Raw genomic sequence first — 72,089 nt, 5'->3', positions numbered from 1 at the left:
TTGTGGAATTTATTCTTGAAGTTAATTCTTCGTTGGTAACCCTTAAGGAATTCTGGTGTAAGTCTTCCGCTTGTGTTATCTTGCATGTTGTGTTAATGCATTTGTGATGTTTATACTTTAAAAAAAAAATGTTTCACCCTTGTTGTGGGTTTTCCTTCGGGATTGCTGGCGGGGCATTGCACATCATCTATGTAGTAGAATAACCAAAAGCAAGATCGAATAACAACAAGAGGGTGCCAAAATAAAGATGATTAGAAGATGATACTATCATGTCCAACCAATAACAAAATAGAAAACCTTGCTCGCTAACCATCAATGACATAAATTTTAGTTTTTTAGGATGGACACACATTGCACCATCATATAAAGATTTGGACCTTAGTGTAGGTAGTTTTTAAGAATTTTATTGTGGGTTATTTTTTTCATAGACTTGTCCTATTTAAGTATCTTTGTTTAAAATTTATGTATCAATAGAAAATATAAACACAAAAGCATCATACAAATTATATCAATAGAAAAATTCAATCAAAAAATTACTAATCATCCACTCTCAAATTCTATAACCAATATAAAAACGATCATCGAAAATATTATATTTATTTATAATAAATTCATCAAAATTTATAGAACATATATTTTTTTATCCCTGACAACACTTATTGTTTTCTAAAGGGAGAGTGGGGGAAAGCATTTTATGTTTAAAATAATTTCTCCATCATGTAAGCACTCAAAACCTACCTAAACCACCTTTGCTCCTACACAGAAGCATTTCAAATGTACTTGATTGGCTTTATTGACGATTAGAACATAATTTAAGGTGACTTCAAATGATTTTTTGATCTTCTTTTTTAAGACACGCGTATGCTTATTATTATTTTATAATATTGAAGCTTTTCAATGAACCTATTTTCTAAGTGTTTTCTAAAAAATATGGAAGCATTTTACATACAAATGGTTGGTGCTAAAGATATTTGACCAAGTATAAGATGGAAGCAAAATTTAATCATGCATCTAATGTTGAAAAGTCAAATGTTGGTTAGAGCATATACATTATCATTATTAAATTATTTGTTAGAGCATACACATTATTAAATTATTGTTTAAAATTTAGTGGCAACTACCCATTGATCTAGAATGTTGTTCCTTAATTGTATTCCAAAAATTTAGTGCCCTATAGAATATGATAATTCCCCTTTTAGTGCTCTATACAATTATTTGAATTTATTCTCTAGGCACTATATATTAATATTAAATATGCTTGTATTAATATAAAACAAAACACTCAAATCACAAAAAAAATCAATGCCTAGTATAAAGGGTGATTTTTAAACAGGTTTCAGTTGAAGGGACTTGACATCATGCAACACCTTTTTAAACAATTTTGGAGATTATCATGAAGGTTAAGCATTTTATAATCCATTTTTGAACTTGCCACTAATTTTTATAAAATTTAGAAGTTCAAAAGAATCATTGAGCCATTTGAATAATAATAATTACTTGTTTATTTTTATTGGATAGGACATGATGACATATATTAAAAAGGCTTAAAGTCTTGATAAATAAAATCTAAGCACAAAATGATTCCTAACTAAAGACAACAAACAAAGTGGTTCTTCAATATTAAAAAAAAAAAAAAAAAATGGTTCTTCAATATAAAAGAAAAAAAACAAAGTGGTTCATTCAATGACTTTCTCTAATAAATAAAGTATAGAAGAATTTATTTTACATTATTGAAAAGATAAATATGGGTTAGCTTTTTTCCTTTTGTTTGCTTCTCTATCCTAGAGTCTAGGTATAACGGTAAAGCATAACAAATATTAAATACAAAATTATATTGTTACGCAAAGAAATAGAAGCGGTTTCTATTTAGTTATTTAGGAAGGTAGTATAATTTTTTCCTAGACTCTATAATAATATTATAGTTTTCATTATTGAATTTGAATGTTTATTTGTATTAAGTTAGTACGTTGATTATGGAGTTGGTTGATCGTTATTTATTTTAATTGTATTATTTTAATTTTATGTTATATATTATTAGATGTATTCAATATGTTTAACTATACTTTCAACTGATAAATGTAGATATTATTAATATAGTTTATGATAATGATATGATGTAGGCATTTGTTTTAAGAGGAGTAGAGAAAACAAATGAAATTTTTTATGGATTTCTCATCAAGAATTGGACAATCAAGATCTTATGATTCTATGGATTGTATCTTTATCTCTATGTTGTTATTCTTTTGGTCAATATTGGTGTGTTATTATGGTTGACATGTTATGTTTTTGATTAAAAAAGCAGTGAGAACTAGGGCACTGACCCTTTACATAGCAGAATTATTAACGAGACCACAGTACAAAAACAATCCTATAACAACATTAACAACAACTAACAACAAAAAGAGACCAAGTCTTAGAAAATAAAAAACAACAATAGAAAACACATAAACAAACTACATGGGCGCCTTTTGCACCCTAGTGGCATCAATGGCATTGTTCCATTCATTGGACAAGAACTTATACAAGTTCCTAGCCTCCTGCTTATCTTCCTTCGTGCCCGTAGTACGTTCCCTCAACAGAGAGAGGGTGAGCGTCGAGCTATGTAAAACTTGCAGATGAAATTTGTTAAGGCCTGCAATTTGGGCATCCCAGGCCTCCATATTGCTCTTGAGCCGATTGACATCATCCATGATAGCCTGCAATTCAAGCACAGGGCCCAGGTTCTTAATCCTTTGCATGATGTCCAACACGTCTGTGCATAGCTTTTCCATTTTCTCTAGAGTAGGGGCACCCTGGGAGTTCACAGTAGCCATGTCATCCATAGTCTTATCCATTACCTTGGCCACATCTTGAGCAGGGGAACGGTCAATATCATTGCCCAGGCCCATCAAGGGAAGAGAGTTCATCACCTATTTTGCCATCTTTAAATCTGAGTCCAAGTTAGCAGAGTCCAAGGCTTTGTTATTAGAATTTTCCTCACCCATGACACCCTCAGTGCCCATGTTCATAGGGGCCCTATCCTTAGCATCAACAAAGTCTTGGGTTTGCATCTCAGAATTCCCCATGTCAGTGGCACCAACAGTGGTCAAAACCATGGGGTCCCTAGTCATATCCACATCCACAACATCCCCATCAGAGGCCCCCATAGTGGTATTAGGGTCCTCTCCCTCCTTGTCCGCAATGGGGTCCTCCTCCGAGTCAATATTTTTTATCACAGGGGTCTTCGTTTTGCATAAGCTTTTGGAAGCCAATCTGGAGGATCTCCTTTTAACCTCAGAATCAGGGGAAGGTTTGTCATTTTCAGCATCCTTAGAGGAGTAATTATCATCAAAGACAATATGTTTGCATTTAACAAGGGTTTTGCTTTTTCCCTTGGATGGGGAGCGGGAAGCACTGGGAGAGGCAGACAGAGTCAAACTGAGGGAGACCGCAGATAAAGAAATAACATAGGCATAAGAAGGCAGAGACATGGAGAAGTTGGTCGTAGCAAAGCCTTCGTGAGGATACTGGAAAATCTAGGGAAGGCCATAGATAGGGCGACAAGCTGCTGAGGAGTAGGCATGGGGGGCTGAGAGAGCGAGAGGTTCTGGGGGGGGGCAAAGGGCCTCATGAAATTTGTATAGCCTATAAATGAGGCCCTAGTGAAGGAGGTAGGGTGACTTATCCCCAGGCTTGGGATTCATGGTATCTTTAACAAAGCTCTCAATGGAATGCAGTAAATAAAAGGGTAGATAGAGCAAATCATTATTGCAGAAATGATTTAGAAGGGGCAAATGATAGTAGTAAAATACCTTGTGCCTACCCTTGAGAGTGAAGTACTTTATGATCATAAGGAAGATCATGTTCCATGAGTGTTTAAGCTCCTCCTGAGAAAACCCACCCTAGAGTTTGATAGGTTCCTCGCAATTGCGGAAGAAGCGTTTCAAACCTTTGTTGTTGGCAACATGGCTGGTGCGCTTCCAGTGTCGGTCATCAAGGGCCAGCTTCATAGCCTAGGCAATAGTCTCCTCAGAGACATCAAAAGAAATGTTGCCCACCGAGACACGCCTCCCAGACTAGGAGGAGGAAAAAGCAGTTGAGAGCTGCTCATCATGGCCCTGTAGACATTCTAAAAAATTGGCAACCCCTCCCTCAATGCAAAAATTCCAGACCAAGGAGTCATTTTTGAAATCATCTGGATTATCCGGTTTGTATCTAACTCTATCACCCCCCATATCCTCTGATAATAGAGCTACTTTAGTCATGAAAAAAAATCGCAGAGGGAGTTGCAAAGACCCTTCGAGAAGTAACTCGAGAAAAGATAATGGGAAGTGTGCAAGCCCAACATTATTAAATGAGACATGAGGTTGGGCGCATGGGAAAAATTGAAATCACTTTTAGAAATGATTACCTGGTTACAAGGCATGAAGAGCCAACAAATATCGGCGACAACCAACATGTTACCAATCCAATCGTACCTCATCATGATGCTGCAAGCCCAAAGGAATTGCCAATAAAGCAGCACGTCCATCACCGCCATCCTGGTCGAACGAGTCACCACCACATCAACATAAATCAAAGGGATATTCTCATGATTTGAATTATGAAACCAACACCTCCAGACGACCCCAAGGGAAGAGAGGAGAGTAAGGAAAATACTTGGCAACAACTCAATCATTGGTAGGAATTTTAGATTTCTCTTCCTCAAGAAGGAAGTTAACATGGTCCGGGAGGGAAATATGGCTCCTCCAACATCTCAAACCTAAAATATTTAGGCCAATGGCCGCCAGGGCATCCGCCACTCTGTTTCCTTCCCTGTTGCATGATTTTAAAAGAATCAAGCCCATAAATGAGCCTCATGGTGTCCCTGATGGTTCTCTCAATGGTCCAATTAAGCTTATTCTGCCCTTTGACAACATCAATGATGAGCTTGGAGTCACCCTCAATGTCCATAATTTTGATTCCCATGGTGAGGATGAGACGAATTCCCTAGGCTAAGGCCATAGCTTCAACCTGATTAGAGGAATGCCCATTCAGGTCACCTGCATAAACAACAACAAGGCCCCCCAAATGGGTTCTGATAACCCCTCCACCAATGGCCAAACCCCCCTGACAGCCCCATCAAAATTGAGTTTGAAATGTGTAGTCGGAGGGGACCAGACTGTGCTTTGCCTTAGGAGTCTCTTAGAGCAGTCAACACAAGAGAACGAGGGGGGGATGTTCCAACATCTACCAATTTCCCAGTCTCCGGTAGAGGGGGTCTTGGAGGCCAACTGGGTTTTAGAAAGAGAGATATTCTCAAGAATCAACTTGAGGAATCAAGCAAACATAGTTTCCATAGAGGCCTCTTTGTCTTTGAATATCCTGTCATTCCTTTCCTTCCAGATACTCCAGCTCACATGAGGGGGGATCTGCTTCCATAGTTGTTGGATAAGGGGGTTGCAACAGGGGCCTTGAAACTCCTAGGACAAACTTAACAAATTATCATTCATAATCCAATAGATATTGAGCTTGATGTAGACCATCCCCCAGAGCTCCCGAGGTAAGGCATAGTGGAGGAAGAGATGAGCAGGGCTTTCCTCATCATTTTCGTAGAGGATGAACCTATTAGGAAATTGGAATCCCCGCTTGACCAAATTGTCTTGGGTCAGAATTTTGTTGAGGAGAGCAGTCCACCAAAAGAAATTAACCTTGGGAATGAGTTAGGGATTCCAAGCCTCTTTCTAGATAGAGGTGTAATCAAGTTCTCTTAGCAAGCTGTTGTACGCAGTTCTGACAGAGAAGTCCCCAGAAGGGTCCCACTTCCAAATGAATCTATCTTCCCTAGAAAAAAGGGGGAGGAACGTGCTAGCCAAAAGCTTCTGGATCTCTCTAGCAGTAGGGAGGAGGAAGGGATGATCCATGCAATAGTCCTCCAAATCCCTCCAAGTGTTGTTGCTAAAATAATCACTGACCCTTTCTCAAAAGAAGCTTTTGGCAGCATCCTGGAGCCTTCTAAGGGAGGGGGAAGAAGAAAGGGGCTTCTCTCCCAACCAACAATCCTCTCTGAAGAGAATATTCCTTCCATTTCCAATAAGCCACCTCATACCATGGGATAAAGGGTCCCTGCAGCTCAAGATGTTGTTCCAAATTTTGGAACCCCTGGGGAGGCCCTCCTCTTTCAGAACAGAGGAAAAGTCCCCATTACAGGTATTTAGCCCTGATGATCCTGCTCCAATCCACATCCTTATTCAAAAGATTCCATGCAATTTTGGTCATAAGGGCCTTATTGAACTTGAAGATCTTGCGGGTTTCCAACCCGCCCATGGCCTTTGGAAAACAAACTCTGTCGCAACCCACCAAGATGAGCCTCTTCTTTTCTTCCATTCCCATCCAAAGGAAAGTCTTTTGGATATTCTCTAGCTTAGCAGCCATAGCCGTAGAATTCTTAAAAAGGGAGATGAAGTACACAGGGATCCCCTGGAGGGAGGAGGAGAGTAGCTTCAATTTCCCAGCACTACTAAGGAATCTACCTTTCCAACCAACCAACTTCTTTTGTATTCTTTTGAGGATAGAGATCCAGAAGGAATCAGAGACATCTTTGATAGTCAAAGGGAGACCAAGGTAGGTGCCAAGGAGGGAGGCCTTTTGACAACCAAGGATTCTGCAAACTTTATCTTGGAGTTTGGCATGAGTGTGAAAGAAGTAAATGTTGCTCTTGTCATAGTTAATGCGTTGGCCAGAGGCCAGAGCATAAGAGATGAGCAAGGATTTCCAAGCCTTAGCTTCCCACACATAGGAGATACCAAAGAGAATAGTGTCATCCATGAACTATTGCAGAACATTAGGAGGTTGACATGTTATGTTAATGATAAAGATTTTACCCTTTATTATCCACCTTTGATCTCAAGTATTAGTCTTGATAACTATAGTTTATGTTTTAGAAATAAAATTATTTTTTAATTATAGTTTAGGGCTTTAACTTTTGAACTGGCCACCATTGTGCTAGTGGAAGGCTTGCAAATATTGGGTAACAATCGCTTCATTATGAACTAGGTAGTTGCATTAAATGCCTTAATGGGCATGCAACTTGTTGAAGAAGGTTTGAAATTTCTCTATTAAATTTATTTTTGTTGTGTAGAAGTGGTTTCATTTTCTTGTATGGTATGGGTAAAGGTATAGGGAAATTTATGGCCTATTGTTTATGAAAAATGTATGCTACTATTTAGGCTTTCTTTGTAGATTATTAAGAGAAAAATGAGAAAGATGAGGCAGAGAGTTGTAGGAGATGAAGAATGGGGAGAAGTTGGTTCTTAAGACTATGCCATTATCTTGTATAATTTTTGTGTGGAGGAGGGGGATTTTTGTAGTTAGTGTGGTTTGTTGTTCCAAATAGAGACGATTATATTCTAATGTGAGGAGGTACTAACAACTTTCACTTTTGTACAAGGAGGTGTATAGAATTCTATTGGAATAAAAGAGGCCAAGGAATTGTATTGGTGTTAGGATCTTTCTATAGTTGAGTAGAGTGATTCCACAGGAAAATTACTACAAGACCAAATTCTCTACTACATTCTAATTGTAAACTTATGTATAGGAAACTATTCTAAGAGATATTCACTATGGTGTGTTGTATGCTATGAGGGATTTGAATTTATCCTAAAATTCGTGCGTTAAGATTACTTGTATTATTTATTTGAGACATGGATGTATGATATAAATTTCTGAGATAGGAATTGTTGTGTACCTTATTTTGGAAAGTCCAAGTGGTATCTCTTATTTTCAACTATAACCTTAAGATGTGGATTTTGGCTATTTTGTATTGAGATTTGTTTAAACCCTTGGTTTTCATAGAAGCATCAATCTCATGGTGAAATTTTGAATTTTAGCCCTTTTTTTGTATACATAAACTAGGATTGAAAGAGAAATTATACCTTTTGGTCTCATGTTTAAAAGAATGTCTTTCTTATTGAGTGTTTGAACCTTCATCTATGACTATTAATCTTTTGCAAGAGATGGATAAATTTTTCCTCATTTTGTTGCTAACATCATGGAATTCAAGGGTTTTAAGCCCTACGATTGAAAAATCATTAACGTTGAATATTTATAGATTTTGAAAATTAAACATGCTTTGGTTTCATTATTGATGGATCTTAAATCGAGGGTTCCATTGTAAATATTTTTTATGTATATTTTTTAAGAGAATTATATATTCTCTTAAAAATGTTTTAAAAATTAAATAGTGTTGGATTGTATTAATTCATTGAAATTAATATTGTATCCACTAAAAATCCATGAACCCATATGTTTCGAGCTTGATTTTGATTTTAAGTGTATTTTTATGGTAAAAATACATTTACACAACTATACAAGCATCAAAATCAAACCTTGCATCAAAAAGGAAAGGAATGAAAAACAAACAAATCGTTAGTGTTAACAGAGGAACGAAGAAAATCCAAGTGTTTGAGACTGGTATACGATTATAAGGATAATCTAGAAAATGAGACTAGAACTTCATTTTAGTGTAGAAATTACTATTTTTCTCTTTAAAAGGATTAAATATAGATTTTTTTTTTTAAATTCTAATTAACTTGAAATGTAAAATTCAAATCTAACAACAAATTATTTGAAGGCTCAAAAGGTAATCCAACTATTTAGAATTAGATATAACATCCTAATAATTTATTCTTCTACATTTCAAAAAACTTCATGAATATAATAGATATGTTTTTAACACTATCAAACATTGGGTCAATAAATCCTATCTACTTGCCTACTAAGAAGAAGAATGACAATAAATCTTGGCCACTTGCCTACTAAGGAGAAGAATGACAAAATCATTTTTACATTCTAGTTCAAAATCACTTAATTTGACATGACCAAACTATGTAAGCTCCCAGAAAATGAGAACATGTTCCCTTCTCTACTCTTAACAAAGTATAATTTTCTTTTGCATTTAGCAACACCAATAAAATGTCTAATATCTTCTCATGAGGAATATGTTTTTTTTTCAGGATTTAATCAACTAAAAAGAGAATACGATTAAAATATCAGTGAAGAATCAATGTTAAATTATAAAGAAACATTTTGTGATGTTAGAGATTCTACCTCAAACAATACATATTTTCTAATTATCATAATGAATAGCTTAGATAATTATTTTGTTATATCATGTTATAATATTTTATACTATATTAAATTTTAAAAATTAATTTAAAGTATATGACAAGTTTCTTTTGCATAAGTATTTTGTTTCATGGATGAGATTTTAATTATTTTATATAATCTTGCAAGGAGAAATAGAAATAAATTTAACTAAAAAATTATTGTGCATGCATTGAAGAACTAGAATACTACAAAATAAATATATTTTGGTGATGTTTCATATCATAAAAAAATCATATTCAAGAGTAACTCATAATATCATAATTGATCATTGTTTTTTTATAATGGTTTCTATTAGTCTATAGAATAGTGCAAAAAAAAATAAAAATTATTTGTATCCCAAAAGAAATTTATCACATTTCACATGAAAATGGAGGTCATATCATAGTATATATTATATTATGGTAGTTCCATTAAAATATATTATAATGGCCTTTCAAATTTCCATGTCAACAAATATAAACCCAATAGTTAAGAATATCCTTAGCTTGTAAAGCTTGTTATGTCCTTACACGTTGAACTTCCCATTTATAGGGTGAAAATAAAAACCCTTATTAATATTTTAACTCAATATGAAAATAAAGTCTCAAGTGAATACATAAATGATAAATAAACCCAAGGCTAAATCATAAATTTCAAACAAGAAACTTCTTCTCCTTCAAGATTTCCTAAAAAACCTAGTTATAAATTTCAATAGTATCTCCAACAAAATGAAATATGACAAAATCCCCTATAAGTAATATCTAGAATCCCCATTATTCTCTACATTTCTCTCACACTTAATGTAACTTCTCCACTTAATAAATTCCTTGAACCAACTGTTACAAATTAAATCTTATGAAAACTCACATGATAAACCTAAACTTGTGCCAAGAAATCACTTGCACAAACACCTATAAACTTATATCATAAAAGGATTTGGATTCACAGGACTTGCAGGATAAGCCAGTACCTATGCTCAATATTCTAGGAACTGCTAGAAGCTCATCGATTGATTTGTACATATTTTAGTGTTGGATGTTCCATGAAATCAAGAGTCTGCAGTTGAAGAAGAGGGCTATCATTGCTAAGGTGGAAGGGGTTCAAGAGGACGCAAAGAAAGAGAATTAGGAGAATAACAAGAACAAGGAGAAAGGTCCCATTTCTAAGAGCAATGAATGTGCTCTGTGGAAAGAGAGTGAAAAAACTATGATGTTGGAGTGCCTCTAGAAAAATGGGGAGGCCATTGAGTCATTTAGGGGAAGATATGATGAAAAGATTGAAGAGGTTAATAAAAAGATGCAGAAAATTGAGGAAGCACTCAAGAAGATTATGGAGAACACTGCAGCTATGCTGAGGGTGTCTGCTACCAATATGAATGCCCTGGTTACTAGACTAGAGAAGATGAATAATGAAAGAAACTTTGTGGATCTGGAGAAGGATGCTGGGGTTACCACTACTAAGGATACTCCCTGAACCTCAAGGTGGACTAGACAAAGCTCTAAGGCTATGGTGGATTCCATCCCACAGGATCTTCTTGACCTCAAGGAAGCTACTAAAGCTATGCTGATGCTGGAGATAGAGGCCTCTGATTCCTTAAAATTTTTTATGTAGTTGGTCTCTGTTTCTTTTTGTTGCTATAGTTGTCAGCTCCTCGCTGGCTTTTTGTTGTATTTTCTTTGGCTGCTGGGTTTGTGTTGTTTCTATATGTTGCAACCTATTTTGTCTTTATGTCTTCATTCTGGTCTTGATGCTTTAATGCTTTATCCTTGGATTATGATGTAAGGGGTTTTGGGTCCCCACAAAACCTGGTTTTGCTTAATCAAAAACTTATATCATAAAAGTAGTTAGGAATAAATAACATACCATTCACAAATCATACAAAAATTGACATTAGTCTACTAAATAGAGATGAAAAAATCCTCTCCATATGGATCAACCTCACATGATACCTCTATCACCATATGTATTCCCCAAATCTAAACATCATTAAGCCCTCTAATAATAATTTCAATATGCCAAGTTTGTCACCTTAAAATAGCTTAATAAATAAAGAACCCTAACATTAGCACTTGAAAGATTCATTGACACCAATAATATGAAGGGTCATGTCCCCTTGGACCTAAGATCTACATCTATTTTTAAAATTTAAGAGATACCAAGAGAAGATTATCTAATCTATCCATCAATGAATTAGCCTCCTAATAAAAATCTTACATTTGTATGTTAAGAAATATTATAAAATATCCTTAACTTGAAGAAGAATATTACTCAATTTATAATTCTCAGTTGACTCGATATGAAGGAATCATATTAATCAAAATCAATGAAGTTTACTAAATGTAGATCTTGGAAACACCCAAATGTTTTACCAACAATAAGTCTCAAAAATAAATCCAAAACTTCCACTTTAATATTAACACTAATTTATATTTTTTATGAAACAACCATGATATTTTACCCCTCCAATCCCTTAAAACACACCTAGTACTTGAGTCCCCATATTACCATAAGAGTCTCCATTAAAATTTAACTTCAAAACACCAATACAAGGGGTTTTTTATTTCACTAAGGACCAAATAAAATAAAAGTAGTTATCCTTCATCACACCATGAATTAGTTGGAAGATTTAGGAATGTAACACTCTATTTGAAACATACATTATAATAGTTTTTGAAATTACAACTTCTAATCTTGAATGAAATGTTCGATTGAATATTATTTAATATTTAAAATCTTTTTATATTTCTCTTTTAGCACATGTGTCAAATTACCAATGATGGAGAGACTATCCAAATACTATTAAAAATTGAATTCTCATGGAAAATAGGCTAGTAATGAAAACTTGAAGGTTGATAAAAACTAGTACCAGTTTAATTTAACACAAGGTTACTCCCAACACACTATAGGAAAATGGAAAATAAAAAATAATATTTACACTTTCAATTTTATCCCCATAAAAATGTAACAAAAATTATTAATCAAACAAAAAAACAAGATAAATAATTATCATATGGATTCTAATGTGAAGCATCAATTGAAAAATTGCATCCACTTTGGGAAAAAAATTATATTCTATCATAATGCAATTCCTTTCTTTTGATCTTTGATTGTTTAATTTATAAAAAACTCCACTTCATTTGAATAAAAAATACTTTTTGATCCAAGCCATCTCAATTCATAAATACAATTACTAAAGAAATATTTTCTTGAAGCAAATTATTCTATTAGAATTTCCTTATCAAGAAAAGGATATGGAAGATCCAAAAAAACTTCCAATAAACGATTTGGTTACACCATCCTTTTTCATAATAGTAATGCAATCCGTTACCTTCTCTTTCCAAGCCTTTGTCAAAACAATTTTTAGTGTCTAGTAGATCTATTCTAACATTTAAAGCTAGGTGATCATTCTGAAAAAATTCTAAAAAAGGAGCCTTTTGACCATTTCTAATCTCCCACGTTAGATAGTTTTTTTTAGGCATTTTTACAATTATACATGATAAAATTTCATGTGGATGATTTAACTTGAGGATTAGCAATCATGAAAATCCTACTTAATTACTCAAAATCTAGATATTTAGTTTGAATAGTTTTACATAACTTTATTTTAAAATAGTTATACATTAACCACACAAATTTAACACTAAGAACTAAAGTTTGATAAAAAAACATTATACAAACCTCGAATTACATTCTTTTTAATTTTATAAACCATTTCTTGTAATAAGAAAATATTTCCTTTGTCCCTCATTGCAACACAAATAAAAGATCTCAAAATTTCTTCTAAGGAGTTGATCATAGTTTCTATAGAAAATACATTGTTTTTAATTTTACAAACCATTGCTCTTATAGTAAGAAAATATTTCCTTTTGTCCCTCATTTCAATGTAGTTAAAAGATCTCAAAATTTCTTCCAAGAAGTTGATTGCAGTTATTAGAGATTTTAAAACCAATATTATATAAATGGACACTACTACCAAATGCTTCCAAGAAGAAGCTACTCTCTCCAAAACACCAATCTTGATTGTATTTTTGACATTTCAATCAAGACTTTTTTTAGATTTTTTATAGAAATTTCTATTTTTCATATTCAAGATAGGTTTACTTAATTTCAAAACAATGTCACCCCAATTTAGAAAATTTGATTTCTTAAGACGGATAGACATTGCACTATTGTATACAAAGATTTGGACTCTAAGTTAATCCGTTTTTCAAATTTTATTGGGGCTATTTTTTTTTCAATTTGTCCTATCTCAATGTCTTTATTTTAAAATTATATACCAAAAGAAAATATAGACATAGAATCATCATAAAAAATTATATTCGTAGAAAAATTAATCATCAAATTGCCAAAAAAAAATTACATCCATCTACTCTTAAATTTGATTATCAATTGATGCAGCTTAATGATTGAGAATCCCAAAAAGGATTGTCAATTGTTGCAACAAACTCAAGAGTAATTTTTTTCTTTAAAAACACATGATTTGCAACAAATATCATGTAAAAGAGACATTTGAAAGTTGCACACTCCTGAAGATGAACATTAAGACTAGCTACATGAATCAAGTTCTAGTACAAGCTCTATCTCTGTGAATTTTAAAATTATCATAAAAAACCTCTATAAACATGAAGGAAATACATTAAATATCAGCTACAAACATGAATATCTCATCCCAAAAACATTGTGTAAACTTCTCCAATTTCTCTCTAGAAAACTATCCCCTTCTGGCATTAATTGACTCTCTTATCTTCACCTCAAGTTCTCTGACTTTCTTTCTCAAGCATGCACATGGGATTCTCCTCTACAATCGGCAAGATTTTTATGTTCAAATCTCCTCTTGGACATGGTAATATCCTCTATTTAGATAACACTCCTCTTCATTCAATATTTCTCCAATACCACTATGCAAATTTGCCCATTTTCTAGATTCTCTATTATCTTTCTTTTTTCTTTTATGCCTCGAGGTGTCTTGTCCTAATTTTAGATAAAGAAATTCAAATTGTAAACTCCCACAATGTGTAGTTAATTCCCAACCTTATTGGGCATGGGATTTTGACTCCCTTACAATATTTCAAAACATTAATAAAAATTTCAACATTAAAACTTTAAATTATTCTCCAAGTGTACTCTTAATTTTTTAATACATTCCATGAAGTTGGAGGAGAGCATAAGCATAAATTGAATGAAATCACGCCTACAAGACCAAAAACCAAGACAAAACAAACAAATAAAATAAAGACAAAATCAAATCATATTTTTGAATGTGCAAGATTGTTCATGCACCTGGATGCTCATGCATTACCAATATGAAAACAATCATCTAAAATATTATATTTTTTTATAATAATTTTTCTAGAAAATGCCAAATAATAATAATAATTTGTCTTTAAATAATAATAATAATTTGTCAGTTTATTATAAATATACTAAATAATTTCTCCATCATTTCTCCATCATGTAAGCACTAAACACCTACCTAAACTACCTTTCCTCCTACATAGGAGGATTTTAAATGTATCTTAGTGGTGCCTTTGGCTTTAATGATGATTTAAACATACTTTAAGGTGACTTCAAATGATTTTTTAATCTTATTTTAAAGATGTATGCGTATGCTTATTATTATTTTATAATCTTCAAGCTTTTCAATGAGGTTCTTTTCTAAGTGTTTCTCAATTATGAAAGCATTTTAGACACAAGTGATTGGTGCTAAAGAGATTTGACCCACTTTAAGGTAACTATAAATTTTTTTGATAATACATCTTGTTTTGACAAGTCAAATGTTGGTTGGATTGTTAAACATTTAAATTATTAAATTATTGTTTGGAATTTAGTGGCAACTACCCATTTATTCTATTGAGTGTATTCCATATATATAATGCCTCTATACAATATGGCAATTACCCTTTTAGTGCTCTATTCAATTATTTGAGTTTCTTCTCTTAGCACTATATATTAAATATGAATTTATTTATATAAAACAAAACACTCAATAAAAAAAATAAAATTCTCAGCATAAAGGGCAAACTTTAAATAGACTTTCATTTAAAGAGAACATGTGAAAGGACTTGACATATATATTCAAACATCATGAAACAATTTCTTATACACTTTTGGAGACTATCATGAATTTTGTCGGTTAAAGATTAAGCATTTTATACTTGTGATTTTATAAAATTTTTAAGTCAAAAAAATTATGGAGCCATTTGAACAATTACCTATTTTTTAATAGGATATCATGAACTATATTAAAAAGCTTATTAAAGCTTACAAGCCAAGCACAAAATGAGTCAAAAAGGTATTAAGAAATGATTCCCAACTAAAAACAACGAACAAATTGGTTTCTTCAATTATTTTTTTAATTATATCATAGTTTTTTATTATAAATTTTTAATGTTTAATTGTATTAATCTAGTAGTTTGATCATGGAGGTGGTTGGGATTGAGTTGACCATTATTTTATCTTAATCTTATGTCATATATTATTAGATGTATTTAATATGTTGAATCATATTTTCAACTGATAAGTGTTGATATTGTTAATGAATTTTATGATATTGACATGATGTAGGACTTCATCTTTTAGGCACTCATTTGAGTGTAGTAGTACAAACAAATGGGTTTTGTATGGATTCCTCATCAAATATTAGACCATCATGATCTTATGATTTTGTAGATTTTGTCTTTATCAAAATGTTGGTCTTCTTTTGGTCAATACTACTGTGTTGTGATCGTTGACATGTTTATCGTTGTTGATTCTTTATTCAATTGTGTGAGAATATTTAGCATCAACATCTCAAATCACACTCTGTGATCCATCATCAAGATGTTAGAGAGCTTAAGGAGATGGAAAATGATTTGTTCCAAACCTAGACTAGCTAAAAAGAGAGAAGAAAAGAGGGGGAGAAAGAGGTTCCACATGAAACAAGATGAAGGAATGTGACACAAAAGAACAATTTTTTTACTTTCTATGATGTATACATTGTAAATTTAATTTTAAAAGTTATGATATTAAAATACAATGTAATATGATAAAACACACCTATATACATATCAAAACTATTTGATGAATATTTATATCATAAGAATGACAATATTTTATTTGGCCTCGAGTAGATTGGTGGTTGTTGGTTGTTATGCAGGTTAGACCTTCTAAGGTTGACAAAGTGTCTTAATCTGGATCTTTGGGGACTCACTCTACCCTTTCTTGGACTCATACTCGAAGGGGTGCTTGCTGTTACTTTTCCCTATCATGGATTGTTTGTAACATGATGTTAACAATCCTCTTATATGTAATTGCTCATTGTTTGGTAGCGTCCTTGTAGGATTTATATTATGTAATGGTTTGGCAAATAGCCAACTATTATATCATTTATAATCTTTATTTACACGAGCTACTATCAGAGGTTTTCTTCCTGGTTCTTTCTTGCCGATATGCTTGCCTGAACCAGGTTGCTTCTTGTAAACTCTTATTTGATTAATAAAATTATTCGGCTATGACCCATTATCTATCAAAAAAAAAAAGAAATAATATTTTATATCATGTATAGATATATTATAAAATAAATATTCTAAAAATAGCTATTTAAGATAATTACATAAGCATTAGCTCACACAGATGCACAAATATAAATACACTAAAATTTGTATACGTACAAACATTCAAATATTTATATAATATAATAAATATATTTATACTATATAAATATAGATTCAAGAAGGAAAATTATATAGGTATTTATATTTGTGCATATGTTTGAGCTAATGCTTATGTAATTATCTTAAATAGTTATATAATTTTCTTTCTTGAATCTATATTTATATATTATAAATATATTTATTATATTATATATTTGAATGTTTGTACGTATACAATTTTTAGTGTATTTATATTTGTGCATATGTATGAGCTAATGCTTATGTAATTATCTTAAATAGTTATATAATTTTCCTTCTTGAATCTATATTTATATATTATAAATATATTTATTATATTATATATTTGAATGTTTGCATGTATACAATTTTTAGTGTATTTATATTTGTGCATATGTATGAGCTAATGCTTATGTAATTATCTTAAATAGTTATTTTTAGAATATTTATGATATTTATTTTGTAATATATCTATACATGATATAAAATATTGTTATTCTTATGATATAAATATTCATCAAACAGTTTTGATATGTATATAGGTGTGTTTTATTATATTGCATTGTATTTTAATATCATAACTTTTTAAATTAAATTTACGATGTATACATCATAAATTATTTTCAGGTTTTTTTTTTTTTTTTCAATAAATATATATATTTTGTGTCACATTCCTTCACCTTATTCCATGTGGAATTTATATATGAAATAAAAGTATATCTATATATATTTCTAAGTGAGTAAAGACATAAATTGATAGAAAGTATGAAAATATGAAAAAAAAACTTATATTTAAATATTTAATAAATATTAAATATCTATTAATTTGTCAACGTATTTATATGTTTATTTCGCCGAGAGGCGATTTACAATGGAATCAATGTTGTCCATAAACACAAAACACCTTTTTAAAAAAATTGATTGGTGAGTTGTCCGTACAGTGGCCCTGGTGAAAGGAAACAATATCTATCAAAGACACCTCACCTGCAACGGCCAACATCCTAGAATCTGCCCCACGATTGCATATTATCCTCCCATATTTAGGCCTGGACTTGAAACGACTGAGACATGCAACATGCACAAAAATTATTTCTAAATTTAAAATTGCATGTAGTAGGGAGTTCAATACACCATTCAATCATCTTTAAGGGTTCAGCTTACAGTATTTCTCCACATCTTGTAGCGCTTTTCATTTCTCCACATCTTGCAGCACTCTGCATCTCTCCATTTTTCTCCCATTCTTTTGCAGCATAAGCATCGTTTGCACAATCTATCCTTCTCTAAAATTTTCTCTTTGGCATTGTTGAGAGCAGGACATCGTTTTGTAGAATCTTAGGTATGTTATAATATATCCATCACTGTTGCATTCAATTAGTTGTTGATCCCATTCAAGCATTAGAGACTATGATTCTTGTCACTATCTTTTCCTTCATTAGAAATTACCATCTTAAATAGGTATGCATTTTTAACGGTTGGTTCTTATTATAGGTGTCATTATAGTATTTCCTAGATTTGGAAATGATATCAGATTACTACATTTTCTGAGATGCGTTGGTTTAAGGTTTTCTTTGAGGTAGTTGACTACCATATCATGCCCATCATAATCTACAGTGGTGCCATTTTGTAATCCTCATGCCTGGAAAAGCTAGAGTTTGACGATGTTAGTGCAAGCTCTTATTCATGTAAAACAATCTAATGATTATTGTTGATCTAACATGCAACTTAGCAAGGAAGTCTCTGGACTGAATTGGTGACTATAATATAAATCGCCCCTATTCAAAGATAGCGCTCAGCTGCATGTAGTAGGTATTATTTGGAAATCAAAACGTGGCACTCACTGTGACGTCCATTCTTGGTGAGCAGATTAAGTACTACAACCAGCACCTCAAGAAGAGAAGAAGAGACCTTGTATTGATTTATATATTTTAAATTACTTGTCATTGTATTGCACCTCTATTATGCATTTTTGTTACAATTTTGGTGTTTTTAAAGATATTTGAATGTGAAGTCCGATAGACCGTTCAACTTCAGACTATTCTGTCTTTCCAGGTATTGGCGAAATCTGTATAATTTGGGGAATAAAACATCTGTTTGGATATGAGAAAATTTTTTCTGTAATGTTGCGATTAATAAAAAGATTAATATTCGTGTTTCTCATGGATGCATCCATGTTGATCAACCACTTTAAATTTTATTCTTTTTCTTTATGTAATATTGTACCTCTATTTAATTTGCTGCAGAAATATTTTGCTCTTACAGGTCCTGTTTTCATAACAAAACATGCTACCGCACTTCAAATTGTTATGTAATTGAGCTGTAAATATAAGACAATCTAAGACATCACAAACATAAATTGCAATATGGAAGAACATGAACAAATTAGGGAAAGAGAAACAAATATTCACAATCTTCTGTACAATTAAAATGGACGTCGATATATTACTTGTAATATCAACTATTATAGTCTAACGAATTATAAAATTGGTACTTTTAAAGTGCAGATCATGGAAATGAACACATGGTCGGTGACTTTACATGAAATTTGCTTGAAAGATTTGCTTCCGGTATTACCCATCTTTCCGTCAAAACAAAACACCCCTACGCCAAACCTCAGTTCCAGTCTGAATTTTAAGCTTGCTCAAGCAACATTGCCTGCAGCATCGTTATCGACGTAACCAAAGTTTACCATAATTTCTATGTTATTTTTGTTTTTAAAACGCAAATAATAAAAGTTCTTAATCTTGCTTTGTATCTAATATAAGTAGTTGTTCCTAGATAAACAATGAAAGGCACATAAAGCGTTAAAGCCCAGTTAAAAAAACTTTATTAAAATTGATTAATGTGTCATTAAAGTAAATAAAAAACCAAAGAAACCCTGAAAAAAACCCACCATACATGTGGGCAAAAGTACAATAGAGATTTTGTTACTATCTAATTACGCATGTCACGTACATGAGTGGGAATTAAATTCCAATTAACTTTCTTCATAGAATTGATTAATTTGAGATTACTAGGTTGAATTTGCCCACTCAAAAAGTTTTGATCTTTCACATATTCTCAAAATTTAGTCACATATTAGTTCATTTGAATTTTGTGCCAATTTTTCATGATGTATTTGGAAAGGTATCATAATGTGTAGGTTACATGAGCATGTAATATTGTTGGAGACTGACAAATTGAGGGGAAAATTCAAAATTATCTTTAAACTCACACCTACCCTTCTAGAACTTATATCAGGTGATATTAATCTCACCTAGCATTGCTAGGCCTTTGCATACTTTTGGATAGAAAATTATGACACCCTATTTACTATGAATGTATGTTTTTATGTGTAGTTGTGTTGATTATTAGTTCTATTTGTTCTTCTTTTATTACGAAGAAGTTCCCAATCTAAAAAAGATTTTCAAATTATTTTGATGATAAAAAACAATTAGATTAAATAGATATCTCTCGGCGTATTTTACATAGATTTCTTTAAAAATAGGTATACTAGTGAATAAAAACACTTTTAGCACATGCATATTGTTGAAGAAAAGAATAGTTTATAAATTAATAAATATTTATAAGCATATAATATAAGTATAAATATTTATAGATGTAAAATGTAATTATAAATATAATTTATTTATTTATAAATATAAGATATCTATTTATTTATATATTTATAATTTTTTTAAAAAAAAATTACAAACATAAGTCCAAGGGGTTGAGCTTAGTTGGTTAAAGCAGTGAGTTCTCAATGTGGAGACCCAAGTTCAACTCCCATGAGGGACACCTTTGTGTAGAATTCTAAGTTGTGACTCTTGGTCTTCCATTGGTTTGTTTAAAGTGGATTTCTATGTTGTGACCCTTGGTCTTCCAATTGTTGTTTCTAGTTTGGTGCTCGAAAGGAGCTAGTATGTAATAAGTTTGTAACGTGGATGCTCGAATGAGCAAAAAATGAACTTTGTGATTCTATGATACTTAATACAAAAAATTACAAACATAACGATTTATATATGATATTAGTTTTTTACAATTCATAATAGTTCTTGTGATTGCTTCTAATTTCGTTTATAAATTTATATCTAATTATATTTATAAATATAATATAAATTTAGATAGACATAGAAATAAATGCTTATTTTTATGATGTAAGTATATATATTTATGTTCAAACATTTATTAATCTACAATATATCTGTAAGCATTTAGGAGGAATAAAATGTCCTCATAAAAATCTATTTATTTAACTACTTATATACATATATAAGTATACAAAGATATTTATTCTTTCAATATCAAAAAAATTGTTAGCAGCAACCAAGAAGGAAAACTAAGAGGGGGGGGGGGGGGGGGGGGGTGGGGGCGGGCGGGTGGGGGTGAATCAATTTTCACCAGACTAAACAATTGAAGCACAATCTCAAATCTAAACAACTGCAGCAAGAATAAAGATAAACACAATAGCACCAACACACATAACACCAAGATTTTGACGTGGAAAACCCGGTTAAGTGAAAAACAACGGTGGGAACCTACCCATAATAAGATTATACTCTGTAGTAGTATGTGTAAATATTACAATGGGGAATGCACATGCATTAAGGCACACTGCCTAGAGCTCACTGCTCAAAATAAGATGACCCAGAAGGCTCCAACCCTCAAGGAAGGTTCACTACCTTACAATAAGATTCAAACTACAATCCGAATTACATGAACTACAAATATATCATCTGCTAATGCCTGATGACAATTCCGGTTAAGCACATTTGTCCACCTTGCAACAATCTCTTCTCAATTCACCATATCGAAGGATCAATTCGCTTAAGAACACATACACCATTCTCTGGTAATGCATACACAACATCAACACTCCAAATTACATGACCATACCACCTATTTATACAGATCATTAACCTTGACTACGAGGTCGGCCAAACCCTCAAACCTCAATTACAAAATTACATCACATGATACATATATGAACCACTTGACCAATACAATGATTTACATGTCATAGCATGGACCTAAACCAAATCTCCAAACATGCATCACCACAAGAAATCTCGCCAAGATCAACCGCAACACGCTACACCACCAAGAATACCGCATAACACGAAGAATATCACCGGATCAACGAAATCACCAAGAATTCACACAAGAATCAATGCAGACCATCAAGCATATTGGAATCATTTGCAATAGCTACACCAACACCACTTATTCCAATCTTCATCGATCAACAGGCTAACTCACAAGAACACACAACAACAACAACAATTCAGACTAGAAAGATAGCTTACAAAGTACCAAATCATGAACCATCTGAAATGTAGATACACATGAACATCCAAAATATTTTCCCAAATCCACAACCAAATACATAATCATACCAGAGCTCACCGGATCAAATACCAAACTTTGCCAACCACAAGACAGAAAGACTGAACTACAAACCAAATCAAATAATATGATCAAGTAAACTTTCAGATCGCTGAAACCAATAAGGAATAAATTAGAGATAATGGAGATACTTCGTTACTGAACCACAAATACTCAAGCCAACTAAATCAATGCAATGCAATCACCAGAATACCAAACAACTCTCACCAACACCAAAACATAGAAATATGTTGACATCAATGACAAAACATATCCTAGTAGCAATAATATCCAACAATCTCCACCTTTGGAATTGATGGCAACATATGAATGTGAAAAACATTCAATGCAAAGGAAATAGATCAACACCAACAATCTACAACAAACTCCCCCTATGATCATGCACACAAAGCTTCAAAGATAAAGCAGTTTTTCACATGACTCTCTCCCCCTTTGACAAAAATGCCAAAGACATAATAAAAATTATGCTCTCTCCCAAAGAACATCTTCTAAGAAGGACAATCTACCCCTTAGGATAAACCCACAACTGAAAATATGAACCTCACACTGACTACTCCGGCTGAGTAGTAGCATCAACTCATCAACCCGGATAAAAGGATAAGTCTCTAAAATCCATCGGATTGATGCAACTCCATGCATCTAGTTCTCAACAGGAGGGGAAGAGACCCCTAACTTGTCTCTCAAATATACAAATGTATCTATAGGCAAAGGCTTAGTGAAAATGTCTGCAATCTAATCCTTTGTAGATACATTTTCCAATCTGACTTCATCATTGACTTCCTCCCTCAAGAAATGATTTATTATGGACACATGCTTTGTTTTAAAATACAACACCGAATTCTTTGAAATATTGACAACACCGGAATTTTCACAATATATAACAATAGGCTTATCATACACAACTTTAATATCCTTCAACATTTGTTTCAACCAAACTACCCGAGTACAATTACTAGCAAAAACAATGTATTCAACTTTAGCAGTAGATAAAGATGCAACATATTGTTTCTTACTAGACCATGAGATCAACTTCTTTCCCAAAAAGAATGCTCCATCAGTAGTACTTTTCCGACCATCAACATCACCAGCCCAATCAACATCAGTATAGGCACACAACTGGAAATCATCATTCTTCGGATACCACAAAACAAAATCAATAGTCTCCTTCAAATATTTGAAAATCCTCTTCACAACAGTAATATGAGTCTCTTTAGGATCTGATTGAAATCTAGCACAAAGAAAAATAAAATGCATAATATCCAGTCTAGTCTGAGTTAAGTACAGTAATCCACCAACCATAGATCTATACAAGGTCCGATTAACTTAATGAGATTCATCATTCTTAGACAATTTGCATCCAGTCACCATAGGAGTTCCAACAGGTTTAGAATCAGCTAACCCAAACTTTTTCAATAATTCCTTCACATACTTAGATTGAGAAATGAAAATACCTTTACCAGTCAGATTAATCTGCAATCCTAAGAAGAATTTTATTTCACCTATCATAGACATCTCAAATTCCTTTTGCATATCATCAACAAACTTCATACTCAAATCATCATCATCGCCAAACATGATATAATCAGCAAAGGCTTCAACAATCAAGATGTTATCATTCTTAACTTTGAAATATAAATTGCTATCAGTAGTACCTTTATAGAATCCGAACTTCAACAAATACTTATCCAATCTTGCATACCAGACTTTAGGGGCTTGCTTAAGTCCATACAGAACTTTCTTCAAATTTCATACCATATCTCCTTCATCTGATAAATAAAATCCATTTGGCTGCTCAATGTAGACTTCCTCTTCAATATCACCATTCAAAAAGGCTGACTTGACATCCATCTGATATACCTTAAAGTTTTTGTAAGTAGGATATGCAAGCAACAATCTAAAAGCTTCAATTATAGCTACATGAGAAAAAGTCTCCTCATAATCAATACCTTCCATCTAATAAAAACCTTTGCATACCGATCTTGCTTTGTTTCTAACAACTTCACCAACTTCATTCAGTTTATTCTAGAACACCCATTTAGTACCAATCACATTCTTGTCTTTAGGTCTCGGAACAAGATCCCAAGTGTTATTCTTTTCAACTTGATCTAGCTTTTCTTCCATTGCTTTAATCCAATTTTTATCCTTACATGCTTCTACTACATCCTTAGGTTCAATCTTTGAAATCAAACATATCTCTTCAGCAACAATCCTTTTCCTAGTCATCACACCTTTATTCTTGTCACCAATAATTTGATTTTCTGAATGATTCAACCTTACATACCTCAGAGTCTTCTGATTGTTCTGATTTTCAGGCTCTTGCACTTCTTCACCGACAACAACAATATCCGTATTAATTGTCTCCACCAGATCAATCTACTTCAAGATCTCTATCTACACAATCTTAGGAATATCTTCATCATCAAAATCATATCCACATGCTCTGATATGTTTTCTAAGACATCCATCTATCTTCACATTTGCACTCTCAACTATCTTCTTCAGTCCCTTATTATAGCAATGGTAGGCCTTTCTCTTAGTAGAATATCCAAAGAAGATTTCTTCATTACATCTTGCATCAAACTTTCCTATATCCTCATCTCTCTTGATATAACATTTACTTCCAAAAACTATGAAATATCTAATTGTAGGAACATGACCAAACCATAGCTCATAAGGAGTCTTACCAGAATCACCTTTAACATGCACTCAGTTGAATGTGTAAACAACAATGCTAACAACTTCTCTCCAAAAGGTTTGTGTAGCATTTCCTTCAATCGACATAGTCCTCACAACATCCAAGATAGTTATGTTCTTCCTTTCGACAACTCCATTCTATTGAGGAGTTCTAGGAGAGGATAATTATCTTCTAATTCCATTCCTCTCACTAAATGTATCAAACTCTCCTAATGTAAATTCTCCTCCTCTGTCAAATCTCAAGCACTTCAGCTTCAATCTTGTCTCTATCTCCACTTTGGCTTTGAATATCTTAAATTTCTCCAACGCTTCTTATTTTTCTCTTAAGAAGGTAACCCACATCATCCTTGAATAGTCATCAATCATCAACATGAAATATATATCTCCCTACATGCTTCTCACTCTAGTAGGACCACATAAGTTAGTATGAACAAGATATAGCAATCCATTAGATGAATACAACTTAGTCTTAAATGAAGTTCTATTTTTCTTTCCCATCTGACATTCCTTACACACCGGATCAGCAGGCTTCACAATCTTAGGCAAATCTCTAACAGCTTGAGTAGAACTTATCCTTACTATGCAGTCAAAATTAATATGACACATTCTCCTATGCCACAACCAACTTTCATCAATCTGAGCAATCAAGCAATTTCTCTCACCAGCGTTCAAGTGAAAGATATTACCTTTAGTCTTACTTCCAAATGCAATCTCTATACCGGAGGCATTTAAGATCTTGCATTTACCATTCTTGAATTTCAAATCATATCCCTTGTCAACCATCTATCCAACACTCAAAATATTATGCTTCAAACCTTCAACATACAAGACATCATCAATATTATGCTTACCATTGAAAGATATAGAACCTCTACCACGAATCACACAAGTTTTGTCATCTCCAAATCTCACTATTCCACCATCATACCTTTCCATACTCACAAATTTTCTTTTATCACCTTCCATATGATGTGAACAACCATTGCCAATCACCCATTCATCTTTCTCTTCAATCTTAGCAACTAATGTAATGCTCGCCAAAATACCCTAGAGAAAAACATTAACTAACATGCAAATAGAGAATTTTTTTTTAAAACATCAACTAATACCAATCATAACTATCTACTCATATGCAATAAACATCCATTATCAAAATAACATTTAACCATCATGAACATATTCACATAAGAACATTATGCAAGCGGAAATAATCACAACACATCTAAGCATTCCCTAGGGTATCTCAACGCCATTACCTAAACTAACCATAAGCAATAACATAACATCAAATGCATGATGATGTAATTACCACCATGATCTAATGCATACCAATTCCTATCATGATTTATTATTTCCATGCATACATGATCATTCACTACTCTATAGCATAAATATATCCATCTACAAAGAATACATTAACCAACCCCTTTTAAGTTCATTTTAAAACACCAATCCCAAATGTTCCTACCCCCAATTACTTATACATTTATATCATCGTAAACTAATCACAAGATAATCTATCATATTTCCAACATCCCATGAGACTATATGCATATCCATAAATCTATCTCCATCAATAAACTAATATCACACGTTACATAATTTATTCTCCTAATATACAATATACCATTTACATGAATACAATATCCTTTACAACAAGGACATAGTTCTTATTTACATTACAGTTACATCATGAATCAGTACATACATTTACCATATAATCATATACATCAATCCGCTACAAGAATCCATCCATAGTTGAATAGACAAGATATCCACGTCCACACAAGAGCATCCAACGAAGAACATCCCAATGGAAGAAGGCATCAAACCACCCCACCATATGGAACCAAAGGAACCACCCCCCATGCTAGGAGATGACACAAGATCCCACTAAGACTCTAGATCTAGGCTGACACCTAACAACCAAAGGAAAAACAAACACAAACAGGTGCAAGAATGCAAATCATAAAATATCCAATACGAAACCTCTAGAGGCAACCCATCACAACAAGGCTCAAGGCACTAGGACCTACATGTAGGGACAAGAGTGTCATCACATGCGACAAATGGGAACCTGGGCACACATCCCGACCATCCTAGATGCACATGCAGAGCCATCTCAACCTTAATGGGGTAAGGGAGATTATCTTACTTGGGTTACCAAGGCCTTCCCAATCCTATCTCAGTTCACCACTGTTGGGAAAAGCAGAGGGGGCATACAACCATTTATTATCTTATTAATATGAACTATTCTACCCAAACACAAGAATTATAATATTAAGTCATCACTTGATTACAAAGTCAAAATCCCAATGAGATAACCGACGATCTAGACCCTAGGTAACCTGGTTGTCTACCCCCTTACAATCCCAGTCACTCACTTGGAAGTCCACTTCCCCTAACATGCACCTAGACCTTAAGGTAACAACAAAGAAATTCATAACATAAATTACTTCAACCTAACCATGGGCTCACAACCACACAAGACTTGTCAAATCATGGTATCAAATCAACCAATAACATACCATGCAACATGAAAACCATCATATAAGAATACAACCAAGGAGCTTGACTATAAGGTAAACTAAAATATAAGACAAATAATCACAATAACCAATAATCAATCAATAAGATAGACCTGGAACATCTCAGGTATTAGAAATAGCCTTTGGGTATTCGGAAAAACCAAATCAAAATATAAAAAAAAATCAAAAACTAACCAAATGGATTGCATAACGCATCTGCTATGTAGAATAGCGCATTTACCACATCCTACAACGCATTTTTAGAACCCTACAACACAGATACATAATCCTGTAGTGCATATAAGTAATATTGCAATGCATATAAATAATCTTGCAATGCATATACATAATCCTCAATTGCATATAAATAATCCTGCAACACATATAGTTTTCGCGCATTTCTTTTGAGGACACAAACGGCTAGGAAAACTTACGGATGAAAAATAAAATTAGATAAGCATCGAAAAGACCCGAATAAGGGCTCATTAGAAATGCCCAAACAAGAGGAAATAAATGAAATAAACCAAACTTCAAATCATAAGTCATAAGAAAAGAATTTCTCAAAATGAAAATCACAGTCCCGGGAAAGCTAATCTCCGACAGAGATACAGGATAACTCACAGGGACAACCAACAACTTCCTGACTCCTCCAAACCATAACAAAAGAATCCAATGCAAACAAAACACTCAGATCCAACACAATCACATACAGAAAGGAAATCCAACATACACCAACAGAAATACCTTCACAGCTGCATACAACCGAAACCCAATTATTTTCCCAAACTATAAAGTTTAACCTTAGGGTATAAAATACATATGAAATAATTCCAAACAAAACTATATAATAAATTTATTTCCCCAAATCTACTTGAGAACAATCTTTTTGAACATACACGGAGAAATCAATCTTTTTGAAAATAAATTGCATAGAAGGATAATTCCTCCAACCTGGAAAATAGAAGTAATGGAAGGAATTAGAAGAAGCACAATCCACAATCCAAGCCAAGAAATTTTCAAAATTCAAACCCAAAACTTGCAGAAGAAAATCTGGATGGTAACCCCGCAAAAATCACAGTCGGCCAAATAAATAAAAAATCAACCAAATGTTGGCATTATGGATGAATTGATTATGTGTTGCATTGATGTTTTGTCATTGATGTCAACACTAGCTGTTATGGCTGGTTACCGACATACAGGTTTTGGTTACCAGTAGAAGATCTAGTGTTACCGATAGAAGAGACTATCTGATGGACACTTTTGGCATGTTTGGATCAGTGAAGCATGTTTGATTTTATGTGCTACATGTTCCTTGAGCATGTTTTGGCCAATTGGTATTGACTTGGTAATCGGATGTTATCATACACTCTTGTAAACCCTTACCAACATTGGTTTAAGGCTTTACCGACAGAGATTTCACTGAGGAATCTTGACAGGATGCATAAGTGGTGTTGGTGCAGCTTCTAGATGGATTTCAGGATGCTGAAGATGTTCTTTGATCATGCTTCAACTTCTTGAAGACATTTCATTGGCGTGGTGGACCCAGAATAGGTCTGGTACCTATCTAGGTTATGGACCGGTATCATATTAACGTGTACTCTACACATTACCAAGATGTTTTGAGATGTTCTATGGATTGGTTATTGTTGTTTTGGTCTTAAGCTGACATGGCATATCATTGTAATATGAATTTATGTAATGATCTTATTGTAATATCTTTTAGGTGGCCGACCTAATTGGTTTAGGCCTTAGGGTTGGTATAAAATGATGTAAGATCTCATTGTAGATCATAGGATGGGAATAAAAAGTGTCGTGGTCATGGAATCCAATATCATATGCGAAGGAGATTTGGTCGATCATCGGTGATCGAATTGGGATTAAAGGAGATGGTCAAAGGCCTCTTGTATTGAGCTTAATCGGGACTGTAATCAGGCATGGTAGATGCTATCTCTGGAAGTTCATTATTCTGGATTGTTGTCCATATATCTTGAGATGGTTGTTGCCTCTCTGTAGTCAATGAGACTCTTTTGTAATGAGCAGTACACTCTAGGTAGTGTGCCTTCTTGCATGTGTAGGCCCCTCATTGTAACACATACTTTATGCAGAAGTATCATTTGACTGTGGGTAGGCTTCCCACCGTGGTTTTTCTCTTTCTGGGTTTTCCACGTACAAATCATGGTGTTATGTGGTATGGTTTCCTTGCATTGATTATCAGTTTAATTATTAAGTTGCATTGTTTACTGGTATCTGTTTCCGCTTTATCAGTACTTAATCTGGTTAAAGGTTATTAAGTGGATTAAATGTTATAATTTGTTAACAACTGATTCACCCCCCCCTCTCAGTTGCTCACTGGTTATCCTAACACCAAAGCTATACAAAAACGTCGGCCAATCAAAATAAATAGTTAAAATATATTTCTTACCAAACTTTCACAAAAACCAAGGTAAGAATAATAATATATTATTTAATCAACTTACCCAATAATTGAACCAATAGAATAATAGGATAGGTAAAGAAAATCTATTAATCAACCCAAAAAGGATAAAATGTAATAGCCCACTGTAAACCCAAAATTTCAACTGAATTTATTTTTTTGCTATATGAATATTGATTTCTTATTCTCACTTATTCTTAGTTGTGTTTGATTCAATTTCATACTTAGGTACATCTATCCAAACGGGATAGGAATCCATCCAACCGGGATGGGCAACTAACCATATGGGTTAGACATGCATCCATACAAGACTAGGCATCTAAGCATAGAGGTTAGGCATCTAACCATACGGGTTAGGAATCTGTCCATATGAGATAGGAGGTTTCATCTATCCAATCCGGGATAGGCATCTACCCAAATGGAGTAGGCATCTATTCATAAGAATAGGAAATACTATGGCCAGAGACTTTAGACTCATCGGGACCATCCGGGTCTTGAGTCACTTTCTAAAGACTATAGTCCCCTACCAGGAGTGCACAAAGGTCACTGTCCTTAGGAGTATAAAAATAATTACATAAACAAGCTTGATTTCCGCCTCAAAATTCGGCCTAAAGCCTCAGGAAGTCAAGTGAATCCATACGAGATTCCTTTTGAGTATGCATTGAATTAATCTTATCTTCCAATTAGCATCATTTGTACCCTTTGATTGAGGGGCTTAAGGATCTTCAAAAACCTTGATCAACTCACCCTCTATTTCCTAGCTATCCTTCCTCAATCATCGCTTTGTAGCTTGGTGAAGTTTTTTCCCAAATCCTTGAAGTAAAAATCCTGCAATATTCCTACAAAATTTCTCCTACAACTAACATAAATTTGAAACTAATTTCTTAACAATTAAAACACCTATTTCATCACATAAAAACAAAAATGAAGTTCCCTTTTTCAAAAATCTAGAATTCAATATATAGAAAAGAGAGTCATTTTCCCACTACAAAATAAATTAATTGATTTAGAGATTCTTTTCCCGAAATAATCCCATGCAAAAATGATTATTGTCATAGAAAAAAGCCATTGTGATAAGACAAGCTTAGACCTATGAAGCCAAGTGGAGTTGATGTCCGGTACCTGCAAACCTGCTTCAACACTAAACACAACACATACAATGCATATGCATCATAATAAACAGACAAGTGATAGAGAATCGTGACAACATATCATGCTCCCAATGAGTGATATGAAATCATCTCTACTCACGCAGACGGTCACTCAATATAACATCAAGACATCGCATAGAATCATAATCATGAATTAGGGTTAGTACATCATAAGATATCATCAAATTAACATAGAGCAAACATGACACACATAGGAATGAGCACACATGTCAATCATCAAGGAGTAATCCATCATCACAATAGTCTAGAAATGTCATCATCCATATGAAATCATGATGTTAGCACAATATAATATGTCTAATATCTATAGAGAAGCATCTAAAACATAGATAAATCCATAAACATCTAGTCAAAGTTGTTAGGCCCAATATGGAAAGCTAATGTACTGAGAGGAGAGGGGTGAATCAGTACTTCAAATCCTTTCTTCAACAATAACTATACTGTTATGCATAAACCAAAAACTGTTGTAACATAATATAATGCTAAAACAAATAAATAATAATCATACATGATTCACTCCATAACACATATATTTTGGTTACGCAGAAACTCTTGGTTAGAGAGAAAAACTGCGGTGGGGATGGCACCCACAACTTCACTACTACAATAATAAAGGTTGCTCAGTTAGAGCTACATGTTTATCTATTTCTAATAGCTTACCCTATTAGGAGTATCAAGATCGTTAGATCTACCTTGCTAAAGGATTTTACAACACTTATTCTAAATGCTGCACTTGGTTAAAGGCTTTACAATTTATAGACTTTGTTAGAGTCTTTTACCTTGTTAAAGGTTTCTCTTATAACTCAAAATATTACAATAAAATCTTTACAAACATCTGCAGCTTTACATCTGAAATGTTATAGTAGATTCTATGTGCTCAAAATGAGATTACCTTGCTTATAGCATACCTCAGTAATTCATAAAGTAACTTGGTAAACCCTTCTGTTTACTCTGTTCCTTGACTGTTCTCTGAAATCCTTCTTGGTGACCTCTGTGTCTCGAACAGTCACAATACTCAGTGCTTCCTTATCTATCACACATGTCTTGCTTCATATACCTCTTTTTTTTTATCCTTAATTAATGTTGTATAAATAGATCTCTTATGTCGGTGATCTGTTCATTGCTTCGATCTTACAAACATGATTTATCGAATGAATAACCATACAAGATATTTCATTGGATACATGACCTCAAGATCATACAAAATCTTTAAGTGCAATTTCCAATGTGATAACGGTTCTTTGTTCCTCGATCTTGTAACACGTTTCCCATGTGTGTCTAGGTTCAATGAATCTAGTAACACGTTTCACTCGGTGTGTGTTAACTCGGTATATCATTTTGCTGCTCGGTAGACATAGAGTGTTACTTGGTAGACAGCTCGGTGTATACTAGGCTCTGTGACTACTTTCTTCTATAACTGACTGCTCTGTGCTTACTGACCGAATGTTTCAGTAGTATTAACCGACTAGAGTATATAGAATGACTTTCAACATAAAACTAATGGCAACTTAGTAAGTAATAACAATCTCCCCTTTTGACATTAGTTGAGATGTTTGACAAAACTTCTTTCAAAGGCATAACTCAAAAATCTATATACTTACAAAATTTGACTAATCAGATAGTATATACATTTGTCAATAAAATAGTATATTCAGATATACTCCCCTTATCAATATACTGTACAAAACTTTGATTATGCATGCGTTATGATCAATATTCTATATTAATTGCTCAGTTGTCACTGCTCAGTTCACTGCTCCCCCTATCAAAATTAACTGTGCATTTGGATACTCTGTTCTGCTCAGTATACTCCCCATGTATACTACACTCCCCCTTTGATACATTGATACTATACTCCCCCTTTTTGACAAACATCAAAACTTAGTTACCATTCAGTGGAGGTAACTGGTCAAAAATGGATTTGTGCTTTGTCCTTGCATCGGTAAGAGCAGCAAAGAGGGCATCCTTGACACTATCCATGAGTGAATTCTAAGCTGTAATATCAGCTAACAGTGAAATTAGTCCATCTAATGTGCTTCCCTTTGGCTGAGTGGATAGGGAGGTAGCCTTGTTGATTTGCTCTTGGACGGAGGACAAGTGTGGAATGAATAAGGTTTGAAGAGTCATAATGTCCATCCTGATTTGGTGCTCTTCATTCCTAAGTTCCAATTGTTGAGCCATGAGCTTTTGTAACTTTGTATAGAAATGCTGAATAGAGTTTGGGTCAGTGGTCAACTTATTTGAGAAATCAGTGATATCTTTCTCAATCACTTCTGTTTTATTTTTTATATCTTTAATGAATAAAGAGAATGTACAGAGTTTCTAAAATAAATAAAGAATGTGCTTGAGTTGAGGGGACAACTTAGCAATAAATTTGACAAGTTTTACTTTGCCAATAGCAATGGCTTTCTGTACCTCTTCAATCATTTTTGCAGTGAGCACTTTGTCCTTCAATTTGCTCAAATATTCATGTGTCTACTCCAGATGTCTCGATCTAATTGAGGAGTTCATCTAGTTGAATATGGATGGCTTCATCTTTTGTCATTGTAGCTTCAGGTAGCATATCTGTTAATAGTGCTTTCACCTTCTGAAGTACTTTGTTTTTCTTTTGAATAGCCATTTGTTTTTCCTGTTCTGCTTTGGCTTTGCATAGTTCACCGAATTCAATGAGTGCTTGCCCTTTTAATTTGGAAATGTCTACACTTGGCAACACTATTGGTTTTGACAAATCTAATTTGAAACTATGCTTTTTCATTTTCTGTTCTTTAGTTTTTACCGGTTGAACTAATACAATGGCTTGGGAGGCTTGTTGACCATCGGTAGGTTGCTCGGTAGAGGCAGCACTTTTGTCAATTTCTTGAACCTCTGATGTAGCCTTCGGTGAATCCTTGCTCGGGGTCTCAGTTGCAACATTTTTAGTGCTAGAAGGAGTTTGAGAAGTCTGTTCCCCGGTGGCATGAGAAGTAGCTTCTCCTTATGTAGACTTGTGACCCTCTGTTCCTTATTCAGTATCATGAGGGGCCTCGGTTGAAACAGGCTGAGTGACCGGAGGATAGGGCTGAACTTGTTCCAAAACTGACTCACTGGATACCAGTTTGGCATATGCATTCCCTTCTGTCATTTCCTGTTCTTGTGCCTCGGTGTCCATGATATCCTCATCAATTTGTATAGTGTCAGCAGGGTCTTGCTCGGTGATATCAGGATCTTGCTCGGTGACATCAACTATTTCAACTTCAACTTGCTCACCATCATTCTTGATTCAAAAGATTTCCTGCCACTTTTCTTTGGTCTCATTCTCTACATCCAAATAAAGGCCATTCATTATTTTCAAGGCTCTTTGCTTGACTAGGAAGTTTGTGTGGTAGTTTTTCAGATGTTCATTGATCTCATCTACCGACATGTCTGGAAAGAGATGTACCAGACTTCTTTCTATCATCTGCTTCTCTAAGTCTATAGCATACTTCCACCTGTTATCAATATGCAAATACAATTCTTTTGGAAGAGAATTAGATACTTCCAATGGGACCAATCAGAATTTCAGAAGTGTGTAGATGACAACTTCTTCTATTTGTCTCTTTTCATCATCATTTCTGGATTCATACTTAACATATCTAAATGATCCAAATCCACCATATTGTTACAGATTTACACAAAAATTATCAACACTATGTACATCTTCCTTTTTACTCTTGACAATTTGAAATTTACTTTTGTCTTCAGATTTGGTGTCACTAGACTCATTAGTCAGAATGAGTCTCTCAGTAGATTTCTTATAATTTTTTTTTACCTTTGGTGAGCAACATTCTTTGGTTTCTTACTCGGTGATGCTACAAATGATCTTGTGTTTGGGCGCTTTACTGAAGGAGTCGGTGATACCTTTGATGTATCTTGTTTCTTCCTTTTCAAAACTTTCCCTTTAGGCAACTCAGTGCTTAATGTAATAGCTGCCTCTTGTGCTTCAGATTCCTCCTCGGTGATGACTAAAGTGCCCTTGACAGGTGTGGAGGAAGAACCTTCTCCAAATTTCTCCGTTAATGCCTTGATCATTTTTGTTGCTTTCCTTGTAGCCTTGCATACTACAATACTCATCTTAACTTTCTCTTTAACTTCTTCATATGTACCGTATCTTAGCTCGGTAGCATGCCTTGGTAATGTAAGAAAGGCATCTATCTGTTGTTGTGTGATGTCAAAATCAATCTCATAACCCATAGGTGGCAAAGATTGAGTTCTCGGTTCCACAACATTGACATAGTAGTAGTCGGTGTCTACTTCAAAGCATATGTCATCCTTGTATTTCTCTATTAACTGGGGTGGGATCTGGTACCTGTTATGCATCTTTTCCTAAAACTTGCTAAAGTAATCATCCATAATATCATTAAAGTTATCACCTAGCCGTTTGATGAAGTCATTGATTTGATGAGTGATTGGTCGGTGTAGCTCCCAAACTACATTACCGACTAATGGAAAGAATTTCTCAAAATAGAAAAACATGCATACCAAAAGTGATCCAAACTTCAGTGTGTTTGCCGAGTTGTTCTTCTTTGGCTTCCTTATGGTGTTTAGATTCTCAAATAGGTTTTTCAACAATACTTCACATAGATCAATTTTCATTCCTTTCTTCACAATTTTATTTACTAAATCGACTGATGCACAGGGTACACTGTTTTCCCTTGCCGATTGAAAGAAACAATAACCTATTACTCTAATGGCAAACTTCAGCTCTGCATCTGTCACATTGTTCAATTTCAGTCCTCTATAATCAGATTCAACTCTGATTAAAGTGATCAATTCCTTTTGTGATATCATTTTCTAAGCTCGAGCATGATCAAAAATAGGGGAATCGGTGATCAAATGGATGATTTCCTTGGTGAGTTTGAATGGTTGCTCCTCTAACCAGATGAAATCATCATGAACTCTGCTCAGAACAATTTTAACCCACTGGGGTTTGAAGACTCATGAGTAGGTTAGGGCTTCGGTCAATCCCTTGATTTTAATGTGTTCATACTTGCTATCCAATTTCCCATCGGTACACAATTCATCATATGTGTCCTTGATCTCAACATGACCTAGTTCCTCAACATGACACTTAGTGAAGAATCCAACATCCTCAACTAGTAAAACCCTATCTGGAATGAGTGAAAATGCAGTTTTATCATCCGGTTCAGATGCTACTTTGGGAGTTAGAGAGTATTTCAGTGAGGGCTTTTCAATGTTCTCAACAACAACGGGCTTCTGGATCTTCGGTGCCATTTCAAATTTCGGATAATCACTTAACAAAAGATCCTTAGGGTTTGAAAACTTTTAAATGACAAACGCTTTCCACTTAACAAATTTAAAACAGATATTCACAACTGATATGATCAGTAAACTAGCTTGACAATGCCTTGTGATTGATGTAAATACCTTGAATTTCTCTTTAGAGGAGGTTTGATCGCCTTTGAATCACTTTGCTCTGCTTTCTTGAAAACTCGGTAAGTGTAAAATGACCGTGCAAAAGTTTTAAGTACACAATATACCTTATCGGGCTTCATGCAGTTAGGTCAGAAAACATTAAATGCACTCGGTACCACTTCCTTTTTATGCTTTTACCGAGTAGCCAGACTTCTTGTATTTACCGACTAGACAGGCTTCCAAAAGACTTGATAAAATTTCAAATTTCCTAATGCATCTTTAGCTATGCAGATTTTGAATTAAGTATATGATAAAATAGGAACTGTTAAGATTTAACCTTGAGGGAATGTAGTCCCTTCATACCTTCATCGATTAATTTGGAATAGGTGCACCTAACTCGGTAGGTAAGGTGCTTTCTTCATTTGATATAATTTCCTTCTTTTTCCAAATCATCTGTAATTTTCCTTTTATTTCCTCAATGTCTCCTCTAGGTTGATCTTTGCAATCTCTAGCCAAGTGTCCAACTTTGTGACAATGAAAACATGCCATACTAGGATTTCTCCATGATCTTCGGTTGTTCATTCCAAACCTTATAAAGCAGTTGGCACTTATATGTCCATATCTTCCACAAAATTCACACCATATCCTTGTATTGTAATCCCATGGTACTGCAGAATACTATCGGTTAGGATCTATGTGAGTTCGGTAGCCTCTAGTATTTGCTCAGTGTGCAGACCACATATAGTTCTTTTGCTTAAGCCAACACTTCTCAGTACTATGTCCATATCTATTGTAGTTTTTACAAAATCCTTTGAATTTTGCCTTCTCATAATTCCTAGAAAACTTTGTCCTACATTGGTTAGATGTGTGACCATATTTATTGCAATTGTAACAATAACCATTAGACCTTGTGACATTCGGTTGCTTACCTTTTTTGATTTGGCACATGTTAGCAGTATGTCCTTGTTTTCCACAGTAGTTGCAATAAGATTCTTTCCTTTGATGTTCTTCTTGTTTCTAGCTTGCTTTGATGATTCTCCTCTCTCAGTAGTGTGGATTCCCTTCTCGGTAGAGTCTTTTCCTTTGTAATCAAGTCCTGCAACTTTGTTGGGTCTTTTTGTATTCAGTTGCTCATCCAACATCTTTGATGCTTCATAACTCTTTTTCAGTGTTTCTTTGGATTTCTTCTCTGTTTCAAGTTCATTTGTCAATCTTGATAGTTCAAGTTTTAATGCTTGATTCTCATCATCTTTCAGATTTGCTTCATGATGTGCATAACCCAATTGATCTGACAGATTACTTTGAATTCTAGTCATCCTAGTGATTTCATCATTCTTTTCAGATACTAATGCTTCAAGCCGTTGTTTTTCTCTTTCTAGATCTCTTACTTTATCCTCGGCTATCCTCAATGCATCCAGATTTTCACTCATCTGTGTGCTGAAATATTCATGACCTCTTTTCATTGCTTTTAGTTGATCAGTCAGTGCTTTGTTCTTTTCTTTCAATTCTTCAATCATTTCTTCAGTCTCTTCAGATATACTGTTCTCAGATGATGTCTCAATTTGTTCCACTAACTTTTGAGAGTCCTGCAAATCATCAGATAATCTTCTTCTAACTTTTAGAGATTTTTGCATTTGTTTCTGCATGTCAGCAATCACTTGATTAGCATGATCCAATTCATTTTGAAGATTCACAATTCTCCGAGATTGTCTGTAGCCTTCCATTGATAAGATCTTTCTCTTTAGGCTGTTAAACCCTTTTCCAAGATTGAAACTCTGATACCAATTATTAGGCCCAATATGGAAAGCTAATGTACTGAGAGGGGAGGGGTGAATCAGTACTTCAAATCCTTTCTTCAATAGTAACTTTACTTTTATGCATTAACCAAAAACTGCTATAACATAATATAATGCTAAAACAAATAAATAATAATCATACATGATTCACTCCATAACACATATATTTTGGTTACGCATAAACTCTTGGTTAGAGAGAAAAACTATGGTGCGGATGGCACCCACAACTTCACTACTGCAATAATAAAGGTTGCTCGGTTAGAGCTACATGTTTAGCTATTTTTGATAGCTTACCCTGTTAGGAGTATCAAGATCGTTAGATCTACCTTGCTAAAGGATTTTACAACACTTATTCTAAATGTTGCACCTGGTTAAAGGCTTTACAATTTATAGACTTTGTTAGAGACTTTTATCCTGTTAAAGGTTTCTCTTATAACTCAAAATATTACAATAAAATCTTTACAAATATCTGCAACTTTACATCTGAAATGTTATAGCAGATTCTATATGCTCAAAATGAGATTACCTTGCTTATAGCATACCTCAGTAATTCATAAAGTAACTTGGTAAACCCTTCTGTTTACTCTGTTCCTTGACTGTTCTCTAAAATCCTTCTCGATGACCTCTGTGTCTCTAGCAGTCACAATACTCAGTGCTTCCTTATCTATCACACATGTCTTGCTTCATATACCTCTTTTTTTTAATCCTTAATTAATGTTGTATAAATAGATCTCTTATGTCGGTGATCTATTCATTGCTTCGATCTTACAAACATGATTTATCAAATGAATAACCATACAAGATATTTCATTGGATACATGACCTCAAGATCATACAAAATCTTTAAGTACAATTTCCAATGTGATAACGGTTCTTTGTTCCTCAATCTTGTAACACGTTTCCCATGTGTGTCTAGGTTCAATGAATCTGGTAACGCATTTCACTCAGTGTGTGTTAACTCGATATATCATTTTGCTGCTCAGTAGACATAGAGTGTTACTCAGTAGACAACTCAGTGTATACTAGGCTCTGTGACTACTTTCTTCTATAACCGATTGCTCTGTGCTTACCGACTGAATATTTCGGTTGTATTAACCGACTAGAGTATATAGAATGACTTTGGACATAAAACTAATGGCAACTTAGTAAGTAGTAACAAAAGCATCACAAAATATTCTAAGCTATGCCAATGTAATCTATCGATGCACAAAAAGGAAAGACAAATCAGGGAGAGACACTACATCTAAAGCTTTCTCCTTAATAATGCAGCTTGCAGGATTCACTGTACAAATTCATCTTCTAAATTCCCATTCTTTGATTCCTCATCTGTCACACCTTCATCAATAACATAATATAATATCTTCTGATTCATGTACTTCTGGTAGGGCTTATCACTCTTATCATGCTTCTCATACCTATCATACTTATCAGATCTATCATTTCTTTCAAATTTATCATGCTTCTCATATATAGACATTCTCTCAAGATGCCTAGATGCAAAATGTCCTATCTTATTACAAGAGAAACATTTCAAAGGTAACTTTCCATCATACTTACCAGCTCCTTTAGGCAATATCTGAGAAATAAGGGCTTCAAGCTCATCCAATTCTCTTTCATGTTCTTCCATCTCTCTCTCTTCTCTTTCAAATCTAGTTACCCAACATGAAATTTCTCCTGGATCATACTTTTGCTTCCCAGATATAGAGGCCCTGAATGCAGTCTCTGATTTACTATGTGATTCTCCAATTCACTCAACTCAAATGCAGTAAGCTTTCCAACCAACATGTCTCTAGTCATTGTAGTCACACTTAGGATCTCATCAATAGAAGCTACCTTATGTTTGTAAGAAGGAGGCAAAGATCTCAATGCCTTAGCAACAATCTCATCTTCTTCAAGGGTTCCATCCTCACATGTGATAGTCATGAAAAGATCATTCACCTTAGCCATAAAGGTTGATATATTTTCATCTTATCTCATCTTTAATGCTTCATGCTTCCCTTTCAAACTATACAACTTAGCAACTTTAACTTGCACATCACCTTCATACAAGGTCTCTAGCTTCTTCCAGATTTCATGTGCAATTTGCAAACCCATCACATTAGTCATCTCCAAATCAGTCAAGACACTCAACAATGCTTCCTTAGCTCTTATTTTATGTTTAGCATCCTTGATCTTAGCAGTAGTAACCGGTCCATTCTGAGGAACATTGTAAACATTCTTTGTGATCTTCCAATACTCATCTCCACGACATTTCAGGTGAACTTCCATTTGTTCCTTCCAAATAGTATAATTGCTTCTATCAAACCTAGGACTCTCCTCTCCTTCTTGAACACATAAATTGCCATCCTAGATCTCCTCAAGTGGTCGAGCTTCTTCTTGAGGATATATCTTTGATGCCAATTGTTAGCAGCAACCAAGAAGGAAAACTGAGGGGGGGGTGGGGGGTGAATTGGTTTTCACCGGATCAAACAATTAAAGCACAATCTCAGATCTAATTAACTACAACAAGAGTAAAGATAAACACAATAGTACCAACACACATAACATCAAGATTTTGACGTGAAAAATCTGGTTAGGGGAAAAACCATGATGGGAACCTACCCACAATAAGATTATACTTTGTAGTAGTATGTGTAAATATTACAATGGGGAATGCACATGCATTCAGGCACTCTACCTAGAGCTCACTGCTCAAAATAAGATGACCCAGAAGGCTCCAACCCTCAAGGAAGGTTCACTACCTTACAATAAGATTCAGACTACAATCCAAGTTACATGAACTGCAAATATATCATCTGCTAATGCTTGATGATAGTTCTGGTTAAGCACATTTGTCTGCCCTGCAATAATCTCTACATAATTCACCATATCAAAGGATAAATTCGCTTTATCACACATACACCATTCTCTGATAATGCAGACACAACATCGACACTCTAAATTACCTGACTATACCACCTATTTATACAAATCATCAACCTTGACTACAAGGTCAGCCAAACCCTCAAACCTCAATTACAAAATTACATCACACGATACATATATGAACCACCAGACCAATATAATGATATACATGTCATAGCATGGACCTAAACCAAATCTCCAAACATGCATCACCACTGAAAATATCACCAAGATAAGCCACAACACGCTACACCACCAAGAATACCTCATAACACAAAGAATATCACCAGATCAACAAAATCACCAAAAATGTGCACAATAATCAATGTGAACCATCAAGACAAATAGGACATGATTAGGAAATACCATCAAGCATATTTTAATCATCCGCAATAGCTGCACCAGCACTACTTATTCAAATCTTCATTGATCAACACGCTAACTCACAGGAACACACAACAACACCAATTCAGACTAGAAAGATAGATTACAAAGCACCAAATCATGAACCATGTGAAATGTAGATACACATGAATATCCAAAACATTTTTCCAAATCTGCAACCAAAGATATAATCATACCGAAGCTCACCTAATCAAATACCAAACTCTACCAACCACATAATAGAAATACTTAACTACAAACCAAATCAAATAATATGATCAAGTAAACTTCCGTATCACTGAGACTAATAAGGAATGAAGTAGAGATACTAGAGATACTTCATTATCGAACCACAAATCCTCAAGCCAACTAAATCAATGCAATGCAATCACCGAAACACCGAACAACTCTCACTAGCACCAAAACATAGAAATACGCACACTACACCACCAAGAATACCTCATAACACAAAGAATATCACCAGATCAACAAAATCACCAAAAATGTGCACAATAATCAATGCGAACCATCAAGACAAATAGGACATGATTAGGAAATACCATCAAGCATATTTTAATCATCCGCAATAGCTGCACCAGCACCACTTATTCAAATCTTCATCGATCAACACGCTAACTCACAGGAACACACACCAACACCAATTCAGACTAGAAAGATAGATTACAAAGCACCAAATCATGAACCATCTGAAATGTAGATACACATGAATATCCAAAACATTTTTCCAAATCTGCAACCAAAGATATAATCATACCGAAGCTCACCTAATCAAATACCAAACTCTACCAACCACATAATAGAAATACTTAACTACAAACCAAATCAAATAATATGATCAAGTAAACTTCTAGATCACTGAGACTAATAAGGAATGAAGTAGAGATACTAGAGATACCTAATCAAATACCAAACTCTACCAACCACATAATAGAAATACTTAACTACAAACCAAATCAAATAATATGATCAAGTAAACTTCTGGATCACTGAGACTAATAAGGAATGAAGTAGAGATACTAGAGATACTTCATTACCAAACCACAAATCCTTAAGCCAACTAAATCAATGCAATGCAATCACCGAAACACCGAACAACTCTCACTAGCACCAAAACATAGAAATACATTGACATCAATGACAACAACATATCCTAGCCGCAACAATATCCAACAAAAAATAATATTTATATGTACGCATGAATAAATAAGGAATTATGGTATTTTTTTAATATTAATAAACTAAATATAAATTAATATTAATATGATTATACAAACAAAAGTAATTGTATACACACATATTATTGAAAAATATACAAGTTCTAATATCAAAGAGTAGAAATTTCAATATGTATCCAAAAATCAAGAATTGACTTCAATAGATGAGATGCAAGGCTTAGACTAATACAACATGAAAATATGAAACTTTATACAAATCTAAAATTAAGTTGCTTTAATATGGAATTAGCATGATTAAATCCGTTTCTTTATGATGCTAAAAATTAGCCTCTATACCATGCTTAATAAAACCACCTTATGTGAACTTATAACAATAACAATTAAAGCATAACATCATCATAAGTTAGCAGTGAAGAGGTACAATTTAGCTTAATATAGGAACATTACATAACATAACATTTACATGAAGAAACCCTTGTGAGAAAAACTCCACCAAGAAAAGAGGCCAATTATACATTATCTTCAAATAAATGATTTTACAATACATTCACTTCTATTCTTCTCTTTGCCTCCAACATGGGAAAACCTTTGTACCTGCAAATAACATCCTTTTATCTCAACTTGTCTGTGTTCCTATAGAGTAACTCTACATTCAACTGTTCCTCCTTATATTTTAGATCCAAGGCACCGATTTAATAAACATGACAAGAGCTCTACAACACCAAACAAGGTGCCCAAGGAAAATTCTTCATTTAAAATTTCTCAACCTCTTGGATTACCTCCTTGTTATATGAAAGGACATCAATTTTGGCTCCAAAAATTTCCCTCGAACTTGGGCACCCAAACATGGAAGATAAACATTACATTAAATTCAATAAATGATAGAATGCCAAGAGAAACCTCTTGCCTCTTCCAAGCTACCACTTGGAGAAGCCCAACAATTACTCATTCATCCTCTTCACATGTCATTAAACATACCATTATAGGAATCCACATTTGGAGAAAATAATATTAAAATTCATTTCCACAAGTCACCTAAGTCACTATTGCTAGTGGAACCCATCACACCTTATGGATGTATTACAAATAATAATGAGTAAATATTACAAATTATTTTTTCAATACACCCTAAGTACCTCAAGATGTAATTTCCAATTATAATGGAACCATGACATATGATTAACAAGTTAGATGTCACCTTAATCTTAACATTATCTCATTTGACAACATACATTGTAAATACAACCATAGGAATCACAAACAAGGGGAAAAAATCCATTAGCTAACTATGTTCCACCTGAATATTCACCATACTCTCATGCTCCAACAAGACACTACAAAAGCAACCATGATAACCATCATTAAACAAAAAAATCCTCACATCCTCCACATGTCACCTATTGAAGAAAAAAATAACATATCACGGTGAACCATATTAATTGTCACTAAAACTTGCACCAATCTTTACATGAATGCAAGAATCAAATTCAAATGATAACAAAGGTTTTGAGTAGCTACCTTACTCATGCTAGGTGGAATACAAAAAATAGAAAATTACAATACCTCCAAACTAATCAAACCTCCAACTAGGGTAAACCATCATACATACAACTTCATGTCATCAACATATCAACTCAAAAATTCAATCAAGTCTCTATATATCCATCCTCCTATATCAATGGAACTAACAATGTTTGCATTAAAACTGAAACAATCTTGTAGATATAGATAGTCCACATCTAGGTCATCTTATTAAAATTAAATGGGTGATTGGTTCGCACAATTACATAACTCATAAATTTTAATCTAATAAAATATGCAAACTCATTATCACATTACTATTAAAAAAACCAAAATATCAAAGGGGACAAATAGACATATATCCAAAAACTCCTATTGCATGAGTAATGTCAATATGAAAATAGATCAAAGCATATCAATTATACATATATACTTCACACATAGGATGTGAGTAACTCCTTTATTACATAATGTCAAGGAAATAGACAATGATATGCACATCCCGCAAACAAATATGTTGCAATACCTCTCTCACCACTAGTCGGAATACCTCTCCAATTTCTTCACACTCAACCATGTGAATACAAACATCTAGGAAGAATAAAAATACCAAAGAAAGAACACGCAATTGAAACCATATCCTTGTTCCACATTAACATGTAACAAGTTGTATAAAGTAGGACCTTTACCATCCAAAACTAAAAGAATGTCATCTAGCATTAAAATCAAATGAAAGCATGGTAGCTATAGATGTAAACCTCTCTTAGTGAAGGTAGATCAAACAAACCAATCATTCTCACAACGCAAAGGGAATATTCCCAAAACCACAAACCATTTTGTGTACCTCTCCAGATAAGTCCTCAAAACTATCTATCCATAGCTCAAGACAAAAATAAGGAGAACAATGGAAATCCATTTTAATGCCTGCCAATAATACCCTAGAGAAACTAACCAACTAGCTCGAGAATAGATATATTTTTTTTTAAAGAATTAATTATAACACTTATATTAACTTAAACATGATCTCATAAACATAAGTGCACAAGCGGAAATTAACTTACATCATATAGATCCACATTCCCTAGGGTAACTCAATGTCATTACTTAACATAACATTAAGATATGAACAACACCCAATATCACTAAACATGATTTTTTTCAACCCAATCACTAATACATTTGGCCTAAAATTCCAACAGAGGTTTCCGATGAAGAAGGTATATTGTGAATAAATTTGGTTTTTTTTTGAAAAATCGCATTCATCGAAATTCTGACGATGATTCAATATCTGTTTTCAATAGAGAAGGAATTGGCAATGAAATTTGTGCATTGTTACAAAAAGTGCCCGTGTTCGTCAAAATTTCGACAACCGCGGGCAGTACTTAAAAAAAAAAGACCAAGACATTTCAAATCATTTTCATGGCCTCTTCCCATTCTCACATTGTCGCCCCAACAACATACTTCCACCCAGAGTAAGCGTACTCTAGGTTTTGGATGAGGCACGTGAACCGTTTTGACCGATTAATGCCAGCTCCAAGCATTGTCGTCTCATGGAATATGGTTTGCGAAAATGGGAGCAATGTCGGCTCATGGAATAGGGCAGGTGTAAAGCTCTGTCAACATCCCCCAGCCTGTGCAAAAATGGGAGCAATGTCATCTCATGGAATAGGGCATGCTCCCACGGGCTAAAGACCAATAGGCTTCATTCCCCTTCTTTCATTCATTAGTATCGGTTACCCATCTATTTTGCACTTGCAGATAGTGATGTTTCTGATTCTCTGTTGGCCTAGGTACAGGTGTAAAGCTTTGTCAACATCCCCCAGCCTATGTGAAAATGGAAGCTTTGAAATGGCATGCCGACTATTTGACAAACTGCCTCACAAAAATTGGTAGTTTTGGAACAAGGTATGAACATCTATCATAGGATAAATAATAGAGGAATTTTGTCACATGTTGTAGCTGCAATTGCCAGGGTACATGTTTTAAAGATGTTTTATATCATAGAATCAACATTCCAATGTCTATTTATTTTTTAAAATTTGGATATGGTATTCCCAACTGATGTCTATTTTCATGAAACTATTCCTTTAGGTAAGCAAAAAAAGCCTGAAAAAACTACACAAGGCTTAAACCATTATTCATAGCCCCTATAAAATCTCTTCATTACCAAAAAAACCTATTCATACTTGAAAACATTATTCACACCTAAAACATTGTCCATGCCTAAGACATTAATCACAACATCAAATAATATTCATAGTGTAAGTAAACACTATTCGTGTTTAAACTATTGTTCATAGATTCATTTAACCTCAAAAATTACTCTAGAAGCTCTTGAGTCCAAATTTGTTGTTCTCTATACAAATTATGGGGTTTGAAATATATTTAGTATGATTGTGTAATATCCCTTGTCCAATGATGACTGAAAAATAAGGAATATTTATTGTCAAATCTATGTGTTATGTTGTTGCGTGTTATGCAGACTGATGTCTCAGAAGTTTTCAGTTTGGTATAGAAGTGAACCATCACATATTTTTCATAAATGTACAACTACAATTGACTGCAAGAGAAAGAATGATATCCAAGAATGCATATACAATCAAATTATGATGATCTAACACCAAATTAGACTCAAAATCAGAATTTATAGCTTGCTGACATTATGTCAAACAATTGGCAAGAGTCCTCAAAAAATGGGCGTATGATGATGCAACCTCAAATTCCTCTTATTTCATATCTAAATCAAACAAATGCCTCATTGACAGTCATAAATACATGTTATAGGCAGCTAATGTAAAATTACATGGACTATCACAATAATGTATCAAAATTAGACTTAATAGATTATTGACATTTCGTCAAACATGTCATGCAACCTCTGAAAACATATTACAACTACAAGCCCATTCAAATCTTATTATAAACCAGTTCCAAAGAAATCTTAGGATCTTTACATAGGCTGAGTACCAAGAGATATGCTACTGATTTTCTGAAGACATTAGACAGTCACTAACTGAAGCATATATCTCAAAATTACAATGAAAGAAGAAGTCTGAAGAACCTGATTAAGCTATGCCCAAATCTGGCGATGTAAACACCAACATTACTCATCCAAAATAAAGCCATGTTAGAGTTATGATCTTCAATACTTTCTCTTAGACAAGAGATAAAATTAAAAAACCACATGATTACTACAATAAATTTATTTTCTTATTAAAAATATAAATAATTACATTAGATATATATTCCACATAAAGAAAAGAAATGATGAAAATCATTTGTCTTAAATAATGAGATCAACAACTAAAAATGAGAAAATAATATCCTAATCACAACTCCCTAATTAGTATAAGATACTATTTCCAATATTATACTAAGGATAAATATTCAAAAAGTATAATAATTACACTAATACATATATCACTCTCATGCCTTCCTTAATTTGATATAAGATCCCTCTATCCAAATATGAAGTCTCAAGGGAGTTGTATGTGTCAATTATTCAAGCTTCTTCTAAATCTATTCCAACCTCTTCTTCCAACACATGTCTTGATGATGGTTGAGGATCTTTAACCTTTGAAAATATGAATGAACACACTCCTCTAGACATGATTTAAAAACCACATTTGATTATACACATGGATGCAATGGACATGATTTAGGATGTGTGCAATGAAGTGTGGAGGTTCATGAGAAATATACATTATATTTTTCTAAAGAAGATTTAGGTTTCTAGCATCCTCCTTTGTTGACATCCCCTCCCCCATTGTCTAATATATCTATGACTTTTCCAACAACTTTTAATCACAACAAGAGATAATTTTGTATTAGTTTCTTAAAGCCAACTTTATTACTCTCCCCTTGAAAATTTGAAGAAAAAACCATAAACAAAATTAGGACAATCATTTTTTCAAGCATCATCAACTATTCCACTAATGAATGTCATGATTTGGAGATTAAAATTCAACAACTTATTGTAGTTTTAGTAACATTTAAATAATAGGTGACAATGAGTTATACACTCATCATATCCCTTCTAAATGAAGTTTATAACCTATTATGTTTTTATCATGCTATATGACATCAGTAGCTTAATTATCTATTAGGGGCTCATTATCATTCATGGTACTACAATTTCATGTGAAATCATACTTGGGAGGCAACGTAATAGCCTAGTTCTTCTTGTCTCTACATTCTAGAGCAAGAATAATAGTTTTCAATTGTTCCTCTTTTTTAAGGATCCACTTTACCTTTGTTGATTTTTATCTTTTATAACTTGATATCCTTTCTTGCATAGAATTGTCCTCAATCCAAATTCTCTCCTTGCTTGGACGTGTGTGTTCCTTGATTAGGACCTCTTTCTTTCTTGAAACAGTATGTATTTATGAACGATCTCTCCTTAGTGATAGAAAGTGTGCAATCCTTCGTCAAGGATACCATTTCCTAGCAATATGGAAGGTTTGTATTCTTAATCTCCTACCCATTTCTTAATTTAAAAGATGATATATTTATTAAATATCTCCTCTATTTCTGGAGGTTGACATCTTTAGGAAAAGATCTCTTCCTCCCTCATTAAAATGATCCCTTTACACTTGTTGAAAAATATCTCTTTTACAACTATCTCTTCCTTTATTATAGCAATGAGGCATGTACAAGGATCTTTCTTCCTAGCTTGGAATGCATGTATGTTTATTAAGGGTATCTTCTTGGTGTTGAGGGTGTTTATCCTTGATTGCTATCTTCCTTAAGATATCAACATAGAGGTATTTTGACATCTTAAGGGGAGGCATATGAGCTCTCCTTTTTTCTCGTGTTAATTCATTTATGTTATATCCTCAAACTAGAAGTGTTGTGTTACATAGCGCCCCCTAGAGCATGGTTATTATTTTTTTGAGATTCGTTACTTGGAATAGCATGGATTAATGCTAGTGTGATCATTGTTGTTGTTTACACCTTTGAAAGTGTTGGTTATTATTGTTGTTTGTGTTTTGTGTCACTACAACAACCATTTTGTAGTAGATTTTTTAGATTGCCTTGCGAACAAATGGTTTTATTTGTTAATCTTCTCTATCATGGATCACCTAGCATAACACAACTTTCTAGCCAATGAAATCCATGATGTAGCATGAATCACCCAAAATTACACAACTTGTTAGCTAGTAGTATTCACGTTTCTTCTCTTTTCTCTTATCATATGACTAATAGTAAGCATCTCCTTAGTAGACCTAGAAGTCATATCTCTTCTCATGTGACAGAGTGTTCAAGTAGAACTATTGGGACTAGGAGGTGCAGATCAACCAGATCCTCCACCTGTCGGATGTAGACAAAATGAATGCTTTTTGGACTAGGATGGTACACAGAATCTACTATCAAAACACTGTCAAAAATTCTTGGGACTAGGAGGTGTGAACTAGCCTACTCTTCTACTTTTCATGCCATCAAAATTTGAGTTTGATTGTCATCATTTACTGTGCAAGATTCTTCACACGTAACTCCTGAATCAATTTCCTACACACAAAATGACGAAAATAGGTTTGTTGATGGGGACTTTCCTAGGTCAAACCTTGGGTTGTGAATTAACCTCGAAGTATAATGTTTTTCCTTTTGAGGGAAAGGATAGATCTAATCTAAAAATGCTTAAAATTGAACATGATACCGTGATGAATCTTTCTTGAATCCTCACACAAGGTTTTAGGATGTCATGCAAACTGTTGATCATGAATGTTGTGCTTTAACTTGAATTCTCCTTCAATGCTTGATGAATGCTTGATTGCTTGTTCACTTGGAATTGAATTGATTTTATAATTAAGAGATCACTTGAATTGTAGGTAGACCCCTTCAAATGATAGGTTAGGCTTCCTTTTATACCTAATCATACATAAAGTGTTTGAATTTTTTCTCACACCTGAGGCAAGAAATGAGGGATCATATTTTGGGTCCCAATCACGAGTACTAGGGCACCTAAGGTGTCCTAGTCTTTGATAGCTCTGATACCAATTGATAGCTCTGATACCAATTGATAGTTCTGATACTTAATGTAAAGTACAGATGCCAATAGCTAACAAGATGAGAGGGGGGGGGGTGAATCATACAAACTTAATCTTCCATAAAAACAATAGATTCAACCTCGGTAACTTATACTTCAGGAATATAACCAAAACTGCTAAACATGCAAACTCATAAGCATATAATCATCATAACACTCATAACACCAGATTTAATGTGGAAACCCAAATAGGGAAAAACCATTGTGGGATTTCGGACCCACTAAGAAATATACTCTTCTAGAGTATGCTCGGTTAAAAGCAAATCATATTAAAGATTACAAACACATTGCTAGATGTGACTCGGTTAAGGGATTTCCCTCAGATCTGTTAGGATCTTCACTTTGTTAGAAGTGACCTTGTTAAAGGATTTCAAACACTCAACTAGAATGTTACCTTTCTAGAGGGTTTACATATAAGACTGTTAAGTCCACTCGGTTAAGAGATTTTCTGTCACTTACAAAATAACAGTAATACAAATCTATCTGCAACTTCACATCTAAAATACTAAAGTTGATTCTTATTTGCTCAAAACAATCTAGTCATAAGACTTATCTTGTACCTCTACTAGGATCTCTACTCTATTATTCAAATAGGTCTTCAAGCTTCTATGCTCGGTAATCACTATGTAGCATCCTTGTGCATACACTTGTCCGCATACATTGTTTATTAACAATTCCTTATTTATAAACAATTGCTAACCGCTTAATCTCCTTGATCACATTTCCCATGATCAATCTTAGTCATCAGATCTTCAAACTTGACTAGGTTCAATGTATCCTTTCAATCTGAAAATGTTTTACCTTGCCTCAGGACTTGCATTCCCTTCTTGGAACTTCACAAGGTTATTGTGGTTCAATCTGCGCTGTAGATCTTCCTGCCGATTTTCCTTTGCCATAGATCCTTAACAAACTTCATGCACATCATACCAATCATTTATACATCTCTAGCTAATCATTGTCATTTATTAAATAATGCTTTTATCCATCCCATGTACACTGTCATAACTCAGTTGCAACCCATTAAATACTAAAATTTACTCGGTAGACATTCTGCCTTCATTAACTGATATCAATAACCTTAGGGTTTACCGACTAGGTTCTTTGCTTGGTGACATAGTATAGTATTAACCTTACAATCAACAACATATGTAGGACATCAAAACAATCTAAACATCATGATCTCATCATTGTCTAACTCAGTAATAGTTGCCCATTGAATAACTTATTTCTCCCCTTATTCATCACATTCTTTCTGTGTCTTTTACCGACATCTTAATTCTCTTCAAATCAATCTTCTCAAGATATGGCAACATCATATTGAATCAGATAATCAATTACTTGACATCAATGACAAAATAATGTTATAAAGATAGTTATCATCCTTCTTCAGTTATATCAATAATCTTCAACAACCTTCTCAATATCCTTACTGAATATCAACAATCTCTTGATATTAAAATGCCAACAATCTTTCTTACTGTAATGCCAACAATCTCCCCCTTTGGCATTGATGGAAAACCAATAATTAAATGGTAATACCAACAAGATATTCAAATTCATTCGGATTCAAATTGCTGTTAGACTTCTCCTGTTATCCTTGAGCTGTTAAAATCTTCTGAAGTCTTCTTCCTTTTCATTAGGCTACTGAGCTGTTGTCTTGCATTTAGTCTTCTCCATTTTTGCAATCTTCTCCCCCTGTCATTAGTCTTCTGTTATTCATCATTCATTCAACCATTTAGTCTTCCATCCAAACCATTTATAGTCTTCTCCCCCTTTGACAACAATGCCAAAAAGTAAAAGAACTAAATCATGATTGCTTCCTCTGTGAAGTGATTTGCCTTGTTGTGTATCATCTCAATCTCGGTCAGAGTGACTTAACTCTATTCACTTTTTCCTGCACAACTTTAGAAAATCTTCTAAAGTGCGTAAATCAGCATCAATCCACACATAATATTCTGTAGATTCACCGAATTGATGCTTTCACCAAACACGGTCAGTGAGTAGAAGATAGGGGTAGGACCCCTAACTTGCTTCTGAGATACTCAAAAGTGTCCCTTGGCAATGGCTTTGTGAAGATATCTGCTAATTGCTCCTTTGAACTGATATATTCCAGCACAACTTTCTTCTCTTGAACTTCTCCTCTAAGATAATGATACTTTATAGATATATGCTTTGTCTTAGAGTGCATCATTGGATTCTTTGAAATGTTAATGGCACTAGTATTATCATAGAATATAGTTACTGGCTCGGTAACTTTCTCATTTATACCTTCCAACAGTTGTTTGATCCATGTTGTATTGGTACAATTCAATGCTGCAACAACATATTCAACTTCTGTTGTTGATTGTGAGATACATCCTTATTTCTTGCTAAGCCAACTTACTAGTCTTTCTCCTAAAAATAAAGCTCCACCACTTGTTCTTTTCCTATCATCAATGTTGCCTGCCCAATCAGCATCAGCATAAACTTTTAAATCAAAATTATTCCTCTTTTCATATACTAAGCCATAATCTTCCGTGCCTGTCAGGTATCTGAAAATTCTCTTGATTGCTGTCATATGTGTTTCCTTGGGATCTGCAGAGAATCTTACTACAATACCTACTACATGTGCTATATCTGGTCTACTATGCACAACACATTGCAATTTTTCAATCATAGATCGGTAAAGTGTCTCATCAACAGATGCATATTCATCATTCTTTGATAATTTACAGTTAGTAGTCATAGGAGTACTTACTGGTTTAGAATCCTCCATTCCAAATTTCTTCAATATTTCCTTTATGTACTTGGATTGAGTAATGAAAATCTCATCTTTCATTTGCAATATCTGTAAACCTATAAAATACTTTATCTCTCCGATTAGTGACATCTCAAATTCTTTGCACATTTCATTTCCAAAATTCTTCCATAAGGAGTCATTTCCACAAAATATGATGTCATCAACAAATATGACTGAGATTAGTATTCCATTGTCCTCATCTTTCTTCATGTACATATTGTTGTTTTCACTTGTCCTTATAAAACCAATCTTGATTAAATAAGAGTGCAATCTTTCATACCATGCTCTAGGTGCTTGTTTTAGACCATATAAAGCTTTGTTCAGTTTGCATACCTGATCTTTACTCCTGTCTTCAACAAATCCTTCAGGTTGTTCAATGTAAACTTCTTCTTCTAGTATACCATTCAAAAATGCAAATTTAACATCCATTTGATATACCTTGAAATTTTTGAAACCAACATATGCCAACAATGTTCTTACTCCCTCAAGTCTAGCCACAGGTGCAAAAGTCTCACCATAATCTTTTCCTTCTTCTTGAGCATAACCTTTGCAAACTAGTCTTGCTTTGTTGCGAATAACCTCACCTTTCTCATTTAGCTTGTTTCTGAAAATCCACTTAGTACCGATTACATTTTTGTCCTTAGGTCTTGGGATTAGTGTCCATGTATCATTCTTCTTGATTTGATCAATCTCTTTTGTCATAGCATTTACCCACTCTTCACTGTTAAATGCCTCTTTCACTATTCTCGGTTCAAATTCAGATATTAGACATGTGTTCTGTCTCAGTTTGTTCCTTATCATCACTGGATCATCCTTATCTCCTATAATTTGACTTGATGCATGATTTCTTCTGACATATTTGGCTAATATAGGCTTGGTAGGTTCTGTATGATCTTCTTCATCACTCGATAACTGAACATTATCTTCATTTTCTTCAGTAGCTTTCTCGGTAGGACTTCTTGACTGAACATAAACGAATTCTTCATAATCTTCTGGTTCTTTGGAATTTCCTTCATCATTTCTTTCTACAAATTCATCAATTTTCACATTTTCACTTTCTACTATTTTGTTAGATGATTTGATCAGACATTTAAATGCTTTACTTCTAGAAGAATAAGCAAGAAATGTTCCTTCTTCACTTTTCTGATCAAACTTTCCATTTCTGTCATCTTTGTGAACATAGCATCTACTTCCAAAGATTTTAAAGTAACTTACATTAGGTTTCTTGTCATACTAGAACTCATAAGGTGTCTTCATAGTTCCTTTCTTCAGTTGAACTCGGTTCAGGGTGTAAACTGCAGTGTTGATTGCTTCTCTCCAAAATGTTTGAGGTACCCTCTTTTCTATCATCAGGGTTCTTGCACAATCTACAATTGATATGTTTCTTCTCTCGGCTATCCCATTTTGCTGAGGTGTTCTCGGTGCAGACACTTGCCTCTTTATACCATGATCATTGCAGAATAAGTTAAATTCATCAGAAGTGAATTCTCCTCTATCGGATCTAAGACATTTCAGTTGTCTTCCTGTTTCATTTTCAACTCTTGCCTTGTACCATTTAAACATTTGAAAAGCTTCTGAATTTTCTTTTAAAAACATGACTGACATCATCCTTGAGTAATCATCCACAAATAATATGAAATATTTATCACCATAATAACTTTGAACTTTCATAGGACCACAAAGATCAGTGTGTACTAGATCTAAAATTCCTTTAGAAGTGTAGGACTTACTTGTAAAGCTTGATCTTGTCATCTTACCCATCTGGCATCCTCGACACATAGCATTCTCAGGTTTTTCAACACTCGGTAGACCTCTTACTCGGTGCTTCTTACTTATTTTGATCAGATTATCAAAATTTACATGACAAAACCTTTTATGCCATAACTAGGTATCATCTATTTTTGCATAAAGACACTTGTTTCGAGTTGAGTCAAGATGAAATGTATTACCTTTTGTTTGTGTCCCAGTAGCAGCTAACTTTCCATGTTTGTCATGAACTTTGACAATTCCTTTCTGAAATTCTATTCAGTATCCTATATTGTTTAGTTGTGCTACACTCAACAAATTGTATTTTAAACCTTCAACCCAGTATACATCATCACATTTAGCATTGTCAAGAAGTGTTATAGATCCTTTACCTTTCACTGGACATGGTGCATCATTACCAAATCTTACATAGCCTCCATCATAGTCTTCTAATTTAACAAACTCGTGTTTATCACCTGTCATATGATGTGAGCATCCACTATCTATGATCCAAGAATCATTATTATTTATGTGAGATATTAGAGCTTTTTCTCCATACCTTTCTTCATCAGATCCATCCTTAATAGCCACATAAACAACTTCCTCAGTATCAGTTTCATCATATTTGTAATCGTTGGATTCCTCATTAGCTACTAGACATGTCTTTCTATCTCTCCTTCTGAAGCCTCGGTGTCCTCTGTATTGGTTGTCTTTCTGCTTGTTATCTCGGTATTCTCTCTTTTCACTAGATTCTTTGTCAGGGCAATTAGAAGCCATATGTCCTATCTTATCACAATTGAAACATTTTAAAGGTAGCTTCCCTTTATACTTACCTTTTCCTCTCGGTAACCTTCTGGCTAATAATGCTTCAAACTCTTCTTGCTTCTTGATTTCCTCATACATTTTGTGCACTTCTTCTATGTTCTTGCGAAATATTTCACTTGCTCCACTGTGATTCCCCTCAGAGTACTTACTCATTCTATCATTGTAATCATCAGATTCACTAATATGAAAAGAACTGAATGCAGATTCTACTTTATTTACCGAAGACCCACTGTTATCAAAATTACTTAACTCAAATGCATGTAGCTTACCAATAGTAGCATCCAAAGAAACTGTCATGTTAGGTACAGACATCAATTCATTGATTGCAGAGACTCGAATAGCATAAGCTAGTAGAAGGGTTCTTAACAACTTACTTGTTATATCCTTTTCTTCAATAGTTGCACCTACTCCTTTAATTTGATTGACAATCTCCTTTAGTCTTGTATTGTATTGGGTTATGTTCTCACCTTCATTCATCCTCATGGATTAAAGTTGTCCTTTTAGAATATCTACTTTTTCTCTTTGAACATGTTCATCACCTCCATACACAGATATGAGCTTAGTCCACATTGCTTTTGCATCATTACAACCTTCTAGATCATTAAACTCTGAGTCGGTCAATGCTAATGTAATTTCAATCATAGCTTGAATATATTCTTGCTTTGCCTTTATCTCTTCCAAGGTCATAGGGTTGGTGCTCGATGCAATGTAATCATTCTCCAGATAATATGTTGCATATTCTCCAATTCCTGATAAATGTAGCTTCATCCTTTTCTGCCATGTGGAGAAACTTGACTTGTTCAGCTTCGGTGCATCCCTTTTATACATCTTCAGATCTTTGCCTCAAGTACCTTTAAACTTTTTCTTCCGGAGTCCAAAGCTCTGATGCCAATTGATAGCTCTTATACCAATTGATAGCTCTGATACCAATTGATAGCTTTGATACTTAATGTAAAGTGCAGATGCCAATAGCTAACAAGATGAGAGGGGGGGTGAATCATACAAACTTAATCTTCCATAAAAACAATAGATTCAACCTCAATAACTTATACTTCAACAATATAACCAAAATTGCTAAACATGCAAAATCATAAGCATATAATCATCATAACACTCATAACACCAGATTTAACGTGGAAACCCAAATAGGGAAAAACCACTGTGGGATTTCGGACCCACTAAGAAATATACTCTTCTAGAGTATGCTCGGTTAAAAGCAAATCATGTTAAAGATTACAAACACATTGCTAGATGTGACCCGGTTAAGGGATTTCCCTCAGATCTGTTAGGATCTTCACTTTGTTAGAAGTGACCTTGTTAAAGGATTTCAAACACTCAACTATAATGTTACCTTACTAGAGGGTTTACATATAAGTCTGTTAAGTCCACTCGATTAAGAGATTTTTTGTCACTTACAAAATAACAGTAATACAAATCTATCTGCAACTTCACATCTAAAATGCTAAAGCAGATTCTTATTTGCTCAAAACAATCTAGTCATAAGACTTATCTTGTCCCTCTGCTGGGCTCTCTACTCTGTTATTCCAACAGGTCTTCAAGCTTCTGTGCTCGGTATTCACTATGTAGCATCCCTGTGCATACACTTGCTCGCATACATTGTTTATTAACAGTTTCTTATTTATTAACAATTGCTAATTGCTTAATCTCCTTGATCACATTTCCCATGATCAATCTTAGCCATCAGATCTTCAAACTTGACTAGGTTCAATGTATCCTTTTGATCTAAAAATGTTTTACCTTGCCTCGGGACTTGCATTCCCTTCTTGGAACTTGCACAAGGTTATTGCGGTTCAATCTGCGCTGTAGATCTTCCTGCTAATTTTCCTTTGCCATAGATCCTTAACAAACTTCATGTACAGCATACCAATCATTTATACATCTCCAGCTAATCATTGTCCTTTATTAAATAATGCTTTTATCCATCCCATGCGCACTGTCATAACTCAGTTGCAACCTGGTAAATACTAAACTTTACTCGGTAGACATTTTGCCTTCATTAACCGATATTGATAACCTTAGGGTTTACCGACTAGGTTCCTTAGGTTTTACCGACTAGGTTCTTTGCTCGATGACATAGTATAGTATTAACCTTACAATCAACAACATATGTAGGACATCAAAACAATCTAAATATCATGATCTCATCATTGTCTAACTCGGTAATAGTTGCCCATTGAATAACTTATTTCTCCCCTTATTCATCACATTCTTTCTGTGTCTTTTACCGACATCTTAATTCTCTCCAAATCAATCTTCTCAAGATATGGCAACATCATACTGAATTAGATAATCAATCCCTTGACATCAATGGCAAAATAATGTTATAAAGATAGTTATCATCTTTCTTCAGTTATATCAATAATCTTCAACAACCTTCTCAATATCCTTACTGAATATCAACAATCTCCTGATATTGAAATGCCAACAATCTTTCTTACTGTAATGCCAACAGTCTTGTCAATGAGGACTTAAAATTGAATAGAGGTTGAGGAAGGAGTTGAAAATGCAGATTTCAAGACGATGTGAGTAGAGTCAAAGTGGGAACGAAGCAAAACATGCCTAGGGGATATTTAGGATGGGACATGCAAAAGTGGGCATCAATGTCTCAAGATCAGATGGACCTTAAGTGATTGTCTCCCTTGCATATGATTTGTTTGGGTGATAAAGTTCACCATTCTACTCACAAGAATTTTATTAAGTCTCAAATAGAGGGCTCATAACTTATTAATGTTGCAGTGAAAGTCCTTCATGAAGGACTTCTAGAAGTATTTTTGAATGAGTCTTTGTCAAGTGCAGAGAAAATACAATTTATGCTTAATGGATTTAAGGAACGTGCTTTCAAATTGGAAGCCAAAGTTTTGAAGGATGTAGAGAAGAAGGTGGAAGAGAAAAGAGTAGAATTTTTGGTGATTAGATGTGCAACAACACATATCCAACTACAAGAAAGCATAATTTTTTGTTTAGAAAAGTGTAAAGGATGTAGTGGTGGCATACATGTTTTAACGGAAATGGCCTAAATATACTAAAGATATTAAGGGTCACATAGATATTATAGCATCACAAATTGTACAAATATCCAATACTATAGACATGAAGAATGATGTAAAAGGAAACGTAAGGCTTCAAATAGAAACTTGTACATGTAACTAAATCCATTGACTAATCAGAAGAACAAAATTAAGAAACGGTTCGATCATCTGAGAGATGTTGTAGACTTGCAACTCACCAGCATGGTGAGACTGTTTGAAGACTCTTAGAAGCTTGATTTGGTGGTGAAGGTTTCAGATAACTGTAGGGAGGAAGAGGATATTCTTTTGAATATTTAAAGTCAATACAATATTTTGGCCTCTACGTAAGAAGATTGGAAGACCTCTTGGTATCAACTCAAGTTCGTTTGCAAGGGCATCATGCCCCCTGCCATGCAAGCTACTTAGTTTTTGCAAGTAAGATTTTCTTTTGTTTTGGCTATGGTTGTGGTGTTTGTAGGGAGACATTTACAAATTTATATCTATTTTCACTATTTAATGGTTTATGGGTTTGTAATGGTAATTTAATGTTCTTTCATATTTTTGTATAGATACTTTATAATAGCCTATTATGGTGATTTGTTCTATAATGGATAATGTTGTGGGTCAGACAGCTTGGCCATCGGTGCATGAAAGCATTGCATGAGTTCTACTTTTAAAAATTACATAAAACACATTTTTAATTTATTTGATTCAGTGTTATTTGAAAAAAAGATTATCAATGATGTTTCCTTTCTCCAAGAATCGGATCTAGGATCTTTCCGTCAAATAATATGTAACATCCAATGACTAAATATTTTCTTTACAAATGCTTATTTTATTTAATTATCATCTAAGCGTGAATTATAATTTATATCTATGCGGAAGTAGAAGATACAAGCCAAAGACTCGCGTGCAAGTAAATTTCGTAAAAGAAAGCAGGCAAACATTATCTTGAATGAAATGGAAACAAGCTCATCAACTGCCTAGAAGAGAGAAATTGGAGAAAAGAAGAGGAAAGTGTTAAAGGGTGATAAATACATAGAGAGTATGCAATAAAAATAAACAATGCCTGGAGTGTGTGATGTGACGTCTCTAATTTATGTCCGGAGGGACTAACTGGTTTTGGAATTCCTGGGAAACCTATTGGGCCACACTTGGAGGAAATCAATGTGTTCATGCAAGGGCCACCTTTTTTCTATTATGAGAACGATGCTTTTGCACCGAATGATATTTGGAAGACAATATCCAAAAATTTCTATAGTGTGGAACCAAAGTTGGTGGATTCGAAGTACTTTTCAGCTTCCAAAAGACCAATAGGTTATGTACACAATCTCCCAATAGAAGGGTGATTTCAAGCATTACCTCTCCCCCCCATGACTATTGAGGAAGCACTTCCTCAGACAAAGGATGGCCTCCATGGGATCAAAGAAAAAAATTGAATTTTATAGACTCTAGACGATGTGGTGGTGTCCTTCGTGAAGAACTCTGCACTATAATTGAAAATTCACGAGGGAAACTACAAGATAGTGAACATAAATACATTCTTGAAAAGTGCAAAGAATGGAACTTGGTTTGGGTGGGGCCAGGTCAGGTGGCTCCTCTAGAGGTTTACGAGATACAAATTATATTAGGATTTGAAAAAGATCACACTCATGGAACTTCGTGTGCGACTAATCGATTGTGTTGTTTGGGTAATGCATTCCAAATAGATACAGTTGCATACCATTTATATGTCTTGAAAGCATTTTATCCTGATGGCATTAAATTAAAGTACTTTCTCTACTATCTGGTATTGGTGGAGTAGAGGTTGCATTGCATCGACCTAGGATACATATTTCCACAGATACAACACAAGTTAAATGTATCCCAGGTCGATGCAAAGCAACCTCTGCTCCAGAGATCACCAGAAAATAGAGAAAGAACTTTAATTTAATGCCATCAGGATAAAAGGATTTCAAGGCAGATAAATGGTATGCAACTGTATCTATTTGGAATACATTACCCAAACAGTGCAATCGATCAGTCGCACATGAAGTTCCACGAGTGTGATCTTTTTCAAATCCTAATATGATTTCTATCTCGTCAACCTCTAGAGGAGCCACCTAACCTAGCCCCACCCAAACCAAGATCCATTCTTCACACTTTTCAAGAATGTATTTATGTTCACTATCTTGCAGTTTCCCTCACAAATTTTCAATTATAGTGCATAGTTCTTCACGAAGGACACCACCACATCGTCTAGAGTCTATGCTTCAATTTTTTTCTTTGATCCCATGGAGGCCAATAGTCCTTTGTCTGAGGAAGTGCTTCCTGAATAGTCATGGGGGGGAGAGGTAATGCTTGAAATCACCCTTCTATTGGGAGATTGTGTACATAATGTCTTGGTCTTCTAGAAGCTGAAAAGTACTTCGAGTCCACCAACTCTAGTTCCACACTATAGGAGTTTTCGGTATTTCCTTCCAAATATCCTTCGGTGCAAAAGCATCATTCTCATAACAGAAAAAAAAGGTGGTCCTTGCATGAACACATTGATTTCCTCCAAGCCTGACCCAATAGGTTTCCCAAGAACTCCAAAACTAGTTAGTTCCTCTGGACATAAATTAGAGATGTCACATCACACACTCCAGACATTGTTTGTTTGTTTTGCATACTCTCTATGTATTTATCACCCTTTAACACTTTCCTATGCTTTTCTCCAATTTCTCTCTTCTAGGCAGTCGATGAGCTTGTTTCCATGTCATTCAAGATAATGTTTGCTTGCTTTCTTTTATGAAATTTACTTGCACACAAGTCTTCAGCTTGTATCTTACTCTTTTGCACAGATATAAATTATAATTCACTCTCAAATGATAATTAAATAAAATAATCATTTGTAAAGAAAAGATTTAGTCATTCGATGTTACATATTATCTGATGGAAAGATCCTAGACAATTCTTGGAGAAAGGAAACATCATTGATAACCTTTTTTTGCAAATAACACTGAATCAAATAAATTAAAAAATGTTTTATGCAATTTTAAAAGTAGAACTCGTTCAATGCTTTCATGCACCGATGACAAAGTTGTCTGACCCACAACATCTGATACGGTCAGAATTCTGATGACAACTAAAGAAACATCCAATAAGGATGCTATATATCCAACATCACTTCCTTGTTGGACAATCGTTGAGGAGCAAACATAGCAGCCGTCAGAATTCCAACTGTAATCCGTCAAAATTTTTGGTCAGGGGAGCAAATATAGCCATCGTTGGAAGAGTTCATAACGTTGTCGGACTGTCGATGCAAATGGCATCGTCGGGAAGACGACAACGAGTTTTCAATGGTTAAATTGGTCGGAAGTCTGACATGGTGTCGTTGGACTTCTGATAATTAGCCATCAAAAATTAGGCCCAAATGTACTAGTGAATACACATTTTATCTCATTAAACATATGAGAGTAACCATTAACCAAATCACCATTTACTCATGGACTATAGCATATTAACACTACCTTGACGATAGGTTCATTTAAATGCACCAAATCCGAATTCTCCTACTAATATTCCCAACGATTAGATATTTTATGCAATTCTAACACATAATCAAAGCCATTTCTTAGTAGAAGGAACTATTGAATATCCGGGCAACTGAGAGGGGGGGGTGAATCATTTGATAACTTAAAACAATTACTTTTATTCTTCTCACCTCTAGATCCAAACTAATATAATTAATTAACATAGATATAGCATGAAAACAAAAACATACAACAAATCACACAATGAACACCAGATATGATGTGGAAAACCCAAGAAGAGAAAAACCACAGAGAATATTAGTTCTCAATAAAAACACCAATTAAGGTGACACCAGTTAAGGTGATTTTTACAAAGGGTGGCTCACTACCAAAATGCTCACTGTAGGTGGGCTCACTACCTAGAAAAAAGGCTCACTACAGATGAAAGAGAGAAAGAAAGAAAGAATCTGCCACTAAATACCATTAAATCACAATTTGCCCAAACCGGACTATTTCCGATCTCTCAATACCAACAGACTCTCACATATCACCAACAACCAGATCTTTCCTTTCCAGTCTTGCATATCTTCAAAACAATGTCACACTTTTTCTCTATCTAACACAATCAAATCACTCTCATATATATATTGTCTTTCGAGAAGCATAGTCTTCTAACTCGGCCAAGACAAAGATCTAAAAAAGGTCAACACTAAATACTCCAGTGGTGGAAAGGAATGAGTAGTAGACCACACTACAACACACATCAATGGTTAGATCAACACATTACAATCATTACAACTTCTAGACCCAAAAATCATGATACATGCTACACCACAAACCACTACACATCCTTGTGTTTCAAACTTAATCCAAACCCAAACACCATTTCCCAAAGCAACAATAATAAGATTACACACTAATACCAACGTTCAAAACCATATTCAATAACCTGAAATATCCGGATCACCAATACATTTTTTGTGTCACGAACCATTTTTCTTAATATTTTATTGCAATTATTAAATTAGGAAAAAAAATTATATTTTATGCTATATAAATGAAATGGAAAAAGAAAAAGAAATTGAAACTTAAATTGAAATGAAATTGGAATTGGAAATGGAAATTTAAATGCGAATGAATGATTTAAACTATTTTATTGTGAGATTGGGGATTGTCATTGCTGATGAACAATTGAGTGCAAGTGAATGTAGGAGTAGGTGAATGTGGATGAAGGCGAGAACTTGGTTCAGGTAGAGTTGTTTTAGCTTTTCGAATTCGGTAATGGAGATTGAATCTCACACACCACATTAGATTTTGTTGAATCCATCTTGCATAGATGAGTGTTTTAAATGACTTTAAATCGAATGCTTGTTTAAAATTTGATTGATGAATTCTTATCGAGTGTTCATAAATGATGTTATTTGATTTATAGAAAGAGTGACTTTTAAACATTTATTAATGATTAAGCACGCATTTTGATTTATTGTTATCATATTGTTCATGCAGATGGAGTTTTGTATATTCCAAATAGATAGATGAACACCATGTTTATTTCTCATTATTTATATATATATATATATATATATATATATATATATATATATATATATATATATATATATATATATATATATATATATATATATATATATATATATATATATATATATATATATATATATATATATATATATATATATATATATGTATATCGATTGATTATACAAATATATATATGTATATATGTATATTATTGTTTTCAATATACATATACATAAATTCACACACACACACACACACACGGATATATATATATATATATCGACTTGCCTAATGCATGCCCCATACTTTGAAAGCTTGAAATTATTTTAAATGCTAAGGAGTTGATATTTAGTAAACTTGACTTACCATACTATACATTGACCACCGAATGGAGAATCTAAAACTCAGTTGCAAGGGATTGTTAAGAAACCAAACTGGCAGTTGACTGCAAACCATGGCAAGTTAGGAAGTCATGACTCATGGAAAATTGACTTGGCATGTTTTGAAAAACAGTTAAAAGTAATAAAGACTCTTGGTTATAGATTTTTACATGAAGAATTTGCTAACCAAACTGCACTTAGTTGGCAAAATCAAAACGCCACCACTGTTGTTGGAAACAATAAAACTTCAGTTTGTAGTTAATGAACATAGAGTTTTAAGCCATAATTGCAAGGAAGAATGCAACGCTTTCAGTATAATAGGAAAAACGTGATCATTTTATTTACACACACAACAAATGAAAAAGAGAAGTGATACACTGAGAATACAACAGAAAAGCACAGAGAATATTCTTAAACATTTAGCCAATTTGGGAAAAGAGACCAAAAAGAGAAGATAGGGAAATTGATAACATCCTTCAGGTTTTTTATCATTCCAATACAGGAGAATCGATTTTCTCAGGTAGGCCATTGTTTCAGTTTTTATAAAATGTGAATGGTAGAAAAATCATTTATTTTGAGTGAAATCATTGTCTTAATCATATTTTTGAAGAATATATGTCTTTCTCTGTCAATTTAGAACTCAAATTTGGTAGAATTGCATCTCTATTTGTTGTAGAATTCATCTTTGTTTGGCCGAAGATCAAATCATCACAATAGAGATTTTATGTTTATATATATATATATATATATATATATAACCATATATTTGCATATATCTATATAAATATACAACGAATTTTCACTTTTAGAATTTGCAAAATAGAAGAAGATAAAATCCTTTTCAGATTACATCTCTTTCAAATAATCTTATTTCGTTTATCTCTGTTACGTAAAAGGTCTTTGTTTGTTTTGCTTTCAAATATGTTGAAAACAATAGTGAATTGTAACAACATAGTATATTTACACTTACACACACACACAAATATGTATATATAAATACATGTGTATATACATTGAGTATTAAAAAGATGGGTTTTCATTATATGTTGGTAAATGTATTCTCATATTACAACTTGAGAAGAGTAAACATGTTGATTTGTACCAAACTAGTTCGAAACTGTAGAAAACCTATCAACAAGTGAGATTAGTCAGATAACATGAAAGTGAATATGCATTCATGTAAACTTGAATTCTGAAAATTTTACTACTATTATTGAAACATAAACAAAGTCTGATTTTAGTAGTTGGAAATCTGAAACATAGATGTTAAAAAACAGAAACAGTGAGAATGTACATACAGAAAGTAAACTCAGAACCATATAGGAACATAGAATTTAAGAACGTGTGCTTATATCTTCATTTGTGTAAACTTTTATATGCAAATATGTGCATATATGTGTTACACCTTCTTTACTTCATTTAAATGTTTGTTTACTGCTGAAAATGAAAAGATTGTTTTCTTGCAAAAGGATTTATGTTTATTGTTTGCATGTGAATGATAGAGAATTTCATATAATTTAAAGATATTGTATGAAAGGAATAGGCATTCTAGATGAATGAATATGCTAGTCATGTGTTTTATGGGAAAGTATACATTCCGGGATGGGGGCCGAATATTGGGTTTAGAGAGTTTAGTTTGTTTTTCCAAACTATTTTATTGCTATGCATAACATTATACTTAGTCAAGTAACTTATTGACCATTGCAATAGATGGACATATTTATGACTCTCTACCATATCCTTGTATTGATCTTGCAGGGTCAGGTATTCTTAATTGACTAAGATTTCCAAGGAAGTGTATACTTCAAGGTTGGGTGGAAAAAGCACCTGAATCTTGTTCTCATCTCCATTCGAAGGATTGAATTTAAGATAGATAAATGATTGGAGATCAAAGGACGCATCTCATCCTTTATTGTGTTATTTATCATTTATATGTATATTTAAGTTTAAGGCAATTGAATGCCTAAGTTATGTAATGAAATTATGAATGATGTATAATATGATTGAAATATCATGAAAGAGTACTCTATGTTGGAAGAATACTATATTATATCTCTTTAATGAATATAGACTAGTGAATTTCTATTATTGAACTCGCATATGAAATGACATTATGTGATTAAGGAATGATTAGAGAGAGAAACAAATGAATTTACTAAATGAATTATTGATTTGTTTGAAGAATAAAGATTATTCATTCTTTTATTGAAGTTAGAGCATCTACGTCTTTACATTTTGGTATCAGAGCCTTAGGTTTATAATACTAGGGCCTATGACCACTACGCTAAAGAAACATTCCTTGATGCAATAATTGTTGATTTGCAATGGGTTCTAGAACTACTAGAGTTGAATCAAGCAACGTGAATGAAAGACTTGATCATATTCTCGATCTTTTGAATCAACAGAATTCTAGGATGGATGGAATTGAACAGGAAGTTCAAAGGGTTGGTGAGGTTCAAAATGAACAACCTCTACAGGAGGATCAACCTAGAAATGAAATTCCTAGGGTTGAGGAACAACCTGACCATCGAGCTAGGATTGAAGGGAAGCTAGAAAAATATTTGAAAAGGATAGCCCCACCTAAGTTCGATGGAAAGACCATCGGTGATGGTTCTGAATCTTATGTAATTGAGATGGAGAATTATTTTGAACTCTGTAACATGTCGAATGAAACTAAAGCAATATGGTTTGCTTATAAGCTTATTGGAGAAGTTGCGACATAGTGGGACAATGAGAAATCTGAGAAGTTACAACCCAGTGATATCACTTGGGAGCTATTTCTGCAATCTTTTAGGAAGAGATGGCTTCCTTAGTTATTCTTCGACAGGAACATGACTGAGTTTCAAAATTTGACATGGGGTGGTATGATAGTTACACAATACTAGGAGAAATTCACCAATCTCCTAAAGTATGTACCGCAGTACCAGATGGATGAACGATTCTGCATTCAAAAGTTCATCTTAGGATTGAGGACTCACATTGGATCCGAAGTGGATATTCATAATCCTTTGACTATGGATGAAGTGTTTGAGAAAGAAACTAAATAGGAACAAAAGTTGCAATAGTTGGCAAATTTATGAAAGAATGTGAATACCAAACCAGGTTTTGGGAATAGGAATTTCCAAAACAATAATAATTAGAAGGGCAACAATAGTCGACGGATAAGGAACCTGAAGAGAGGAGATAATACTCAAGATAGAGGAGGAGTAAATCAGGGTGGAAACAAGAAAGTGAATAATAACACCTTCTCCTCCAATAATAGGTAGAACTTTGACAGGAACAAATCAAGTGGACACCCAGGGCCTAGAAATGGATGCTATAATTATGGGGGAAATCATTATGCTACAAACTGTCCACAACATTCCACAACTCAGAGAGGACAGAATCAAAAAGGAGATTCACAACATCAGATTCATGCAGCGATTGACAACCGTCAAGCTATAGTGTCCACCCTTGACTTGAACCTATTTTGACTAGAGTTGACTTCTATTTCATATTTGATAGACTTATCTAGACTATATTTGATGATTTGGATGATGATTACTCATGTGTTTTAGTTACTTATTATGATGATTAGACATTATTGGACATATGTTATTTGGATGATTTATATGATGACGAATCTATGATTATGGATTATGTGATTCGATGAATTTTATATGCTTACTAAGAGATGGATTATTGATAGATTAGATTTATCATGGTTTTCATTGTGGCTACACTAACCCTATTTCGTGGTTACATATGATGAGATGTCTATGAGATGTGTTTGATACTATATGACTGTCTTCATGAGAGGGACGATGTCACATCACTCATTACAAGCAAGATGTGTCATCGTGATTCCTTATCACTTGTCTGTTATGAGATATATGCACATGCATCGTTGTTTTGTGGTTGCAGGATTTGCAGGTACTAGACATCGACTCCACCTGGCTTCACAAGTCTGAGTGTGTCCTTAACCAATGGCTTATGTGGTTTGAAGATGACATGAGTTCCTTTCACATACTCTAGGTCTAAGTTGTTCACTATGAGTCGTAAGCATCCTTGCATAATTCGCCATGTTAGTTAGTAAGCTCGGTCTTCTTGGTGTTGTGAATATGTTAGAGATGGTTGATTTATTTGAGTATGTTTAGATAAATAATGTGACTCTTGATGTGTGGTTTTATATTTAATAATGTTTATTTTAATATATTTAATTTATTAGTTTTGAGTATTTAATTATTTGGTATTTATATTTATTTGATAATTAATGTTTATTGATTTTACGATTGTCTAATATTCATTTTATATTTATGGTTTAATCTTTATTGGGGTTTGATTATTTAATTGGTATTTATTTATTTAATTACCTATGGTTTAATATTCGTTTGGTATTTAATATTTTTTTTGGTTCTTTAATTTATTTATGAGCCTTTGGTTTATTTATTATTGAATCCCCATTTGGATTATTTATTTATAGTTTATGTTTTATTTATATAGTTAACTATTATTTATATTTAAATGGGTTGTATAAACACATTAAATTAAAATAATAATGAAACAATCCCACTTGGCTGGATAAATACATTTTATATTTACCTTACCTACCCTTTATTCTTATTGGTTGAATTTGAAATGGGAGGTAAAATTATATTATATGGTGGGGTTGGTAAAATATATTCAAAACCGAATATCTTGATTGGTCAGTAAGGAGGCTAGGGTTTTTGGTTATTGTTGGCTTTTTATTTTCATTCCCGTGATGTTTTTCGGGTTGGATATTCTCTCTGAAATTTTCTCTCTGCAAGTATTTTCCTTTGGCTTTTGATTCTGCACTTGGATTTTGTCTGAAGCTTGTGGGGAGCTCTTCAACAACTACATTCCATTACACGGGTTGTAGGTTGGAGCTTTGTTCCATTCTATTTTTTATTTTAATGGCTTTCCTATATGCTTTGTGTCTGCACATTGTTTGTGAGAGATGGGTTGAAATAATATTTGCATATTCTATAGTTTTAATATAGTTTCCAAAATAATATTGGGGAGAGAACTTTATATTATATGAGCTTTATTCAGTTTGCTGGGAAAATATATTTTGGTTTTCCTGTGGATGTCGTTCACAACTCTGTATGTTTTTCTCAAATCGTATTTTCTCTCTGTGAATCTATTTGGTTTGTTGGGGTGTTTAAACAAAAATACCCTTCCTAAGTGTGATTATCTTGTGTGTGTATTTTGCTGGATTGTTTGGAGGTTCTGTAGAGTTTTCTGGCTTTCTCTATGAGTTTTGTCGTGAGAAAATTTTTAATATATCTTGGTTTATACTTGGTTATATTTTATTTCGTTTGTGCCCTCTTATTCCTTGTTTCTGGGTGACTCTTTCCATATGATTTTCAAGCCCTTTTGTTAAAGACTTGATTTTATATTTTTGTCGAGAGTTTTCTATGGAAATTTTTGTATTTGCATTGTTAGTGTAAATGCGCGAACCAATTATGTGAATGCGTGAACCAATTGTGTGAATGTGTGAACCTGTTGTGTGCATGCATGAACCAATTGTGTAAATGTGCGAACCTATTGTGTAAATGCACGAACCTATTGTGTGAATGCACAAACCAATTATGTGAATGCACAAACTAATTGTGTGAATGCGTAAACCTATTATGTAAATGAGTGAACCTATTATGTAAATGCGCAAACCAAATGTGTGAATACGCGAACCAATTGTGTGAATGCGCAAACCAATTGTGTAAATGCACGAACCTATTGTGTGACTGCATCACCCTGTCTGATTTATGTGTATTTCACAATTTTTATTGATTTGACTTAATTTTTCTGATTGAATCTTGTACCAGAGACTTATTCTTAGTTTGTAGATGAGTTCTAGATTTGAATTGACTGTTTTTTAAGTCTTGTTATGGATTTTCTTGAGGTTTTGATATCTCTTATGCTTTATGTTGTTGTATGAATTCTCCTCCATGTTGATGTGCCATGTGAGGAAGATGCTTATGTTGGTGTTCATAATCTAGTAAGTGAATAGGCCTTGTTGTAGCTTAATTACATGTTTTATGGCAGATTATTGATGACTTTATTATTCCCTTTTGTTGGCCAAGAGGCTCATTGTTATACTTGATGTTGTTGTAGCCTTATGTATGTTGTAAAAGTATGCGTGGATGTTCTTGGCTGCATATGAATGTTATATTTTCATATTTCATTATGGTTTAGAGCCTCTTGTGATTCCTTGTTATATTTTCATATTATGGCTGCATATGAATGTTATATTTATTATTGGGCTATGTTAGGGGGAGTTGGATTCCTTGTTATGACCAAAGTCATGAGAGATAGGCTTGCATGAGGTTTCTTGTAAGGATGCATGAAGTCTAGACTGCAAGGGCACATTGGGAGTTTACCATTATTTGTAAATAAGTGATAACCTAATAATAAATGGGTTGGGTAGTTAGATTCATTAATAAAGATAAAAATTGATGTGAGCCTCATGACTTGATCCTAGGGAGGATGTTTTAGGATAAGCATGAGAAGGTCATTGCTATGGCAAGTCATTCTCCCTTGATCTCTCATAGGTTGAGATGGATCCACATGTCCATTAGGCTAGTGTCTTATGTTGTTATGTTTGAGGATGGCATGTGATGAAGCTCCACCCCTACATGTGTTCCCTTGATGATTTATAATTATGCCTTATTGGTTGCATTTATGTCTTGTTGAGTTGTACGCCTCTAAGAATTTATTCTCGTTGTATTGTGTTGGTTCTTTCATGAGAGTCCTTGTGTGATTAGTCTCTTTGGTTATAGGTGTGAGCTTAGGTTTAGAGTGTGTGCTGGGACCTTGTGTCATCTCCTAGCATGGGGGGTGGTTCCTTTGGTTCCACATGGTCGAGTGGTTGGTGCTTATTAGCCATTAGGATGTTCTCGTGGATTCCTCTTGCATGGATGTGGATTCTTCTTCATGATGATTATGGATGTACTTTGTAGCATATTCATGTAATGAATATGATGGAATTCATGTAATGTAATCTTCTTGTATGTAGTAGTTGGGATCTTGTAATAGGAAGAGCTATATGCATGATGTAATTTATGTAATTGTAATTGTAAGAAGGTAGTAGTTGTAATTAAGGATTATGTCATAGATTGTAATAAGACTATATGATGTATCATGTTGTACTCAAAGAATGAAATAAATGTCCTTAAGTGTACTGGTAAATGGAATGGAATGGATTTATATTATGGCTTAATTGTATTGGTTGAAATTGAATTCTATGAAATGATTAGGATGTGATTGAAATGAGAAAGAACCTTAATGGAAGGATTAGTATTAATGAGAATGTTAGATAATATGATTAGATGAATGATTCATGTAGATGCATTGGTAGAAATGAAATATGCATTGCATGTAAGGGATTGTTAAGTAAGAAGATTGCATTAAGATTCTTGCATTATGCATTTGGAATTAATATTAAAATAAATGGTCATGTAAGGGAACTAGATGCTATTGAAGAATGTTAAAATGGATTAGTAAAGATGTAATATACCTATGCATTAGGATTTTATTATCATGGAAAAGGATAAAGAGCATGTAGATAGGAATTGTTGGGTTAAGACACATTTGGATTTGGTGCATAAAGTGAATGTAGATCTAAGGGGGTTAGTCTTGCATTTGTTGGCATTGACAAAGCCGGTCAATCCAGAGAACCGGTATATGAGCTAAGATTTGTCATTGATGTCTAACACTAACCGGTGAAGTGGTATGGGTGGAGTGGTGTATTTTAGTAGCAAAGGTGAATAATTGCAAACACATTGAAACAACATTAGAAATAGATGACAAAAGTTCAATCAGCTCAAGGGAAGACAGACTAAGCCAACCGGTCTATCACTCAAGAAGATCGGTCATTATGATGATGATGAAGTCACAAAAGGTGACTCAGGCAAAAAGACTTGAGGTTGTATGCAAACCGGAACCTCGTTGGCAAACAGGGAAAGAGACTTGATGCTAGCACAACAAACCGGAAATCAAAGAATGAACCGGTAATATAGAGTGCAGTAGTATAATGATACACCAGTAAGGCAAAAGGAAGAAAGGCGATCACCATAAATCTTGGAGCGGTGAT

This window comes from Cryptomeria japonica, chromosome 3, assembly GCF_030272615.1.
Source record: "Cryptomeria japonica chromosome 3, Sugi_1.0, whole genome shotgun sequence".
Taxonomy (NCBI): Eukaryota; Viridiplantae; Streptophyta; class Pinopsida; order Cupressales; family Cupressaceae; genus Cryptomeria; species Cryptomeria japonica.
Note: the sequence above shows the minus strand (reverse complement) of the source record.